Source organism: Cicer arietinum, chromosome 6 (assembly GCF_000331145.2).
Source record: "Cicer arietinum cultivar CDC Frontier isolate Library 1 chromosome 6, Cicar.CDCFrontier_v2.0, whole genome shotgun sequence".
NCBI lineage: Eukaryota > Viridiplantae > Streptophyta > Magnoliopsida > Fabales > Fabaceae > Cicer > Cicer arietinum.
This window is the reverse complement of record NC_021165.2, coordinates 20,063,013-20,134,688: the sequence shown is the minus strand read 5'-3', so window position 1 is coordinate 20,134,688 and position 71,676 is coordinate 20,063,013. Positions and strand designations below refer to the sequence as shown.

At 31.1% G+C, this 71,676-nt stretch overlaps 7 protein-coding genes and 1 long non-coding RNA gene across 11 annotated transcripts in view; 1 reads left to right on the top strand and 7 right to left on the bottom strand.

Annotated features, from left to right (window-relative positions):
• LOC101505464 (uncharacterized) overlaps positions 1-2,502 on the bottom strand; it is a 3,174-nt gene extending 672 nt beyond the window's left edge. Inside the window, exons 1-8 of the mRNA XM_004505507.3 lie at positions 2,278-2,502; positions 2,123-2,182; positions 1,853-2,020; positions 1,378-1,444; positions 856-1,058; positions 646-753; positions 501-534; positions 271-359 (exon numbers count right to left, since the gene is read on the bottom strand). Coding sequence (XP_004505564.1) covers positions 271-359; positions 501-534; positions 646-753; positions 856-1,058; positions 1,378-1,444; positions 1,853-2,020; positions 2,123-2,182; positions 2,278-2,484 — 936 coding nt within the window. The 5' untranslated portion in view covers positions 2,485-2,502. The remainder of the gene's footprint in view (positions 1-270; positions 360-500; positions 535-645; positions 754-855; positions 1,059-1,377; positions 1,445-1,852; positions 2,021-2,122; positions 2,183-2,277) is intronic.
• A 10,450-nt stretch (positions 2,503-12,952) lies between these two features.
• LOC101504717 (transmembrane E3 ubiquitin-protein ligase FLY2) lies at positions 12,953-19,618 on the top strand. The gene is made up of 15 exons (XM_012717230.3): positions 12,953-13,566; positions 14,755-14,827; positions 15,524-15,651; positions 16,113-16,228; positions 16,458-16,518; positions 16,783-16,849; positions 16,963-17,040; positions 17,130-17,287; positions 17,376-17,435; positions 17,612-17,705; positions 17,967-18,134; positions 18,261-18,589; positions 18,689-18,805; positions 18,893-19,057; positions 19,420-19,618. Exons 1-14 carry the CDS (start codon positions 13,381-13,383, stop codon positions 18,992-18,994), a joined length of 1,737 nt encoding a protein of 578 aa, XP_012572684.1. The 5' UTR covers positions 12,953-13,380; the 3' UTR covers positions 18,995-19,057; positions 19,420-19,618.
• A 2,156-nt stretch (positions 19,619-21,774) lies between these two features.
• On the bottom strand, positions 21,775-23,207 carry LOC101504398 (leucine-rich repeat extensin-like protein 4). Its single transcript, XM_004505504.4, has one exon. It carries the CDS (start codon positions 23,194-23,196, stop codon positions 21,946-21,948), a length of 1,251 nt encoding a protein of 416 aa, XP_004505561.1. The 5' UTR covers positions 23,197-23,207; the 3' UTR covers positions 21,775-21,945.
• A 2,570-nt stretch (positions 23,208-25,777) lies between these two features.
• On the bottom strand, positions 25,778-29,112 carry LOC101504090 (ADP,ATP carrier protein 3, mitochondrial). The gene is made up of 4 exons (XM_004505503.4): positions 28,975-29,112; positions 27,733-28,200; positions 26,767-27,138; positions 25,778-26,343 (listed from the first exon to the last, which is right to left on the bottom strand). The coding sequence occupies exons 2-4, from the start codon at positions 28,177-28,179 to the stop codon at positions 26,047-26,049; spliced, it is 1,116 nt and encodes a 371-aa protein (XP_004505560.1). The 5' UTR covers positions 28,180-28,200; positions 28,975-29,112; the 3' UTR covers positions 25,778-26,046.
• A 1,586-nt stretch (positions 29,113-30,698) lies between these two features.
• LOC101503762 (mitotic checkpoint serine/threonine-protein kinase BUB1) lies at positions 30,699-37,359 on the bottom strand. Of its 4 annotated transcripts, none has more exons than XM_073369844.1 (14): positions 37,205-37,359; positions 36,982-37,120; positions 35,812-35,969; positions 35,029-35,119; positions 34,743-34,853; positions 34,557-34,644; positions 33,846-33,949; positions 33,688-33,759; positions 33,515-33,604; positions 33,262-33,419; positions 32,015-32,069; positions 31,794-31,928; positions 31,582-31,703; positions 30,699-31,297 (listed from the first exon to the last, which is right to left on the bottom strand). In XM_073369844.1, the coding sequence occupies exons 1-14, from the start codon at positions 37,267-37,269 to the stop codon at positions 31,180-31,182; spliced, it is 1,506 nt and encodes a 501-aa protein (XP_073225945.1). In that variant the 5' UTR covers positions 37,270-37,359; the 3' UTR covers positions 30,699-31,179. The 4 variants fall into 4 exon arrangements, with proteins under 4 accessions (XP_073225945.1, XP_004505559.1, XP_073225946.1 ...); XM_004505502.4 differs by having other exon boundaries at positions 31,034-31,369; XM_073369845.1 differs by having other exon boundaries at positions 31,252-31,382.
• A 10,514-nt stretch (positions 37,360-47,873) lies between these two features.
• On the bottom strand, positions 47,874-48,740 carry LOC101503424 (uncharacterized). Its single transcript, XM_004505501.4, has 3 exons — positions 48,293-48,740; positions 48,148-48,192; positions 47,874-48,040 (listed from the first exon to the last, which is right to left on the bottom strand). Exons 1-3 carry the CDS (start codon positions 48,694-48,696, stop codon positions 47,983-47,985), a joined length of 507 nt encoding a protein of 168 aa, XP_004505558.1. The 5' UTR covers positions 48,697-48,740; the 3' UTR covers positions 47,874-47,982.
• An 8,435-nt stretch (positions 48,741-57,175) lies between these two features.
• LOC101503094 (protein TPX2) lies at positions 57,176-62,281 on the bottom strand. The gene is made up of 19 exons (XM_027335482.2): positions 61,939-62,281; positions 61,045-61,127; positions 60,841-60,963; positions 60,688-60,762; positions 60,317-60,601; positions 60,148-60,240; positions 59,941-60,057; positions 59,690-59,842; positions 59,544-59,606; positions 59,384-59,464; positions 59,137-59,292; positions 58,921-59,052; positions 58,684-58,767; positions 58,474-58,593; positions 58,227-58,393; positions 57,985-58,093; positions 57,820-57,879; positions 57,640-57,734; positions 57,176-57,547 (listed from the first exon to the last, which is right to left on the bottom strand). Exons 1-19 carry the CDS (start codon positions 62,096-62,098, stop codon positions 57,433-57,435), a joined length of 2,271 nt encoding a protein of 756 aa, XP_027191283.1. The 5' UTR covers positions 62,099-62,281; the 3' UTR covers positions 57,176-57,432.
• An 8,738-nt stretch (positions 62,282-71,019) lies between these two features.
• LOC105852300 (uncharacterized) lies at positions 71,020-71,645 on the bottom strand. Its single transcript, XR_012163362.1, has 3 exons — positions 71,632-71,645; positions 71,141-71,359; positions 71,020-71,068 (listed from the first exon to the last, which is right to left on the bottom strand). It is a non-coding gene; the product is annotated as an uncharacterized lncRNA (long non-coding RNA).
• Positions 71,646-71,676: the final 31 nt, after the last annotated feature.

Here is a 71,676-nt window from a genome sequence, read left to right as displayed (position 1 = left end):
ATTGTTACCAAATTTAATGCATATAACTAAATTAACCAACTTTCTTAATTTGTATGAATTAGTTAAGGAAGTTCTATATATAGGGATGGAAATAGAATTATTTAAGAGAAGAGAAAAATTAAATCTCAATACAGTTTATAAGGAATTAATAACAAAGTAGTATTCCAACTACAAAATAAACAGTAGTTTGTAATCTCAGGGCAAAGCAAGGCAATACTCACATCACAGGCAAACAATTGTAATGGAAGTTTCAATAAAAAATTTGGATACCTCAATTTTCGAAGCAGAAGCTGCTTGAGATATGGGATGCTTCAAACTAGCATCGACGGATTTCACATTTTGTGATAAATTTTTCCCTTCTGATAGATCAGACACAACAGAAAATTTTCAAAATGGATGCAAACAGCACATGCAGCCATTTATAGACATCATACGCGAAACCATGAAACATGCATATATGCAAAGAAAATGAGATCGTAGAGAACTTATTGAATACCAACCTCTGACCTGAGATTGAACAGCCAGGCTTGCAAACTGCGTTTTCAAAATTAGAATGCAAAAGCATATACTTCTTCAGCTGAGGAGTTATTAACATTTTAAACAACTTAAAAGTTGAAATAAGATAACAGGAAGATACTTTCTTACATTCAACTGATCAGCTATATCTTCTTGATGATTATGTTTTTTCCGAAGATCATTAGCAAAATAATTATTGTTAGCCACCCGGTCCAGTGGTGTGGCTTGATTAATATCCTACTTCATAGAAAATAAATCATACGTTATGACAGTTCATTGTGCTCATATCCTATAAACAAGATATCTAAAACAGAAACAACAAATTGATCAAGATACTACTTCTGGGTTTTGGGGGTTGTTATCAACAGGCCTCTGATATGGACTATGATCAAAATCAACAGTAGTTTCCTCACTTGAATCACCATTTTGTGCATCAAGCTCTTCTTGTTTCTCAAGTTCATCCATTTTTGATAATAAAGAAGCATACTCCACTTTCGTGGCTGTATCATTCCCACAACTAGGAGCATCTTCCATAGGTGACTCTGCAAAAAAGGGATTGACATCACGCCAAATCATAATTACAACTCCGATAACATAAACAATTATATATGTTAATGATATCAACATAATGGAACGTAAAAAGTGAAGGTCAAACAGTATTAAGACTTGACTTGACGGATGATGACAATTAGTAATTACTTCTATTTGAATAATCTTAGTAAATAAAAAATCTTCAAAGAAAGAACTTGAACTTTATTTAAACTTTTCAGACCTCGGACCAGCTTCCGTTTAAAATGAAAATGGATTATCACCCTATATATAAATGTAAAACCTTGGGAAAGCAATAAGGCAAGAACGTGCCTGATTCAGATTCCCCATCGTCAGAGCCGTTCTCCACATATTCTTCCATTATTTCCACAATACCGTCCTGCACATTGCAGCATAACCCTTAGTTCGACACGAAAAGACATTCAGTTACCATGTATAGATGCCAACCCTTAAAATGAAAGTGACAGGCAAAAAACAAACTCAAAACAACATTATAAAAATCTGATAACACTGACCACCACTAATAAGGTATAAGCTATGTTTCCATTCCAAACATTGCCAAGTTCAACCACAAATCTAACCGGATAAATTGATATAATACAGGTGCCAATGTCAAGTAAACAATTCAAATTTTAGTCAAGGAGAAAATACTAACATAACAATTAACAACTAAGAGAGTAACATTTGTCAATCCATAATAATACTACAGGTGTGAATGTCAAAATTGCCTCAATACAAATCAAATTCAAAGTTGCTTCAAACTAATCAGGTAAGTATTGAGACAAACCTCTACTTCAGAAGCTGTAGCATTGAACAAAGAGGCCTCAGCTTCAAGGTCCTTGATCATAGCCTGAATAGAATCAACCTGTGAATCCAAGGTCTTCCCTCTTCGTTGCAAAATCTCAACAGTTTGTTTGGAAGTTCTGTCAGCATAATAGCCTTCTCCCAAAAGAACCTAACAAGCAAAAACCCTTCACCACTGAGACAAAATATATACAAAAACAAAAGCAATTTCAAAGTTTCAATCGAACCATTGAAGTAAAAAAGAAAAACGCACCAGGAACTCATTGGTATGAATCAAACGACCAGGGAAGAAGGCTGCTTTCCCAAACGGAACCTGAAAACCCAATTTCAAAATTTGAAACTTTTTTACAAAGGGTTGTTGAAAAAACAATTTTTTTTTTTTAATTTTAAAAACAAGGATTGACTTGCCATGACATCGTGAGAGAGTTGTTCGGGAAGCTTCTGGACGAGGTTGACAAGGTTGTTGTTGTCGGAGAGAAAGGTTTGTAAGCGGTGGAGTTCGTTGTTCTTATCGGTGATGGCATCTTGAACGCGTTTGGACGCTTTGTGAATTTCCTCTAAGGGGAACTGTGAGCCGAGTGGTACAACACTGCCTTTCCTCCGTGATGTTCCCATTTTCTTAATTTCCCTCGTTTTCATTTAGGTCCTTATATTATTTATTTATTATTACCACTCCTTTGATTTGTTACCTTCTGGGCCAAGAGAAAAAGCCCAACAATTTGGGTTTCGATGGGCTTTGCGAAATTAAATGTTTCGATAGTTTTTTTTAGAAAAATTTTCCTTGTACCCTCCTTATTATACCTATACCCCGAAATTAATAATGAAATGACTATTTTGCCCTCGTATAAATAATAAAACTTCAAAAAATTACCATTTCACATTTTTACATTTTCGGAACTGAGAGTAAGTTTTTTTTTCCAAATGTCCGGAGAAATTGAAAAATAAGTTTTCCGGTATAGAAGTTGTACTCCGGAAACCTTGTTTTAATGTTTGCCGGTACAGAAGCTATTACTGGAAATCTTGTATGAAGTTTTCTGGTACAGAAGAGTGTTCCTGAAAACATTTTTTAAGTTATCCGGTATAGAAGAGTGTTCCGGAAAACTTGATGACCAACATTTCCGGTAGTTACCGGAGAACTTGACCATCAAGTTTTTCGAAAGTTACGTATATATTTTTTTTAATTTAATTAATTATAATTTTATAAGTTATTGTGATTTATTTTTTTTAATATTTTAATTTTTCAGTGGGTGCACGAGGAAGAGACGGCAAAATCATACGAATTACACGGGACACTGAGACTTCTACATCGACTCCGATGAATCCCCCAGAGAGGATTCGACCGACAGCTTCAAGGAGAAGAAGACGTATGATTATTGAAGACGACGATGAGGGACATCATGATCAGGGGGAGCCTTCTATAGTGCATGAGGAAGATGTGGTACATGGGCAGATGGATGTACATGAGCATATGGTGCACGAGCAGGTGGATGTACATGAGCAGGAGGAGGCTGCACCTGCTCATGAGGGAGAGCATATGGAGGAGGAACATGATGGAGCTGAGGGACCTGGTGAGCTGACACGGTATCCTGGAGGACCTTATGATTTGTTTGTCCTTACACGATAATGTTATCATGTTTCAGCTAGACTATGGTTTGGTGAAGTATATTAAATTAATTATTACTTATAATGCATTAAAAATATTTAAATTAATTAATATTTGTTGTCTAAATTTAATTTAATGCATTAAAAATATTTAAATTAATTAATATTTGTTGTCTAAATTTAATTTTAATGTCATATATTTTTTGTATACAGGAGCGACCATTGCTGAAAATTGTTGCGCATGGGAAGAAAATGCAACAATTTACTTTGTCGGTACTTCTGCGACCCATAGAGAATTGGGTGAATTTGTCAGGTCTGAACCCATTACAACGGGGTAGTTTGAAGATGATCGACAACAACTTGATATCTGCCTTTGTTGAAAGATGGCATTCTGAGACATCGTCATTTCACATGCCATTTGGTGAAATGACGATTACTTTGGATGATGTTGCTAATCTTCTCGGATTGCCTATTAGGGGTGAGTTCTACAGTCCACCCGATGTAGATAGAGTAACGACGTGTAATCTTGTCGTCCATCTATTAGGAGTGACTACGGAAGAGATCTGGGAGGAGACCAAAAAGACTAGAGGTGCGCACTATAGGTTGGATTGGTTGAATGAGGTCTTCGGAAGGCAGTGTGCAGCAGAGAGGTTTGATTGTGCTGCTAGGGCATATCTGTTGAATTTAGTCGGGAGTACTATTTTCGCTGATAAGAGTCATACTCTAGTTGATGCGAAGTACCTTCCTTTATTCAGATATTTAGACGGTACAGATAAATATGCATGGGGTACTGCTGCACTAGTGGTGCTTTATGACTACCTCTCAGATGCCTGCTATTATGACACCAAACAGCTAGGTGGATATATGACGCTGCTTCAGGTATCAATTATATTTTAGTATTAATTATTAATTATTTATTTAATTTATTTATGTTGTATTTAATTGTTAGCATTAATTTATTAATTTAACTTATTTATGTTATATTTAATTATTAGTAATAATTATTTAATATTTTTATTTGTAACAGTGCTGGATTTACGAATATTTTCTGAATTTTTGTAATAGAGGTGATCAGGGTACTGACGTTGAATGTTTTGCCTGAATGAATAGATGGTGCTACAAACAAGGCAAGCATAAGGTCGATGAATACAGAAGTATTATGTAATACCCCGATTTTCAAAGCGAGGGTGTATTTTTTTTTCAAAAGAAATTAAAATAAAACAAATAAATAAATAAGGTAATACCTTTGGATAAATAATTAAGTCATTATAATTTACAAGCAGCCGAAAAGTTTCTCGAAATATGAATCCAAAATATTTACACATCAAGAAGTGGTACATGTAACCCATCGAAAATAACATGTCATGCTGAAAATATTAGTATAGGTACAATCTTCCAATCTAAAATAAATACAATTCAAAAGAAAGACATATGTTCCCTCTATGTCAACCTAATCTGATCATTCTCCAAAACAAACTAAACACCCCGAGTGATCTCCACGCGCCCCGTAAGATCCTCATAACATAGCTCCAGTCAGGCATTCCCATCTACATTCCCATCCACAGGGTACAAACCAGTAGGATGGTCCTGGTTCTCATCTGAAGACAAATCCCAGATTTCCACAATAGTTGTAAAAGGTCACCAACCGAAATTAACAATTAACACATAACATTTAAGTTTTTAAATGCACAAAATAACCTTTCAACTTAGCATGCACCTTAAAAAGGTTTTCCATATGCTAAAAGTTCATGTAACACTTGCCAAATAACCATGAAATCCAAATAAAGTTTTTAATCAATCAAGTAATAGATAATTGGCCAATCCATTGATGAACCAATTGAACAATCGATTATCTAACTCATAATGAGAATTTCCACTATGCCAATCGATTGGGAAATCGATTTGGATGAAGGTTTTTAGTGAAATCTGCACTCTGGGCTTAAATCAATCGATTGAGCAATCGATTGAATGAATAGCTAAGCCCCTGTAACCAATTCAATCGATTGGCAAATCGATTTTGCCTAAATAGTTGAGCTACTGTAATGGCCAAATCGATTGGGAAATCGATTAGTTCACTATCTTTTCAAGATTCAAGAAAACAAGAAACATAACAATCGATTGGGCAATCGATTTCGTAAATGGTTTTAAGAAACATATTACAAAATCGATTGGCACATCGATTTTGTCAAAATAGCTGAGTTCCTGTAACCAATCAAATCGATTGGGAAATCAATTTCCCTGCATGTTTTTCTAAAAATACATAAACTAACTCAATCACATTCACACACAATTCCAACACATAACACTTAGCACTTATAACACAATCACTACAACATCATGAGCTTCGAAATAGTTTTGCAATCAAACATGCTATCACACAATTCCAAACAAAACCCCCCGCGAGAGGCGTAAATCCTAAACGTACAGTTTCTCACGAACGAACACGAGTGTAGTCTCTCATGGACAAACACAATATACCAGGGTGCAGTCTCTCACGGACAAACACCTGTGCAGTCTCTCACGGACAAACACAATTTACCAGGGTGTAGTCTCTCACGGACAAACACATGTGCAGTCTCTCACGGACAAACACAATTTACCAAGGTGTAGTCTCTCACGGACAACCACTTGTGCAGTCTCTCACAGACAAACACAATTTACCAGGGTGTAGTCTCTCACGGACAAACACATGTGCAGTCTCTCACGGACAAACACAATTTACCAGGGTGCAGCCTCTCACGGACATACACCTGTGCAGTCTCTCACGGACAAACACAATTTACCAGGGTGCAGTCTCTCACGGACAAACACCTGTGCAGTCTCTCACGGACAAACACAATTTACCAGGGTGTAGTCTCTCACGGACAAACACATGTGCAGTCTCTCACGGACAAACACAATTTACCAGGGTGTAGTCTCTCACGGACAAACACATGTGCAGTCTCTCACGGACAAACACAATTTACCAGGGTGTAGTCTCTCACGGACAAACACCTGTGCAGTCTCTCACGGACAAACACAATTTACCAGGGTGTAGTCTCTCACGGACAAACACCTGTGCAGTCTCTCACGGACAAACACAATTTACCAGGGTGTAGTCTCTCACGGACAAACACCTGTGCAGTCTCTCACGGACAAACACAATTTACCAGGGTGTAGTCTCTCACGGACAAACACCTGTGCAGTCTCTCACGGACAAACACAATTTACCAGGGTGTAGTCTCTCACGGACAAACACCTGTGCAGTCTCTCACGGACAAACACAATTTACCAGGGTGTAGTCTCTCACGGACAAACACCTGTGCAGTCTCTCACGGACAAACACAATTTACCAGGGTGTAGTCTCTCACGGACAAACACCTGTGCAGTCTCTCACGGACAAACACAATTTACCAGGGTGTAGTCTCTCACGGACAAACACCTGTGCAGTCTCTCACGGACAAACACAATTTACCAGGGTGTAGTCTCTCACGGACAAACACCTGTGCAGTCTCTCACGGACAAACACAATTTACCAGGGTGTAGTCTCTCACGGACAAACACCTGTGCAGTCTCTCACGGACAAACACAATTTACCAGGGTGTAGTCTCTCACGGACAAACACCTGTGCAGTCTCTCACGGACAAACACAATTTACCAGGGTGTAGTCTCTCACGGACAAACACCTGTGCAGTCTCTCACGGACAAACACAATTTACCAGGGTGTAGTCTCTCACGGACAAACACCTGTGCAGTCTCTCACGGACAAACACAATTTACCAGGGTGTAGTCTCTCACGGACAAACACCTGTGCAGTCTCTCACGGACAAACACAATTTACCAGGGTGTAGTATATATATATATATATATATTGAATATAATTAACAAATATCTCAAAGTATTTAGATATTTATTAAATTTACCATTTCGCCCATAACCTCTCCAAACCACTTTTGTTAAAATATCCACTCTCGTCGCAACTCAATTGACATAACACAACTTTTAGCAATTGCGAGACATTTTTAACAAACTCCCCTAAATTAAATTCTTCGTAGAGGATTCACCGTGCTTAATTTAATTTATTTATCGACGAGTAATTTTAATCGGCACCAAAATATCTTTTTGGTCATATAAACTCCAAAATATTAATAACTTTGGCTAAAAAGACTTCGAGTTCAATACCAAAAATACACTAAAATACATAAAGTGTACTTTAAAATTATGGGTCTTACATATTATTTATGCATTGACACCTGTAGATGTTATATGGAGACCATGAGAGAATCATAGGGGTGTCATTCCTTTTGATGATATCACGCTTTATACTGGCCACATCCGATTATGCAGCACTGTAGTGAAATATCTACCAGAGAGGTGTTTGAGACAATTTGGATATATCCAATATATTCCTTCACCGCCACTTCCAGATTCTGCTAGATTATTTGATGTAGATGTGGAATGGTTGGGATATATGGCGTCAGTGACAGAGTTATTTCACAAGCTTCGTCCAGCTACATATCCATCTGAGTGTGAAGATGAATATTTGGAGTGGTTCTATCAGGTGTCTCATCCACTGTCGGTGTGACCAGATGGTGTACCTCAGGTCCCACATTATAGTGTACCACCCACCAGTGCAGATGCTTCTAGTTCACAGCCGCCACCTATCCTACAACAGATCGGTGATCTTATACAATAGGAGTTGAGTCAACATCAAGCTAGTCCAGATGATGAGTTGTATATTCACTTTTATAAAGCTTTGTATTTATCACGTAGTCACACTAATTAGTAGTAACACTTTTGATGAACTATTGTTATGTCGGTTATTTTATGAGCACTTTTGATGAACTATTGTTATGTCGGTTATTTTATGAACATTTTATGTTAGTTATTTTATTAATTATTGTTATGTCGGTTACTTTATTAATTATTAATTATTAATTATTGTTATGTCGGTTATTTTATGAAATAAATACAAGATAAAATCAATTACTAAAATGCATGACAAAAAACTAAAATTAATTAATAACAATTGAAATGTCGGTTACATTAAAGTGATTTTGTATCAATTTTAAAACATTAAGGTTCATCTAAAGACATTGCATCTACGAGTTTCGTAGGTGGATTTTGGGTAACACGTGACAATCGGCCTAATAAATACCCCCCAGTGTTGTAGACGCCATGTGTATGCTATTGCCCAAGAAGTTGCTTCATTGGTGCGATATTGCTTCCAACCTGGTGCAATGTCTGGCATTGGAAATCCATCTTTCATCTTTAACTGCAAAAATTAAATAAATTAACAAAATATATGACAAAAATTACCAGAATAAAATTTAAAAAAGTATAAGAAAATAATTACCGGAACCCAGTGATTTTCATTAACAAAATCAATACAACAAATGCGATCATTTTTTGTCGATCCGGAATGTGAACCCCTCATAAGAAAGAAAGTCATTGAAAATGTCAGACCGAACGTGACAAGAATAATATTATATGTTGTCGCTATCACGTAACCCATATTAGGTATGGACAACCATTTCTCCATGGGTTGAACACTTAAGCCGAATATCATCAACGAATCTCTTACTTCTTTAATGCGTCCTGTAAACAATCTATCATATGGAGTTACATGAGAAACAATCTCTTGATCTAATCTCTTGCGGACCAAAGACCAACACTCTTCACCGAAACCAAGCAATAGCGCGAAAACCACAATTTCCATCCGCTGCAACGTCAAATATGTCATCAATGTATGGCTGAATAACATCAGGAAATTGTCTCCATAACAAATTTTTTGAAGAATGAGATGACTGAGAGAGGTGTTTTTTTGATTGAGAGGTTTGTCCCTTCTTTGATGACTGAGAGGGTTGGGAACCAATATCTTCACAATATGTTGCATTAACATGCTCAAAGTAAGAAGGGTCTCGATATACATCATATCCATCCGGCTTCATACCCTTACTCTTCTTCACTTTTCCTTTGGTTTTGACTTTTTTAGGTGGTGGACACATTGAACTTGTACTTGGAAAAGCAAGTTCACGCACTTTACTCTTCAACACTCGTTTCCCAATAACATCAAGTGATCGAAAGCGTTTCCATAAGACATTCATCTCAGTAGACATATCCAACTTTGATCCATCTTCTGCGTCTTGAGTGAGTTCACATTCCATGCTTAATTTTCTCCATTGAATATGCACAAAATCTAGAGGAATTGGTTCACCCATTAATTTATATTGTCCCAATTCACAAGCACAAGGTAATCCGTATGTCCTTCTGAGAGAACACCCACATATAGATTTATCAGTACCCACCCACTCAACTTTGTCGTATTCTTCATCAATACGTCTTTGAGCTTCTGTTGATACAAATGTATTCAATCTCTGATAAAATGGATTTTTGTGCTCATGCTCTTCATCATGAAAACTTTTTTGAAACGAGGCTCTGATTCTTTTATGTTGCAACCTTATCATGTTGTTCGTAGCCTCCCAACATTTACACAAATCACCCATGCTATTTTCTAACATTAACTTCAATTTCCAGTGAACTGACTCAACCCTATAATAAAATTTTACAGATACATTAGAAAATATAATACAATTCAACAATATATAATAAAATTATATTAAATACCTGTTAGTCGTTGTGTTCCCCAAATGCATCACTTTATTTGTCCATGCTTCAACAAATCTTTCCTTATGTGGAGTCAACCAAGTTTCTTTGACATAATCAACAAACACTTTAGTATCAACACATGATTGCTCAAACATATGCAAGCGCATCATATACTATTTTTCATCACTATAATACATAATGTCTTTCCACATATTCAATATTGACGCTTCTATCCTTTAAGACATATTGCTTGCATTTTGCTCCAACATTTTTTTCGATATGAAATCGACAAAGTAAATTAACAGCATGTGGAAACACAATGCCAACTGCATTCATTAACGCAAGATCTCTATCTGTCACAATTACTTGAGGGAATTTATTTTGTGTAACGAACAAATCTTTTAGTCTCTCTAATGCCCAACAAAAGTTTTCTTCCCGCTCACATTCCAAATAAGCAAATCCAACTACAAATGTCTTCTCTGTTGATGTCATACCAACAATTTCAAGTAATGACATTATGTATTTATTGGTTTTGTAGGTACTGTCCATAATCAACACAATCGAAAACAAATTCAACAACTTCACTGAATCTGGATGCGCCAAAAAATATCTCTCATAACATCGGAGTCTTCACGCTTTCTATTCCAACACACATATTTTGCATCTTCAATTAATTTGAATAAATGTTGCATCTCTGTTCTATTACCTCTCACGTGCAATCGAATGATACTTCTCTGTTTATATATTTGTGAGATCTTAGTAACATTACTCTTATCTCGGTCTTGCAATGAAAGTAATATGTGTCTCGGTGCAACATTAATATATTTTGTTAATTCATGAACATTCTTTCTTTCTTTTTCATCTAAGCGTCCAACATATGCATACCCCTCCAAAGTATCAGGTAATTCATGGTTGTGAATTCCACAAATTACTTTAACTATCCATCATGAACCATCTTTTAATGGTTTTGATCTAAGCTTGAAAGGACAATCACATTTTTTTTGTTGAACTTCGAATAGAACTAGCATCACACTTGTATTTTTCCCCTTTGTCACAACCTAATATTAATTTATTTCTCCGTCATTTCTCACCCGTCTCTATATCTGATCTTCTGATAATAACAGTAACTTTATTTTTATACCAATTTCTTTTGCCTATTTCACAACAGTATCTCTTGAATCAAATATCTGAAATAAAATAATTATAATTAATCACAAAAATATATTTTTATAATATTAATATTAAATATATTTATTCATACCTGATATGTGTCAAAAATATTTGTAGTATCGACGCATGTTTTGTCCATTAATAGTAGTGAATTATCTATATTTGTTAACATTTAAAAAAAATTTAAAAAATTAAAAAAAAAAAATTAAAAAAAATTGGTCTGTACCGGAAAACTTATAAATGAAGTTTTCCGGAATCTACTACTGTACCAAAATACTTGTCAATTAAGTTTTTCGGTACACAACTTTTCCCTTCTGTACCGGAAAACTTGGTTTTAACATTTCCGGAAGTTTACTTTGTACCAGAAATCTTGTTACAAGTATTTCGGTAGTTACCGGAAAACTGGAGCCTACCAGAAATCTTTTTTACGGCAGGGTGAATGACAAAATGGTGAAAAAAAAAATTTACCTTTACTTTCTTTGAAATAGTAAAAAAAAAATTTGAGGTTAGTTTTGGTATTTTCGAATTTTTTTAGGAGTACAAGGCAAATTGTGAGGGTAGAGGAGAATTTTTTTTTTTTTTAATTTATTTATTTATCATATTTGGTTATTAAATCTCCGCGAATAGTCAATTTAAATCTAATAAATGTTAAGTACACTTTATTGATCAATTTGAATAAAAATTAGCACATTTTAATAAATTATAAAGTGAGAAAAAAGTTCACAGATATTTTTTTGAACAAGATATATAAATACATTTTATTTTCTAATACTCATTCAATATTTTTTTTATCACCATATCACCAATATATCATATTTATTATATTATTTTTTATTTATTTTTAAATTAATATTTTAATTAATATTTTTTATTTTATTTAGATTCTTTTTTGTAACAAAGTTATTTTGTATATTTAAAAAACAAGATAAAAATACAGTTTTAATTGTTTAGAAATTTATGTTATTTTTTTAGAGACATAATAGGGGAAAAATAAGCTCTCATTTAAAAAGAAAATCAATGCTCCATTTGTTGCACAATATTTATAATATTAGATTATTTTACACAAATTAATGATAAATTATATATGAAATGAATATAATAATAATTAATCAAATAATAAATATAAAAAATACATGATCACAAATATGAGATTAACTTATGAAACAAATACAATTATAATGTGTGATAAAATGTTTAAAACTATTTTAGAATATTAATTTGTATTATTTTTAATTAATTAATGACGAAAGTGTGTGTAATTGTTAGAAAAAAAAAGAGTGAGTAATATTTTAGAGATGAAATTGAAAATTATTTTTATTTTTTATTTATAAAAAAAATTTAAATTAATGATTCACATATCTACAAAATTAAATATTTTTTATTATTTTTTATAAAATTAAATATTTCGCAAACTTTTTAATAGATATTTTTCAGATAACTTTTTAATATAGATATTTATACATTATTTAAACATGTAGTACAACTACAAATATCTGATATACCATGATTGGGTGAATCTAGTTCTTTCTTCAATTTTTTCTTTCTAAGGAAGTTATTTCTTTAATTGTTAAAACTTATTTCAAGGCATAAAAAGGTCATTTGATTATAACTTTATTTTTCAGGCATTGATTATAAAATAAAATATCATAAAATTTGTTGTAATTGCGCGTGTGAAACACCTCCCACAAGGAGCGTATATAATATCTCCCAGCTGTAGGAGACCAGAACCAACACAGTTAGACCCAACCTCGTCAACCACTACTCCTAGCGTTCCAAACAAAACCCCAAAACATTTCTTTGTTTTTCTTCTTTCTGCTCATAAAAAAAATACAATCTTTTTCTTTACCATAATTATCAATTATTATTTTTAATTACTACAAGGTTGGTTTCATTTAGTGCAAAACCTTGCTGGTGAAGCGAATTTTGATTTTTTTTTAAGTCGTTGGAATTTCACTGTCTTTCTATCTGATCAAATCAAACTCTGTGTGACTCGTTGTTGTGACTCAGCGATTCGCCCGTTTGACTCCTTTTGAAGCAACCCTTTTGCTATTTCCCTGTGATGATGGGTTTTCAATTTTTCTGTTGGGTTCACTGCAATCATCAGCTGCTTGAATTCGGAACTGGGTTGTTGACATAACATTCTTTTGAGACATGGTTTGTTTGGGGTTTGATATGGTTGAGGTTGATGCTCAAAGGTTGGAGCTTTGGTTTGTTAAGAGGAAGGGAGATGGAGTTTTGTTGAGGATTGTGTTTGGGTGGTTGGTGTTTATGTTGTTTCTTAGTCCTGTGGTTGGTCTCAGACCCTTAAGGGATAAAACTGGTTCATGGGGTGATGAGGTTTGTTTATCAAATTCTAATATTCATTTCTATGCTATTTGATGTAGTTGTTTTGTTTTTTTTACTTCATTTTTATGGATTGTGGTAATTTTGGATGCAAATTGTAAGTTTGAACATAATTGTTGTTATGTTAGTAATACTGTTTTGACCTTTAAATATTGATGATTTCTTAATCCAGTTATATTTTGATTAATTAATTCAGCCACGAGGAGTTGCTTTAGGTGTCCCTTCTATGCCCTTTTTTGTTTTTTATGTTGTCTTGTTGTGAATTAGGGAGCATGATATTTGGTGTTTAAGGTCAGAGGATAAAACAAAACAATGTGGTTTTGGCCAAAGGCTAAAGGTGTTTGCACATAGGTTGGGCTATGTAGAGCTACACTTGAAGGCATGTTCGATGTATGACACTTGTCAATGTTGGACACTGAATCATGTGATGACATTCAATTGCTTAAATGTTTTCAAATTATTACCAGTGTCGACATGTTAGTATTAGTGTCGCATCCAATGTCCCTGTTTCATAGTTGAGGAGAGATAGGTGATAATATGTTTAGAATGTCTACAAGTGGTACTAAATCAACACTTCAATTAAGAAATAGCACTTGAGTATTCTTTATCAAATCCTATGTCAAAATGTAGCTAAGTTATATTTGGAGTGACTTTGTGCTTCCCTCTTGATGAAGAGCTATACATATGAGTTTAACTTTGAAAGAGCTTGAGGGTAGAGAAATTTCAAAAGATCTCATGACCAATTATCACTATCTTATTGTGCTTAAATGTTATCATAGATCTGTTGGTTGGAGTTTACAATTAACAATTAAAATTGGCACTTGTAAACAACATTGCTTTGTTTTCAAACCATTAGTTGCTCCCAATTTTTGTAATTGCGCACATTTGCATAACTTGCATTTTTAAATAGCTGAAACACTTTTGAATCCACAAATGAAAAACAAGTTAGATCATTTAGGACTATTTAATTTTGATGTGTAGTTTAGATGCAAGACCTTTGGAGTTCCTCCTAAGATTTTGTTTTACCATATAAGACATGTCTTTAGTGCCACTGTTATTACACTTTTCTAAACATTGTGGCTCATCATTAAAAATCAAAACATTATTTTCATTGGGAAACTGGTATTTTAATGTTTGCGGCGGATTACATCCATTTTCATGTATTGGCATTGGTTTTTTCAGTGGATTTTTTCCGGAAAAGACGAAAGCGACTTAGGTCCATTTTCACAGTGGAACATAACTGGAACTTACAGAGGTTGGTATTGTTACAGAAATGTATATTTAGAAATAGAATTTAGATTGACTGTGTTGAAGTATATTTTCAGTCTGATATATGCAAATATTTATTACACTCAGTTGCATAATTGGTTACTTGGATGTGCTTTTGATTGCTGAGCACCTGCTTTATGCATGGTTTGATGTGTATTAAGGGGATAAGTGATTGGATAATAAACTTACAGGCAATTTGGACAAAATTTTCAACAAGCACTAATACTAAAAGAAAAGTTAAAATGATCTTGCAATGAACATGAGTCTTCTAAACGATAGTTTTTCTATATGATCTGAAATCGACTTTTTTCAGAAGCCCTCTTATCTAACTTCTCCAAGAGAGCTTATGTTTTTTTGAACGAGTTCATACTTTTCATAGATCAAATTGTATTTTCTTTTAACAAAACATGTTGTTATGGTTCGTACCACTGGACAGAGAATATAATGGCAAAGGAGGCAGCATCCGGATGTAAACTATGACACTTTGCTCCCAAAAATTAACTGTAAACTTTTGACATTTGGACTGATCATGTAATGTTTAAAGGAATTTGTGCAACTTACTAAACTATGTTTCATTTTTAAGTGACCGTATGATCTTCTAGTAAACTATGTTCACTAATTTATTTTGGAATGAGTTTGTAAGTTTGATGATGCATACTGATATTATCCTCCTTGAATGCAGGGACTTGGAAGTTTTTAGAAACTACAAATGGCTCTTATAGATTTCCAGACATTCGAAAAGTAAATGGAAACTCTGTAATTGAATTAGTTAGTACGCCCACAAAGATAACTGGTGTACATTATGTGCAGGTAAGATGTTGAGCTATATAGCTAGTTTCAGATGGAAGTCAGCTTTTTGTATGTGGCAAAATTTCTTTTTATGTCTTATTACTTGTTTTTAAAATGTAGGTTCTACATTAATAGAGCGATTTTGTTTTATTTATATTAATATTGTGAATATTCAGGGGAAATGTCAATTGATTTGATGTTTCCTTTCTGTTAGTGAAGTTTCACTGAAACCTGTACTCTTGAGTCTTGATACACTGAAAAATTGGGAAATGCTTATGTATAATGAGTTATGACATGAAACTATATCTCTAAGTAGATCAGAATCTGTTTTATTAGTATATTAAGATTTTAAAGTCAACAAAAACAAAGCTCTGTAAATCAATAAATCGAATGCAGATGGAAGTTTAGTCTATGTAAACTCTTCAACTAAAATATTGTTACTTTTCTGAATTTTTCTTTCTCTTGTGTGTTTTTTTTATCAGGGAGTAGTTATATTCCATGATGTGTTTGACAACGAATACAATGTTGGCGGCGCTCAAATCAAAATAGAAGGTGTATATATATGGCCTTTTAGACAACTTCGAATGGTTGCCAACAGGTGAACAATGATGCAATGTGCATCTCAAGTTTATATCCGACCTTATTGCATTTAGATGTCATGACCTAATAACTCTGTTTTGTAACTAAGCTGATTGGAAATGGTTAAACTGAAATGTTTTGTTTTCTAATGCAATAGATTATGCAATATATTCACAATTGAAGTAGTAATAGGAAGTATATATTATCTAATGTATTGTGGAATTTCCTTTTGTTTTCTCTAATTGCAGCGGAAAAGAGGGAGGGTTGAATCAGGATGGAGATTATATGTTATCAAATCCATATCATCTGGTATTGCATATTTCCTGATGTATCATTCATTGTTCACATTTGTTATAGCTTACAAAAATCTTAAGAAACATTTCTGTTAATTGTTCTGCATAATTCATATTTGGCAATGTCATGGAATTTCAAGTAAGCAACAAACCCTTTGAGAGTGATAAAGGGCTGGTTATTGTTACTGGCATGTTAATATAAGACGATTGATGTTACTTTTGGGAGTACAATGAGCATTCAAAATACTTAGTTTCTATATGTTTGGTTTGGTATGTACAGCTTGGAGTTTTCTCTTCTCAAGTATTCCAAGATTCTTCACGACATACGATGTGGAGAAGAAAGCATTGTAATTTTTCTGCTTTTATTAGTATACGGTGAAGTTTTTTTTTTCTTCCCTTTTTGGTTTCTTCACGCTGTACTACTAACTTGTTCTATTTATGTTTTTTGCTCTCTCTGTAGCTCCATTGCATGGCATGGACAAAAATTGTAATGTTGAAATTTCAGCACGGGTTTCACGCTTGTCATCGTCAAAACATGGTACACGAGCTCAGATTTAAGAAGGGTTTAGATTTAAATGGTTTGTTATTTGACGATGATTTACCAAGTTGCTATACACTTTCTTATAGAAGGGGAGCACGACTCTTTTCAGCTGGAAGGCTTAATGGAAAGTCCGTCCGTGGATGATGACGGAGATTGCTTCTCGCCGTTACAGTTAAATGCAACATCTATTAATATCGGAGTATACTACAATAAAGCAGTGAACTATACCTTGATGGTTACTTTTGTATCCTTCCACCATCAATATTCTTTTGACTTTAAGCAAACCATTATAAATTTCTGTTACTGTGTGAGCTCCTTAATGTATATATTAGGTCTCATTCTTGCAAGTTCTTCTGTTGATTCGACAAATGGAGCATAGCAACACCCAATCTGTAAGAAGTTTCTTCCAAATTTTAGTTTAAATTTCACGCTATAGATTTAACCAATGTAATCAATATAAATAAATGATTCATCAATATTTGAATGAATATGTTGGAGAATGTTCATTTAATCAATTTATAAATATATGAATATAAAAAATGAATATGATTCTGATACACCTCTGCAGGGGGCTGCTAAGGTTTCAATAATAATGATTGGCCAGCAAGCTATAGTGGATGCTTATCTTTGCCTTGTGCATCTGACAGCCGGAATTCTAGTTGGTAAGTTTCAAAATAAGTGTCTGAGATTTTCATATTATCACTTAAAAAGTTTCATGTTCTCATAATCAGTGTACGGATATTGTAATTTAATTTGTGGTAGGTTGTAAGTTCAAACTCCTGGCTCTCATTCTAACTGATAGAGAATTTTATAAATATAACTGTGTTCAAATTAATTGCAGTATATTACCATTACTGTTACAATATATATGACTTGTGAATGATTATTCTTTTTGATGATTGTTGTTACTTTCTGCCATGCAGAGTCCTTGTTCAATGCTTTTGCAACTGCAGCATTCTTCAAGTTTGTAGTTTTCTCAATATTCGAGATGAGATATCTCCTCGCCATTTGGAAGGCGAGTCGGCCTTTGAGTAATGGCGAAGGTTGGGAGATAATGAGGCGCGAGCTTTCAGTTTTATACAGCCGTTTCTGTAAGTATACTCATTTAGAATTTAAGTTTCTGTCAGCATAATCCGTTTTTGTGATCTCATTGTTACTCGTCACCACGCATTTGCCATGCGGATCTTATTTCGTAAACTGTTTTACTTCTCTTGCAGATGGGATCCTGTTAGGGGGAATTCTATTCATGTATGAATTCCATAATTATATGAGACCTATTCTTCTTCTTGTATACTCCTTTTGGATACCTCAGATAATAACAAATGTTGTTCGCGATTCACGCAAACCATTGCATCCTCATTATATATTAGGTGTAACCGTTACTCGGCTAGCTATCCCGTTATATGTTTTTGGTTGTCCTAACAACTTCTTGCGCATAGAACCGGATCAGAGCTGGTGCGTTTGTTTGGTTTTATTTATTGGATTCCAAGCCGTAATTCTCCTCCTTCAGCATTATCTCGGCTCCCGTTGGTTCATTCCTCATCAGGTTTCGGCCTAACTCTCTTCTCGATATTTTACAACGACTTCATCCAACAATTTTAGAATCTCGATTTTTTAACTCGACTTTGTCTTTCATGCTTTGCAGATTCTACCTGAGAAATACAGCTATTATAGAAGATCTTCTCAGGATATAAATCATGCAACAGACTGTGTTATTTGCATGACAGCCATCGATATCACGCCGCGATCAAATGATTGCATGGTATGTAAATATAAAAAATCTTTGTGCATTCATATTAAATTAATCTTTGCAATATGGATTACGTCTAAGACACGAACCGTTGCGCAGGTGACGCCTTGTGATCATTTTTTCCACACCGGCTGTTTACAAAGATGGATGGATATAAAGATGGAGTGCCCGACATGCCGGCGTCCGCTCCCACCTGCATGAATAGATTTCCGCAATGTTCATATCAATAGGATCAACTGACACTGTCCAACTCATATAATTTCGGTAATATCTTTAGTGTGTATTTTGTTTTGCGGTGACTAAAATTGATTTTAGTTTAAACGGAGTTGAATGTAAAGTGATTCGTGTTTGGATATGTTTAGGTAAAAGTGAGTTCAACCATAAATTTCAGTATAAAAATCACTTTTTGACTCAAAAGCTATAAATTCTAACTTCAAGTTAGAATCAATTTTAGAAGGAGAATCAATTCTACTCGATAGCATCCAAACATGCCAAAATCAATTTTACCCATCAAAATTTGATTGTAGTTCGTCCAAAATTGAAACCAACTTGCATGTAAAACCATTTCAAGTCAAGTGTTAATAGTTTACATTTTTTACAATTTTTCTTTTGGCTTTGATTTGCAGGTTGGGATAGAATCCATATTGGGTATAATTGAGGTTCAGTAAAAGGCTGAAACATACTTCAGATAATTGTATCAATGCAACATTTGTTTGTAACTGGTTAATAGTGTTTTTTTTTTTTAGTGGTTGTTTCTATAATAATGTTGTATATTAGAAATTTCATAAGATAATATTTTGAATTCCTCCATTCGCTTTCAGTGCATCTCCTTATCTTTCCATATATGCTATAAATTCGTAATCATATATATATTTTTTAATAATTAAATATAAACTATTGGACACAGCAAACTCAAGGTATATTAGAATTTCGAAGTCCAATAGTTTCAATTTTTTTCTAAATACTTCTATCTATTTGAAGACTACAGCTATATAGGAACAATTTTTTTCCTTCTAAATATGTGAATTTCTTTTCTTAAATGTTTCTCTCTTCGTTCTTTTTTAATTGACAGTATTTAGAAAATAAATTATTTCTATTTATTTGTAGTCTTTAATTTCAAGTTTAAGTCAACTTCTTTTTTTTGTCAATTTTACTTTAAATTTATTAATTATTTTAAACTTACATTAATGAACAGAAAAAGTAAATAAATGGGTCAACTAATAAAAAGCTAAGAGTATATTTAAAATTTGTTAATTAATTAAAGTTATTTTTTATTTTTTAGTCTTTGCAAATAACCTTAAAAATGTATATATATATATATATATATATATATATATAAAAGACGTTTTAATTATTGATATTTTAGGAAAAATGTATTCCTACTTATCTATCGTTTTCAATTTTTCTAATTTATAATTTTACAAAATCATTTTCAAAGATTTAATTCTTTTACATGTAAGCGAAAGATTTAGTTCAATAGTTTTTATGTTTGAACTAGAGATTTTTTTTAAGTAGTTTAGTAGATAGATTTACCTTAGTTCTCGAGTTTCAATTTAAATCTTTGTATATTAATGTTTTTGCGGTTACTAATTAAACTTTACTTACGAGATGAATCAGAGATATTTTTATAAGGATTTGCACCACATGGATTACAAGTAAAGAAAATATTCCACATGGATTATAAGTAAAGAAAATATTTTACATTTGGATGCACAGTCATGTATGAAAATTGATATTCAAAAAAGTACATTCCGGTAAGAAATGAAAACGTTTTTTAAAAATATAAGATTAAATATGTTTTTATTCCTGTAAATATAATAATTTTCAATTTAAATATATTTTAAATATAATAATTTTCAATTTTAGTTTCTGTAAATTTTTTTATTTAGACTTTATCTCTGTAATATCAAAAAAATTTACTTTTAATCCTTAACGTCAAGTGAACAGTACAAAAAATTTGAATTTACAAACGAATAAAACGTGAATCCATAGAGTTTCATAGTCTTCTTCATCAACCCAACAACCCCTTAATCTCTTTTCATTCATTATTCATACTTCACCTAACCCAATGTACATCTAAGAATGAGACAATTAACTAACCTCAATATGCATCTATGAATCTCAACAACAATCCGTAAAAATTGAAATTCAAAATTTCCAATATGTGGTCTCTAATGGCAGCAACAACACGAAACCCTCTTTAAACTTATTTTTGTTTTTGATGTTTTTATCTTTTGACCGTCTTGTATGTTTGTTCTTTTCCTTTATATGCTTTCTTTTTGCTTGTTATAGGTTTTGTGTGGGTGAGATTTTCGGTGTTTTTGGTTGGGGTTTATGGATTGGATTGGTTGGGATATATAGGTTGATACTTTATGAACTTTTAGGATGGGATATATGGGTTAATATTTTATGGGCTTTTAGGTTAGGATGAAGGAGATGAAATACTCACTTTTTGGGTTTGAAAATCAAGTATTCACATTTTTAATGGAATTCAAGTGTTCATGTTCATATAATATTAGTTGGGTTTTGAACTGAAAAAGATGAACACTTTTAAGTTTTTTAAATTTTTTTAAAGCTGATATATTTAATTTTATTGGAAGTCTAGGGTTCATGTTAAAAAAAACATTATATTTTAATTTTTTTTAAGTTAGTCTAAATTAATAAGTATAATTATTTAATTAATTTTCATTTCACTTAAGAGTGTTTGTCAATTGACAGTTTTTGTAACAATGAATATTTTAAAATGAAATTATATTTGCAAGGATGTAAATAAAACAAAAAAACTTACAAAAGCTAAAATAAAAAAAATTATAATTACAAAAACCAAAAATATATTTAAACATTAAATATATTAAAGTTTAATATCAAACTTATTTTTAGAATAAACACATCTAAATGTAAATAACTCCACTTTAGACACAATTTTAATAAATAAATATTACAAAATCAAATTCATTCTAAATCAAGTTTGACAAAAACACTAAAACATTTAGTCTATTTCTGTCATATATAACACTCTCCAAGGAACACATTATGATACAAGAAAGAGACATGAACTAACATACCACATAAAAATAAAAGTATGTACAAGGATATTGCCTAACTCAAATTTGGAGTTTTATTACATCAAACATAAATACTTATTCTGAATGTCAAGGGAAACTTGGTGCAACAATAGGTGCAGAAACAGGCATTGCAGCAGGTGGAATAGCCACAGAACCAGCAGTGACATTTTTCCCAAAACCATCTTCAATACAACAAAGCTCAAAGCAATCAACAGGGCGTTCAAGATTATCACTACATTCCTTTTTGCTCCTCTGCCGTGGCTTCTCCGGCAAACAATTGTCGCGATCATCGAACACTATCCTCTTTGATGTCAAATTCTTACAAATACCTTCTTCCTCACAAAAAAAGTTATAAGAAAATGTGAAATTTTCCAAATTTGGTAACTCACAAACTCCCATAGGAACAATTCCACTCATCATATTATGTCCTAAATTCAACTGTTCCAAATGTGACAACCCTGCAAGACTATAAGGTATAGGACCAACAATATTGTTGAAGCTAAAATCCAACACTCTCAATTTGTATAAAAATCCAACTTGTTGTGGAAGACAACCTGATAAGCTTGTGTTGATTAAGAGAAGCTCTTCCAAAGTATCAGCAAAGTTTACTATGCTTTCTGGTAAACAGCCACCAAATTTGTTATTTGCAAAAACCATGACAGAAGCTTTGCTTTGTCCTAAATTTCTTGGAATGGAACTTGTGAAACGGTTGCTGTTGAGAAAAAAAGCATCAAAAGGTTTGTTGAAAAGTTGAGGAGGTAACGGTCCTTCGAATTCGTTGTAGCGAAGGTCGAGATAGGTAAGTGAAGGAAGTGAAAGGACAACTGATGGAAAAGGGCCAACAAATCTATTGTTGCTAAGATCAAGTTCATAGAGAAGTGTAAGGTTTGTGAATGTTGTTGGAAGGATGCCGCAGAAACGGTTGCTGTTGAGGTGGAGAAGTGAAAGGTCACATAAAAGGCCTAATTCTTCGGGTAAGAACCCGGCTATATCGGCATGGTTAAGGTCAATGCCAGCAACAACTGTTTGTTTAGGATCATCAAGTGATGGAGCACAGTATATACCTGTGTAGTTGCAAACTGAAGGGCCTATCCAATTGGAAGTTGTGTTTTTTGGGTCTGAGTAGATTACATGCTTCCATGCTTGTAGCGCAAGAAAAGCGCGGTAAAGCCTTGGATTTGATGGTGGATTTTGTGTGTGTTTGTGTCTGTGTTGGTGCTTGTGATTGTTGGCTATGTCGTGTTTTGCATTAAGGTTGTTGAAGAAACAAGATAAATATAGAAAAAAGAGGAATAGCATACAACTGGTAAAGGAATGAGGAGATGAAAGTGAAGCCATATTTTGTGAGGTTAAGAAAATGAGAGAAGCAATTTATATATATATATATATATATATATTTATCTAAGAGAATGAAAAGCTCTTTCACTTTCAAACTATGAAGCAATAGTCTTTTGTTCAATCATGTTGTCTTGTTCATTTTTCAGATTAGTATAGTCCAAAATGGATTGAAAATGATGGCAGCAAATAATCACAACAACCTTATTAAATTGATGGTTAAATGTTACAAGAACCTATATTGTTATACTTCTACCAATGAGGTTCGAGATAAAATATATTAAGTTTTTATGTTAAATTCATCCTTATGTAATCAACTTGTAATGTGAGAAGTTTGAATAGATATACTATGACACCGTATTAGATTTTTATATTGAATCAAATTCATTATTACAAAACTAACTTGTAAGGTGATGAATGATACTCTTTATAAATTTATTTCACACACTATTATGCTTGGTGTCATTGAACAATTTGATGGGTGGTTCAAATGGATAGACTTTGACAATGAATTAAGTTTTTATATTGAATCAAATTTATAATTACAAAAACGACTTATAAGACAAAATGATGCAACTGTTTATAAATTCATTTTAAACTTATCTATGTTCAACCTAAGACTTAGATTTTTCCTCCAACTAGATAGAAAGTCAAGAGTGGTATTGATTGTGTTTGCACATGACTATGAAACTTGAAGAGGAGGACCAAGCGCATTATAAGGACTTATCTCCTTCCATGTTGTTGTCGTAGTAGTTTGAGTGGAGATAGAGAATGAACAAATGAGAAATTGGGTTTCTTAAAACCAAAGGGAAATAACGAAGAATTTTGTACAAGTTCACCAATTAGCTTCAAATATTCAAAGGTCTTGTGTGGTGACTACCCCTGCTTGAAGATTTCTTATTTAAAGTCTAACTAGGATATTGATTACTATCATTATTTTCTTATCTTTCCTTTTCACTGGCATTTTTACGACATTGGTGTGTGTGTTACATTACATCATAAATTCACTTTCAAACTATGAAGCAATAGTCTTTTGTTCAATCATGTTGTCTTGTTCATTTTTCAGATTAGTATAGTCCAAAATGGATTGAAAATGATGGCAGCAAATAATCACAACAACCTTATTAAATTGATGGTTAAATGTTACAAGAACCTATATTGTTATACTTCTACCAATGAGGTTCGAGATAAAATATATTAAGTTTTTATGTTAAATTCATCCTTATGTAATCAACTTGTAATGTGAGAAGTTTGAATAGATATACTATGACACCGTATTAGATTTTTATATTGAATCAAATTCATTATTACAAAACTAACTTGTAAGGTGATGAATGATACTCTTTATAAATTTATTTCACACACTATTATGCTTGGTGTCATTGAACAATTTGATGGGTGGTTCAAATGGATAGACTTTGACAATGAATTAAGTTTTTATATTGAATCAAATTTATAATTACAAAAACGACTTATAAGACAAAATGATGCAACTGTTTATAAATTCATTTTAAACTTATCTATGTTCAACCTAAGACTTAGATTTTTCCTCCAACTAGATAGAAAGTCAAGAGTGGTATTGATTGTGTTTGCACATGACTATGAAACTTGAAGAGGAGGACCAAGCGCATTATAAGGACTTATCTCCTTCCATGTTGTTGTCGTAGTAGTTTGAGTGGAGATAGAGAATGAACAAATGAGAAATTGGGTTTCTTAAAACCAAAGGGAAATAACGAAGAATTTTGTACAAGTTCACCAATTAGCTTCAAATATTCAAAGGTCTTGTGTGGTGACTACCCCTGCTTGAAGATTTCTTATTTAAAGTCTAACTAGGATATTGATTACTATCATTATTTTCTTATCTTTCCTTTTCACTGGCATTTTTACGACATTGGTGTGTGTGTTACATTACATCATAAAATGCTTGAACACTCAAACTATAAATGGCATTTTTCTTCCTCAACATTTTTCTACAGCAAAACACCATAAATCAACTCGAAAATTTTCAGAGTGCTCATCAGCCAAACCTGGAATGAGTGGCATTTACAGATTGAACTATAAAAAAATCACTTCCATAGCTTCCAATTCAAATGTCTCCAAGTACAACTAAATTTGAAAGTTCCCCCATTAAAATATTTGTCTGAATTGATTTGTTTCTTTTTATAATACTTAATTATTTGCATGAATTGATTTGTAGTACTTGTAGTTTAACATATACTTCGTTGCTATATCAAACATTGATTTAAAATTTTGAATGTTATAATGTTTTAACTTGGACATAGTATAAAGAAATTAATTTCTTTCAGTTAAAGCTTTTTACATTGTCAGATAATGTATAGGTAAAAACTAAATAAATTGTTCCAGATCAACCAAACCGTATAATTTAATATTTGAGTCTGATGACTTTTTATCTTCAGTCCAATTCACCTAACCTTAACAACCGTATTCTCCAAGAAAATGTAACTAGGCAGAGCAATATATTCAGGATGAAACATACTTAGTTTAATGTGTATTGTTAAAGTCGTTAACTTCAGAACCAAGTGTAAATCACCCACCCTATAATCAAAATTATAATAACCAAGCCTGAACCAAGTAAAACTTATATTAGCCAATTGCATTTCAACCAAACATTAGCAATCAAAACGAGTTTTAATTATTGAACCAAACAAAAGGTGGTCTCAAACTGCAAGAACTATAATAAGCTCACGACATGTAACAAGAAAAGTGCTAAAAACTATAATCATTAAATAGAAAGGAACTAAATTCTGAAAAACATTAATAGCACTTGTTGATCCAACATTATCCTAATCACATGGGAACAAACACAAGTATCCAGGTAGTTATCGTCATCATTTAGCCCCCGCCAGAACCGTATTTCTTTCCAAACAAAATCAGCTGCAGCTTGTCATAACTAGCAAGCACACCAGCGCCTGCAACAGCACGTAATATGTTTGCACCAGCACCTTTGAAAAGAGACTTAGTGCCCTCTTTTGCAACGATTGTTTGGAACGCATGCAATGAGCTCTTGTACTTTACAGCTTCTCCAGAAGTCATCATCATCCTTCTACGCACAGTATCAATGGGATAAGAAGCCAAACCAGCACCAATTGTGATTGCCCATCCCAAAAGGAAACTAGCAAAGAAACTATCCTGTTAACAAGAAGAGTACCATAATCAGAAATGATAAACATAAATCACAATAATGGGGGAAAAAGGAAGAGTAAAAATTTTAGAATAACAAATTTCCCAAGTTCAAGTAAGTTTTAAGTTTAGCAGTCATGTCTATCTAGGATTTACGTTGCTTAATAGAAAGTATATACATTTCTAATCACAGGTCACTGAATCCTAACATGCTTACAGATAATGTGCTAATAAACTAGACAAGTATTCTAAAAGCATCATTTTAATACTATATTACTATATAATATATGAAAGCCAGACGAAATCAAATATTCCTGAGGCCAACATAAGTATTTACATTCAACAAAAATAATGCTGGAAAAACATATATGTGTTAACTATCACGAGACAATTTAAGAAAGCCTATATTTCACATTCAAATTATGAACGTACCTGCATCCCACCAACCAAAACAACTGGTTTCAGAGAATCATACATTCCAAAGTAAAGACCACGATACACTATAATTCCAACGCACGAGATGTTGAATCCACGATAAAGGCCAGCAATGCCATCAGATTTGAGGGTTTTCTTGTAAACATCAATCAAACCATCAAACTGCCTCCCACCACCCTTCTTTGCAGCCTTTGAGTCATTTGCCAAACGGGTACGGGCATAATCCAAAGAATAGACAAATAAGAGTGAGGAAGCCCCAGCAGCCCCACCAGATGCTAAATTCCCAGCAAACCACTTCCAGTAGCCATCTCTGTCTTTTTTAAAATTGAAAAGCCTCTTGAAGTAATCCTTAAAAGCAAAATTCAGAGCCTAAAAGAAAAGGAGGGAATTAGAAATTAGAGAAATAGCACTTCAAAACTACAGAACAACCAGTCCAACACCACAAATACATTCACGTGTATCCCATTCAGATAAAAAAGATAGAAAACATTCATTATGTCAAGGGATGTGAATAGAACAAAAACTATGAAAATAGGCATTATACAAAATCCTTGCCCTTCCACAATATAAATAAGCTAATCCGTAAAAGGAATATGACAGCATGAACAAAACCAAAATGAAACAAAAAAATGGGGAGTATATTGGTGTAACAAAGTTTGGTATAGTAGTGAAACTGAGTTTTTGTGAGGTGCACGTAGAAATAGAGGCCAGCAAAAGAATACTCAACCATTGTAAAAACACGACAGTTAAAACAATAAAATCAGCTCTTTTATATCACGACAAATGTGTTTTGTTATAACAGTATCTGCACATTGAGGAATAAACCTTACCGCACATACCTTATAGAGGCTGCAAGAATATGTTATAATGCAGGAAATATCTTATAATAGAAGTACATGATAATGAAAGTAGTCATCTATAAAAATCATTAAAATCACAGAAGAAAAGAAATCAGATTATCACCTGAGTAGGGAAGTATCTGAGAACATTGGCAGTATTGCCTCTCCACAGAGCAATAACACCTTCATCCTTCATGGTTCGAGCAAAACAATCACTAATACCCTTATATGGCTCAGATAACCTGCCACTTTTGAGCATTTCATCCTGATTTTGGATAAGTAATTTGACTCGTTCAATTGGTGCAGCAGCTGTCTTTGACACAGCAGCAGACACTCCTCCCATCAGAAAATCCACCATAAACCCAGTTGCTCCTTTCTCTGCTGGAGAAGGCACAGTAATTGATGAAAGATGTGACGCAAATGCCAATCCCGGAGTCTGCAGGCCACCATTGGTGAAAGTTCCAGACGTAGAATAGTTTCTGGAGTTATAGTTAGGGCTAAGCCTGGACACCAGATAAGAATGTCCAGCTAACTTCTGAGCAACTGATGGATACTGCGGTCCATCAGCCATGATTGCAGCTTAGAAGGTGACCTGAGAAAATCAAACCATAACAACAAATCAAAGATTCCATAACAGCTAAGTTAAAAGCAGAAAAATCACTTCAAATCAAAACAAAATGTTTTAATAAATTTCCGGGAAAACTCATCCAATTGAAATGCACACAAAACAAAATACAGAAGAGCATTAATAAAATGCACAGTGTAGATAGAAACATGTCTTACAACAGCAACAACAAACAATTTCATTTCCCACTAGATAAAGTCCATTACAGTGGCCACATTTATAACAAATCATGTGCACAAAATGCAAAAATGAAATTTAACGTGTAGAAACATATCTGTAATTTCGACAAATAAAGCAATCTGAAAAACCAGGAATCAGGAAAAAAAAAACATTTTCTTCTCAATAATAGTACTTGATACACTTAAACATACATAAATCATACATCACTGCTTAAAAAAGGTTAACTAATATAGATCCTGAAGTGTAACCCAAGCAAAATTCATGTATTTGACTAAGCAGGAAGTAACTATTACTACAGTATATCCCAGAATAGTTTACATCACTATCACAGTTTTTATTTTTTCGTTTCATTATCAACTTAACAACTGCCAAAAAATCAAGTAAATAGCAAAAAATAAAGACAATCGCAGAAGAAAATCATACAACACTAAAAATAACTGTGGAACTAAACACACAAAAATGGCATGAATATGAAAAGAGAAGGGAAATTATGATCGTTGCGAAAATGGAAATGTTGATAAGAAGAAAAAGAGAGTGTGAAGAGGTGTTAGTGTTACTTACCAGAAGAGAGGTCTCCGTTCAGATCGCGAGGTAGAAGGGAAGTAAAATAGAGCGACTGAAATTGAATATAAAAGGGAGCACCGAAATGAGAGACTAGGGTTTTAATTGTAATGACGTATTTATCCTTTTCTTTTTTACGCTTTTTTGTTGAATAGGTAAAACCGTTAGAAATGACTATATGTTAGGTTAATTGAATGTTTCACGATTCAATATTAATTTCATTTTAATGTATACTAATTTTTTGATAAATATTTTATAGATTAATTTGTCTGTGATTAATAGTATATATATAATAGCAATTATTTATAAATTTATTTTTAATATAATAAAATTTTATCAGCAAATTACATGTAATATCAACATGAATATTCCATATATTTAATTATAATATCACATCAAAATAACTAACGATAAAAATTTACATATAAACTACTTTAATTAATATTTTATAATTTCAATGATATATTTATTAATTTACAAAATTCAAAATTTAATTTGATCAATATCTATAATTTCAAAGATCAATTTATATATTTACTTTTTTTATTTTTTCTTTGTCTATACAAGAGAAATAGAATTAATCGATAGAAATCACGTCAAACAAGATCAATATAATTCAAAATTGTTAAAAAAAATAAAAAATGATAAATTTGTGAATAAACTCATAAAATCCAAGTTGACAGCATAAAATAGAAAAATACTAAAAATAATTACAAAAATACTACAATACTAATATATATTCTATTTTTTATTATACGATAAAACTTGTCTTTAATTAATATGAGGGGAAAAAAAGAGTTAAAAAAGTAATATCAAACTAAAAAGTAATTTTAAATCACCACTCTCTCATAAATAAACGAAGAAGAACTAAAAATAAAAACAAATCTTTGGCGGCTAAGTTTTTGATAATACAAATATATACAAGTATTTACAATTAAAATAGATTTGATAAAATAAATAGTAACTTTTGCTGCTAAAGAAAAAAAATATAAAGCATTTAAGTTCAATTTCAACATAATTTAATAGAGAATTTTGAGTAGATTGCATAAAGTCTTAGGTTCAATTACCTCCATTAAAATGAAGGGAAAAAAATTATGAAATTAAATGCAATTGATATAGTAATTAATATAGTTAGTTAATTCATATTTAATAATATAGCTAATTCATGTTTAATAATATAATTTGTTTAATCTCTTCTTTAAAGAAGCAAAAAGACATATTAAGACATACTTTGAATTTGTAGATTGCAGGACCAAATCTCATTAGTATTAGTAAATAGAAAAAAATATAAATATTTTGCAAGTGTTCAACGAGTTATAACATTTTTCATAAGAAATAACAAAAACATCTATTTATTATGGAGAATGATGAAAATATTTGTAGAACTTTTTTCCCTACGAAAATATAAGGTGGACCGTGTGGTTTAGCTTTTAGATTCACCTCATCATTGGCCGTGGCTCTCTTCATTAATCTTTTCTATCATTTTTTATCACCATGTTTAATAATATGTCAATCATCAATTGGAGTATATTAATCCTCTCAATTTCTCAAACGTATTCTAATGCAATCACAATATTTCTTTTGCCAAGTGAAGATGGTCCCTACTAGATACTGATAAATCTGATGTGTTGAATTTGTTCATGTACATGAAAAGTCCTTCAAGTAGAACAAAACATTTGATCTAACCATAAGCTTTAGAACAAGCATTATTTTAAAACATAGAATAAGCAATGAAAGGACTCACAAATACAATTGATTTACACTAGATAAACGTCCAAGACAATAAACATGATCGCTTGTACAACAGTCATACAACAAATTACAACCCTCTGCATTTACATTACACCATTGAAAAACCGTTACTCAAACTAACAATAGACTAAAAATTAGCATCTATAGAGGCATGCATGGCCATTAAAAGGAGGAGGGAGGACTCTTAAACATTAGTTTATTTCTCAATGAGCAAATAAGGATGATCTATTTTTACTCAATTTAAAGTATTGTAATATTTAACCCAATAAAGTTGAAGGTTAAATACACCGGCATGCCCCCAAAACAAACTCACTTTGAAAGCGTCCTGTCCATAAGGAGCGTGGAAAATTTATACCTTCATAATCTGCCTTTGATTGCTTGCATTGTGTTTTATGTACTCGGCAGCTGCAAAGACGATTAAACTAGAAATGGATGTATAATGATCTTAAAACACTAAGCAGAACACAGAGAAATCCTTTGCTTCCCGAGTAACTCCTTTAGTTTCCTAATATGTTGAGGATCAGAGCCCATATAGTCCTGGAAGGACTTCTTCAATTCCTGCAGCAACTTCCTATCATCACGGCCGGGGTAGTTATTTAGCATCTTAGTGAAGAAATTTTTCCAAAGCTCGATGTTCCAGTAACTGTTTGATTCAACTAGTAAAATATATCAGAATAAAAATTGAAGTTGAAAACTAAAGGACTGGTCCGTTGTAGCACTACCCAAATTGATTTCAGTATATAGCAACAGGGAAACTGGAAGGTGAACAAATTTTTGTTAAGTAATCCCTTTACAACAGATCATAGAGCCATACAGAAGTATAAATTGCATGCAACTAAGAAATGAGGAACATACCGTTTAAAGGGTAGTCTGGGAAGATACACAAAGCCCCCATCAGATGATTCTTTTTTGACAATTTCCATATAGGAATTATGCAGCATCACATGAACAACAGCGCAAAGGCCATATGCATCTACCTGTTGGCAAGTCATATAGAAGAGGAACTTTTAAAGGCAACCAATCACGAACTCCATTGCATTTGTAATGAAATTTAAGTAGCAACTCACCTGAAATTTCCACGGCTTATCCTCTTGCATTTCAATGCATCGAAAACCAGATGTTCTGCAATCTCCCTTAAATATTGTGTTATCTGAAAAGAGATGTAGATCGATCCCTCTTCCCCAGTCAACAAGGCAAAGACCCTGCAAGATAAAACAATGAATACAAAATCATAATAAAAGAATACAAATATTTGATTGTATCTACAGCCTACAGGAGAAAACCTGACCTGATCAGGCCAAGAACCACATCGATCCAAAAACTCATCTTCTGTGAGGCTACCCCTGCAAAATAGCAAGAAATAATGAATATCGTCCACAAATGGAAATCATCTAAGCTACTTGACACAATGCTTCATTGTTAGAACATGCATTGCATATCAGTGATATAATTCAAATGCTAATCAAAGCGAAAATCATTGATGCATTTGTAAGTAGGTTTTATCTCAATCAAAGGTCTTAAAACACCATGAGTAAATCTTTCTGCCATAAATGTGGCAAACTTTGTATGACTATATCAACAATACTTTTAATTTTCACTCCCGTAAACAATCAACACTTTTGCTTTGAAAGTAATTATTGACGGACTCTGATCAAAGTCTAGTTTATTCAAAAGAGTCTTTACTCAAAATGATCAACTACTATGAGTTTGTGGGAGTGATGTAGAATCCACAAGTAATTTACTTTTAAATTTAGACATTTTTAGGAGCCCAAAAATTGGATTCCAAAGAAAGAACACTTTTATTAAGAGATAAGAGAGAAATCTCTCCACCAAGGGTTTCCCCTTCTCCATAGAGTTTCAACTCTATTCACAACTTTACGATATTCAAAAATGATTTTCAAACCAACTACCTAACTCCCTATTTATACACAATAGTCCTAACTACATCATTAACTAACTAACTATAACAACAATCAACTACAATATCTATTACGCTATATCCTAACAGACATCTCTAATTGCATCTGGCAAAAATGCTATTTGTGGTCAAGTGTAAACACGTTTATGCCTCATGGATGCATAGAAAATTAGAAATTAGTTTGGTTTCCATTCCATACAACTGGATTTATTTAGATGAAGTGATAGAAATGATCAAGGTCAAAAGTTGGTTGTAGCTAAAAGTAAAAAGTTTGAAATTCAATAATTTTTTTCTGTGGGGTGGTCAAATCCTGTTTTATGTATGTCTTCTTACTTTAATTAATTGAACTCCTATTGATGTATTTGGACAGGGATACCGCCTGTACTCAAATACTACAATCAAGTAATATGTCTTATCCACAGAAAAGAAAGACAATATTTTGCTAGATGGGAATTTTTTTTTTACAAATGCAGTCTTACAAGATGAAACAATGTAAAGGGACAAATTATCAATGTAAATGACTGGAAAGTTGAAGAGTTAGAATCGTGATTGTGCAAAAATGAGGTTAGTTTGAATAAGAAACACAAACATGAACTACAACAGAAGCTGAAATTTACCTAGCATAGCGAATAAGTAGATTATCAGGCTTGAAATCACCATGTATCAATCCAACATCATGCAAGGTTTCAACCATGTGCAACATTTCAATTGTGTAGTATATACACAACACTTCTTCCATGGATTTTCCTATGACCACATATGAGTTGATGACATCCTGTATAGAATTTTCAGCCGAATATGAGGAAAATCAAAGGAAATTAAACAGAATTTTGAACAAGATAATGAGGGAAATCAAAGGAAATTACTGACCTGTAGTGTCCCATGAGATAAATAGTCACAGACGAGTATGCTACAGTCAGAATAGAGATGAATTCTGTGAGCGAAACCATAGCTTGACCTCTGTACAGTAAGATGTCAGAGAACTCAGAATAAGTACATGTTCACAGAAAAGCAGGTTGATGGTATAATCGATATTAGCATACTTCTCTACCAGAGATGCGCTGATCAAGCTGACGATACATGTAAAATTCCCAAGAGAAGGCTGGCTTTTGTATCTGACAAGTTTTAAAATACAATCTGATGAGAACATATGTTATAATTCTATGTCTGAGGGGAAAATAATTTGTAAAACCGTCATCACCTTTAGTGCCACAACATCATCAGGATCACTGTTGACGTGTGCCTTGTATACTTGAGCAAAACCACCCTGTCCAGCACAGCCCTTGATATGGTACTTCATTCCACCTTTGGATGTCATGATAAAGACAAACATAAGCTATAGTGTTGTTTGTAAAATAAGCTGAAACTTTGTCCAAGAAAGCAACTTATGGAAATAAATAATAAACCTAGTTCTTCTGGAAACTGTTCTGAAACATGGTTAAATTTAGAAGACAAGATAAAAACACTTGGGAAATGTAATAAGTTCAAATTCAACAAAGATTGCCATGGCGTTTGTGAAGGACAGCGGCACCAGGGCATTTTAGGGCGGAAATGGACGCTTAAAATGGCAGATATTTTGCCTTTAACCGTGGTTGGTCATATGCAATTGATAACACTGCATACTCTTGATATGAGTTAATACATACTGTTCTGCATCTAGATATGAACTTTACATGCAAAACAAATGAATATGGACAAATTTGTCTTCTTCATAACATTTTTTTCAGTTGCTAAGAAGAAGCACCTGGATCTCCTACAAACGGTATTGCAGAAAATACAAAGAAGCAAATTCATATAAAAATCAACTCTTGGAAGAGTTGATAGTACATATAGAGAGAGCTGGAAAGCAGTCTGGAAATCAGACTTAGAAGATAAATATGTTCAGTACTTGAGATTATGGTCAGACAACTACCTATCTCTATAACTTTATTCCTTGATGCATTCTTCAAAGTAGACAAGGCCACTTTTCCTGTATAAGATTTAGTGTTCGAATGATACCCCTGAAATGTATTTAAAGACGTGTAAGGGAACATAATCTTGGTCAAATGTATTAAATTTATTTTAAACATGTAGAAAACAAAGGATCAAAATGTCTCACATCAAATTTTGTAATTAAAGGATATATCTTCTTCAAAAGGTCATTCATAGTAGAGGGGTCCCATGGATTAATGCCATTATTTTCCAATATAGGAGATTCTTTATAATCAACCTGAAAGTATAAATTACATCAGAATTCTTAAATCAATGTTTAGAAATCTCAAAATTGAACTAAGACAATGTTGGGGGAACAAGTGGCAGAGACCACATAGAGAATAGTGGTATATAAAAGTTGGCTCGGTTTTTAACTGTATGGGATTGTTCACTTTTCCAATATGATTTTATACCTTCTGATTTGAAGCAGTATTACATATTTCGGACATTCTACTGAGAAATAAGGTATATGCCTTCTTCATCGACTCAATCGGCTCTGCATTTCTGTCGAACAATGATCAAACATAAATTAAAACTAGAATTACAATCTTGTTGGGAAAACTCTCACACCAACAAACCAAAATAAAACAGACATGAAAAACACTACCAAACAAATCATGGAATACAATGTATGTTTTGACACCTTCTAGCCACGTCTACATAAACACTCCAACAAATCTATTTGCCATCTAAAAATAAGTATACAAGTTTGGGAAACTTGGAATTAAACTAGAAAAAACTCATCCAAGATGTGTATGACGATCACCCTACACACCCAAATACCCCACTCAAGATTCACAACAAATAGTAAACACTCACTGAGACAAGAAACAAGCACTATTCAAGTAACCACTCTTTTGAAGATTCACTCACGTCTCATGGAATTGAGATGCCTAACTTTTTCCCAAAACCAGTTTACATTTTGGTGACGTGTGACTTCTTCCCCGAACTGGTAGATTCAAATAAATTGCTTTCACTTTCCAAGTCAACTCCCTTTTCCAAAGATGAATGTGAGATTGTGAGTTTTCCAACTCCCATGAGTCAAAAATGAATTTGAAAACTAAAAGCATAGCAATTATGGGAACCACTAATTTTGGAGCTTTGGAAATTTTAAGTCCTTCTTTCCCAACAACTCTTATGCTACAATTTACAATATCAAAAGAAGCATGTTGCAAAATCTTGTCCAGAACACTGACCTGGAAATGCCGAGCTTATAGACCGTTTGGGCATCGCACAATCTACCCTTTGCTTCAAAAAAACTTGCAGATAACACATAAAGTGAAGCATTTTTGGCACATACATTACTATCCATCATTTCTTTGAAAACTCTATAAAAATCATCACTAACTCCCATCTGCAAAAAGAAATCAACAAAACCAGGTTGAGACTTGAGAGCCTTTCAAGTTTCAATTCAAGGAGCCTCAAAGCAACATGTCCTCTTCAAAAAAATTTAAAAGTGTTGTTCTTATATTAATTTATGTATTACAATATGACTTATTTTCCTAATAAACCTTTTATCTCTGTAATATACTACCTCTCTACAATTCTCTCTTACTATTGAATTAGATAAAAATAAGAGTATACTTGGCAAGGAGGTTTTAAAAGCCGGTCTGCGAACGAGAAAATGACTGCGGCGGGACATTGTTTTTATGGAAGAAAAAATCGAGAATTCTATTTTTTTCACCTCAAATGAATATAAAACACATTTTCATAATGTATCTAAACAGTAAACACTACCTTACTTCATTCTCTAGTTTTGATCATCTCTTGGTGAGTATTATATATTACTCTTTTTGTCTCGCAATAAGTGTCGTTTAAGGTTTTTCCACACATATTAAGAAATGTAATAATTAGAAGAAACAGATAATTGTTACCAAACTACTCATGTTACCTATTGGTGGATTTTTCATCATTATCAATGCAAAGTATAATAATATTTTGAAAGTTGTTAATATAGTCATCATTGAAGGGTAGTATAGGAAAAAACAATTAAAGTTGTATTGAAAATTGTAGACGACATTCATTTTGGGATAATTTTTTGTGTACAAAAATGACACTCAACCTAAGACAGAGGGAGTATATGATTGTACAATACTGTGATTATTTCACTCCGTAATGACTGCAATCCATAACGCAAAATGCTTAACGCAACTGTGACTGCTATTTAAAACAATGCTCGGCAAAATATCAATAAGTACAATTTTGAAATCTTAAAACAACATGTACATATAGAGATTAAGAAGAAAAAAACTAGGTTTAGTAATTGAAATTAGATTAGCGAGGTTAAGCAGTGTTGTGGTGTGTGCAGTTTGCATGATGAATGAAAGGATGTGTGAAATGATAATTGAGGTAATTTGGATAATTACATAAAGGAGCCAGATCTTGAGGAATCTGGGATCGTCTCGGTAACGGTGATTGTCCTTGAATATAGTGATGCAATCACTGAGTAAGTTGGTGAAATTTTCACTGGAGCCATTAGAATCTTCTAGGGCAGTCCTGATTGACCTGAAAATCACAAAATGGCGGAAATTCGTAAGAATATGCGTGTGTAGAAGTGTGTGTGTGAAATGAAGAAAGAAAGAGTATTACCGGAGAAAGGGCAAGAGAGGATCGTCGGTGGCGGTTTTAGTTCTGAAAGTGAGGGAGTTGGCCATTGAGTTGAGTTGAGTTGAGTTGGATGACTGAAGTGAAGCGAGCGCGCTTATTCTAATTCCACCAATTTGAATCTATCGCCTTCTTCTTTTTTTCGGATAAAAACAAAAATCTATTTCTATTTTATATTTTACACGTCAATTGGGGCTTGTTTGTGGACTTAAATTTTGAAAAACTTGTGACGTTTTTTTTAATTATTTATCAAAAATTCTATTTTAGTATTTAAAAATTAAAAAAAATTATTTATTTTTAAAAATTATTTTATAAAACTATTTTTTAATATTATATTTTTTTTAAATTAAACAAATAAAATAGATAAATGATATTTTACTTTTTATTTTTTAATTTTTTTAATTCTATAATCTAAAATTATTTTAAAAATTAGAGTTGTTAAATAATTTTTTTTTAAAATTTTCCTTTTAAAAATTAAAAAATAAAACACAATCAAATATATTTATATTTTTTTTATAAAATTTAAGGTTTAATTTAGCATTGGGTATGTCTTAAGTTCTTTTTTATTTATTTATTTAAGTTTTAGTCAAATTTTTATAAAAGTTCCTGAATGTACTTAAAAATTAATTTATATAAATATTTTTAAATAAATAATTAGATATATTTTTTAATAGAGGTTTGATAAAATTAAATATATTTTTTGAATTTAACATAATATTTTAAAGAATTTGACTTTATATTACGTCATATTACAATTCTATTTTATTATTATAGTATATTTAAATATCAAAAACTAATATAAAATAATATTATTAAATTACTAAAATATTAGCAAATTTATAATTTAATATAACGTTTGAAATCTAATATATAATAATAATAATAATAATAATAATAATATAATAATAATAATAATAATAATAATAGTAATAAAAAATAATAATATTATTTATATTATAAAAAAGATTTTTTTAATAATAAATAGATTTATTTTTTAACTAAATAGATTTTTAAATTTTTTTGAAATTGTTTATTTAAAAAGATAAATAAATAAATTAGTCAATTTTGGGTTTGGACTAAATCATATATGTTTGTTGAACGACTTAACCTATCTTCACTTATATCTAGCATTATGCTAAATAAAATAGACAACTGATATGAATATTGTTGAAGTCATATTTATTTCCTCATTTTTTATGGATCAAACTAATAAGATGAACTGTTCTTCAAGTTCTCTCAATATACACGGTAGTATAATAATCATTGAACTAAATAAAACATTTTAAAAAAATCAAATGAATATTACTTTGGTCATTTTAGTCTTTAATATTAAATGTCTTTTATAATTTTATCAATGTTAAAGACATGTCCAATTTTTTGACTGACACAATTGTCCTCATTCATTTTAAACTCTGAACTAAAGTAATAGAAAGAAAAAAAAAAATATATTTTCATCTTCTCATGTAGAAGTAACCATTTACTATATTCTCTCAATTTTTACACATGAGGAAAGATAGAACCATTCAAACTTCTAACTTTTTGTCTTCGTTTTAGAACCTTTAATTACCAACATGATTTATGTAAATAAGTTATCCTCAATAAAGACCCCTTATATTGTTTTGAATATTCTTCAATTTTACCTAAAACAGTATTTACATATATGATCATCTTTCAGATACAAATTCCAGCAAGATAAGAAAAAAGTTTGATCAACAACAGTACTAAAAGATAAACGTCATAAACTTTCAAGAATTCGATAAGAATGAGTTACTCTGTTATGATTTTCTGCATACAAAAGCATCTTATTAAGATATTTCTTTTTGAAATTTAATGTGTTTTTTTTTAATAAAGAACAACAACCAGTTCTTTAAATTTACAGTGAAAGTCATAAATTTGTTGTAACTTGTGTATTACAAATTTGAAGGCTTCTAATTAACATTGTATAAAAAATGGGAGAATAAAGTAAAAGGTTTATTTCTTTCTATTTGAGAAAATAAAAATGTTTATTTTTTCCGTCATTTTTAATCTCTAATGGAGTAGGATTTAAAATTAGTGAATTTGGTTGAGGCTATGTGAGAGCATGATGTGTCAAAAAATTGGACGCATTATCAAACTAATAGATTTTTAAAGATATTTAATATCAATAATTAAAGTGACGAACCTAATATTGATTTAGTGATTTTAAAATATTAATCTTTAATTTAGAGATTATCATACATGATACCGTTTGTCAAATATAAAAGTGAATGTTTATCCAGTTTATGAATTCACTTAATAAACTATTTAAGAATTTTTAATTAGATCCTTAAATAAAACTAGTTGCAATTAACTCCTTCAATTAAAGTTTTACCAACCACAACATTATGGAAGAACCTAATTAAAAAAATATATCCGTTTGGAGACTTGATTTCCAATATTTGTAGTTTAAAGAATTTATTTAAAATTCTTAAATAGTTTAGACATTTTCATAATAATTAAACCAAAAATAATAAATATAATAATATATTGACTGTAATAAATAAATATACTCCCTTTGTTTCAAATAATTGTTGTATTTAATCATTTCACATGAATTAAAATAAAATAAAAAATAAAAGAGAGATTAATATTTTTACCTAGCTATCTTTTTAAACTATTGATTGATTCAAATTATCATAAATACAAAGTGAAAAAAATAGTAAATTATGAATTATGCATATAATATTAATTAGATAGTAGTATTTAAAAGCGTTTTTGTATTCCCTGATGACACTAATCTTCCAAAACGTGAGTGCATATCACCCGAGCTCCTTCGTGCAATCCAAGCTTCACAAATTTTCATTGTCGTCTTGTCTAAGAACTATGCTTCCTCAACTTGGTTTTGTTAGCTTTCAAGATATTATTTCAAGTGCAAGAATTAAAATAAATAAAAAATAGAATGAGATATATGTTGTAGAACTTATTTATTGAATAAATGAAGTGTACTATTTATACATAGTTTATTTATATTCATTCTAACTACCCTTTAACTATCTAACTAACTAATTAAGAGATTAGCTATTACATACACTTAGTAGTTTAACTTGAATTACATAAACTTTCAATACCAAGAACGTTTTTGATTTATTCTGATCAATCTGAATTTCCAGAACATTCTTGATTTCTAACACTTTCTCTTAATTCAAGTTTCTAAGTGATTTTACATTTAGGAATCTTCTTAACTCTTCAAATCTAGTTGTCATCAACGCCTTGATCATCATATTAGCCAATTGAACTTCAGTTTGACAATAGATGAGCTTTAGTTTGCATCTTTCAACTTGATCACTTAAGAAGTGAAATATTGTCTCAACGTGTTTGCTTCTTCCATGAGACACATGGTTCTTTGCCAGATTTATTGTCGAGATATTGTTAATCATTGATGGAATAGGTCTGCATACTTCTAGCTTTAACTCTATTGTCAATGATTCCAACCACAATACTTGGCAAGTTGCATAGCTGCCAGCAATATATTTAGCATCACATGAAGAAAGTGATATCATTGGTTGCTTTTTTGAGCTCCATGCTATTGGAGATTTCATTAACTTGAACACATAGCATGAAGTGCTCTTTCTATCATTCTTATCTCCACACCAATTTGAATCTGAATACCCCCACCAAGTCTTCATTTTCTTGCTTTGAATTCGTTGCAAACAAAATTTCATGTTTAAATGTGCCTTGAACATATCTCGTGATTCTCTTAATTGCCATTCAATGAGAATGTTTGAGTTTTTCCATGAATCTACTTACCACGCCCACACTATAGCAAATGTTAGGTCTTGTATTGCACAAATATCTTATGGAACCCACAACCTGCTTGAACAAGGTCAAATCAGTCTGTTCTTCTTAAATTTATGTTCCAAGCTTCGCATTGATCTCCATTGGAGTGACAACAGGGTTGCAACCGATCATATTGAACCTTCTCAAGATCTCTCGAGCATACTTCTTCTGATGCATCAGCAATCCCTCTTCTATCTCAGTAAACTCCATGCCCAGAAAATAGCTTAGCTTGTCCAAGTTTGTCATTTCAAACTCATCTTCGTGATTTATTTGAATTCAACAATTGTCTTGTTGCTGCTGTCAGTTACCAATAGTTCATCAACATATAGGCATATTAGGATCATTGCAGGTCCTCCATTCAGTGTGTAATGTCTCACATAAACTTTGTACTCCACTGTGCACTTGATGAATCCAATGCCAATTAAGAATGAATCAATTCTTTTGTTCTATGCTCTTGGTGCTTGCTTCAAACAATAAAGAGTTTTCCTCAATCTGAACACTTTATCCTCATCTCCCTCAATCACAAATCCTGGTGGTTGAGAGACATACACCTCTTCTTCCAGCGATCCATTTAGAAATGTAGGTTTCACATCAAGCTGGCACATTAGCCAGCCCCTAACACAAACCAGTGCAATTACAAGTCTGATTATTTCAATTTTGGCCACTGAAGCAAATACTTCAGAATAATCTATGTTTTCCCTTTGTAGGAATCCCTTAGAAACCAATATAGCTTTATACTTAACAATTGTTCCATCTGGATTCAACTTCAATTTGTAAACCCATTCTACTCTAATCTGATTCTGTTTGGCAAGTCAATCAAGTACCATGTTTGATTCTTCTCAATTGCATTGATCTCTTCCATCATTGATTTCTTTCAGGGTCCTTTCTTCAAGGCTTATTCAATATTCAAAGGTTATGTATCTACAAATAAGGCAAAATGAATCAGATCTCCCCTTTTGTCAATTTCACCATCATTGTACACTTCAAATTCTCTTAAATGTGTTGGTAGTTGCCTTGCCCTTTGAGGTCTTCTTGACTCCACTCTTTCTTCATTTATGTCTCCATTGGTATGATGATCATGCTGCTCTTGCAAAGGTCTTTGTATGGGATGGCTTGAGTTATTGGTCTCCTGTTTCCAATTCCAGTGATGGCTTCTGTTCTTCTGGCTCCAGTCATAGCTGTTGCTGCATGTCTATTTTCAGTCCTAGCTTTCTTGCTCAATGATCTTGACATCTCTGCTGACCACCACCTTGCCTCTAACAGGATCATATAGATTGTATGCCCCAATTGAATGATATCCTATAAGTATCATTACTTCACTTTTGTCTTGCAAATTTCTTCTCTTATGATCGGGTACATGTTTAAAACATAGAGCATCAAATGTTCTCAAGTGCCCTACTAATGGCTTCCTTCCGCTCCAGATCTCATTTGGTACCTTCTCTAGCAGTTTCTTTGTTCGACATTTATTAAAAATGTAGAGAGCAGTTGATGCAACCTCTCCCCAGAACTCGTGTGACAGTTCTTTCTCTTTTATCATACTTCTAGTCATGTATAGAATGGTTCCATTCCTTTTTTTAGCCAGACCATTGTGTTGAGGTATGTAAGGAGTTGTTACCTCATGTTCAATGACACAAAACTCCTTGAATTCATGTGAAGTATATTATCCTCCTCCATCTGTCCTTAGCACCTTGACAGCTTATCCACTTTGTTTCTCCACTTTAATCTTGAAATTTTTGAATATGTCAAATGCTTCATCTTTTGTTTTAATCAAATAAATCCATAACATTCTACCGAATTCATCAACAAAGGTTATAAAATACTTATTACCTCTTAATGATGACACCTCAAATGGTTTACATATGCCACTATGAACCACTTCAAGAACGTTATTCGCTCTTGCTTGCACTTGTGATTTAAAGGAATTTCTTGATTGTTTTCTGCCATACATAGTTCACACACCTTCTCAGGGACATCAATCATAAGAATTCAACTCACCATCTTCTTGACTCTTAGCTGTTGCAAGCTTCTGAAGTTGAGATGGCCAAATCTTGAATGTCACAACCAATTTTCATCAATTGAGCTTATTGCCTTCATACATTGAATATTTGTAGCTTGTATGTTGATAACAAAGGGTACATTCTTTGAAAAAGGAGCCTTGAGTATCATCTTCTTCTGTCCATCATACATTTCTAAAACATCATTCTTCATGATCATTTGAAACACTTTCTGAATCAGTTGTCCAATGCTCAACAGATTTCTCTTCATTCCTGGCACATACATCACATTTTCAAGGTTCTATCATCAACAAATCTGATTTTTCTCCTTCTTGATGTATCAACATCCAACAACCATTCTTTGTGACTTATCATGTGATTAGAACAACCAGTATCAAGAAACTAGAACTGGGACAAAGAATATTCTTCGTTTGTGGTAGCCATTAACAAGGTTGTTTATGAATCTGAGTCATCTTCTTGAGCAACACATGCTTCATCTTCTTCTTTCTTATTCTGTTTTCCTCATTTGTCAGTCCAACATTCATCAACAACACATGCTTCATCTCCTTCTTTCTTATTCTGGTGATGCTCCTCAATCTTGAGATCAGATCAAACACATTTTCTTGCTCCTCCATTTGCAACAACTCAAATCATCTTTGTAAGGCCTGTAATTTCACTTTCTTGACCTTGGTTCCTCTAGAATAACACTTCTCAAGTATGTTTCCAGTGACACGCCCCGTGTGATTTAAAAAAAAAATATAATAATAATAATAAATAAATAAATAAATAAAACACATTAACCACCCACTCCCACTCTTTTTCTATCTCACTCCCTCCTTTTTCTCCTATTTCTTCTCTCCCTTTCGGCAAAACCCCATCTCCCCCATTTTTTTTTTCTTCTTTCCTTCTCATTGCTTCTTCTCACTCCACAATACTTAAACCCTCAACCCTTAGAAGGAACTTAACATCCCCAAGAGCATAATTTCTCATACTCATACAAAATCTATTGGTTAGGATTTTGGGTTAGGGTTTGTGCTATAAGGAAGGAGAAGGGTACCTATTTCTTGATTTACGTATGAGTCAAAAGTATTTAAATATTGAATTACTATGTGATTGAATATGTTTTCCATGAATTACAATGAAATGAGATATGGTTTTAAATACGTGTTTTGGAAAATTGTTGTTATAATTATGAAATCGTTAACGACGTTAGGTGCACCTAGTTACCTCGTTTTGATTAGAGAGAGTTACCCGTCAGATGGAGTCGCCCATATGAGAAATGTCAACCGTAGGAGGAGAGGAATATCAACGAGATGTAAGCTCCCTAATTGATGTGTGATGATGCGTTGCGGGATTGAGAGGTGATGGTTATCCATTACATGAAGCCACCCCTAAGGGAAAGGTTACCCTTAGAAGGAAAAGGCTATCAATAAGATGAAGTCGCCTCTTGGTTCTCACGAAATTGTATTTTTACTTGTTTGATTTTTATGATGATTTTAAGGTTGTTCATTTTGATTTCACGCCGTTATTAATTGGATTTTTAATATCTTTATCTGAACGGCTAAATTATAAGTTTAATGATTTTATATCTGCATATTTTAATTGAGAATCATCTAGATTTTTAAGTAATATTGTTTAACATAATTGCCACAAGATTGTAAAATAATTATTCGTTCCTTTTTGTGTTTTTCTTCTAATTAATGGTGGTTGTTGTCTCCTCACTAAGTCTTTGTGACTTACCCTTCATGCTGTTTTTTTTTTTTTTTAGATTCACATGCAGCTGAGTAGCAAGCTGTTAGTAAATTCAAATCTCAATCATATTTGTTTTGGTAGACCTCTTTGATCGAGGACCCTTTTTTATAAAGTCTATTGAGTTGTAATGTATTTTGCAGCTATTAGAGTCTAGAAAATCTTTTTGGGAAATATATTAAACAATTAGATTATACTCTTTGAAATATTAATTGACTGAGTTATAACTTTAAATAGGGATTTTATAAATTTGGGAATGTTGAAGTTACAGATGATACTCTGTCGAAATTTTGAGATTTTTATTTGAAATGATTATTGAGAACTAATTAGTCGCATAATTGTTAAGTTAGTTGGTAGGCTTGTCATACTATGAGTATAGCTTGTGCCCCGGTCAAAACGTCTAGTTTTCGGGTCGTGACAAAGTTGGCATCAAAGCTCGGTCGTAGGTCCAAAAAAATAGCTGCAAACATAGGGTGATAATATATTTTTGTCAGTAAATTGTGTTCCCAGGCATAACTTACTTGCAAGGGTTATTAGCACTCTATGAGAGTCTTATCTGTTGTTTAAATCTGTGTTTAAATTCATCATCAATATCTTTCTACAGTTTCTTGTTGTCTTGTTCAATTTTTGATCAATGTTCTTTGATTAGGTGAGAATGCTACCCAAGACTAGGAATCCTACTATAAAGGAAATTGCTTATAATTCAATTGCCCAAGCCCAAGACTCTCGTCAACGAGGTCATGTTTCAATTTGTGCTCGAAATAGGCGTAGAGCTAATGTTGGCGGACGTGGCTTGGATGTCGATGTTGAGGTACCTAGAAGGAGGCTTGGAAATCCAGTCATGGAAGAGTTTGCTGCTGGTCTGCAGGGATTACAACAGGTTGTGCAACAACTTGTTGGGGTTGTCGTCGGACAACAATATAAGGGTGATCAAAGACATGAAAATCCCAATGGTCAACAAGAGGTTAAACAAGTTGAGCATCAGACTACTGCTGCAACAATGGGGATTGAGGTTACTTTACCAGACTTCATGAAGCTTAAATCCCCTACTTTTTATGGGTCTAACGCGACTAAGGACCCACAACAATTCATTGATAGTCTAGAATGACTTTGGAAATCATTGAGTTTTTAATATTTCTATCTGAACGACTAAATTATAAGTTTAATGACTTTATATGTGTATATTTTAATTGAGAATTATCTAGATTTTTAAGTAATATTGTTTAACATAATTGCCACAAGATTTTAAAACAATTATTCGTGCATTTTTGTGTTTTCCTTTTAGTTGATGGTGGTTGTTGTCTCCTCACTAAGTCTTTGTGACTTACCCCTTCACGTTGTTTATTTTTTTTTTCAGATTCACGTGCAGTTGAGTAGCAAGCTGTTAGTAGATTCAAGTCTCAATCATATTTGTTTTGGTAGACCTCTTTGTTCGAGGATCCTTTTTTGTAAAGTCTATTGAGTTGTAAGGTATTTTGCAGCTATTAGAGTCTAGAAAGTCTTTTTGGGAAATGTATTAAACAAATAGATTATGCTCTTTGAAATATGAATTGACTGAGTTAAGACTGTAAACATAGATTTTATAAATTTGAAAATGTTGAAGTCACAGAGGATACTGTGCCGAATTTTTGAGAAAAATTATATATATATTTTTGAAATGATTATTGAGAACTAATTAGTTGCTTAATTGTTAATTTAGTTGGTAGGCTTGTCAGGCTATGAGTATAGCTTGTGCGCCAGTCACGACGTCTAGTTTTCGGGTCGTGACACCCAGACTTCTTTGGCACTTCTTGCATCAGAAATTTTGTCAAAGTTGGTTGTGTTCAGGCATTGATGAAGAGTGAAGGTGACCTTGCAATCTTTCTTCTTGTTTTCTTTAAAATCTGACTTATGTTCCTCTGTTGGATTGACTCCTAGATCTTCAAAACATTTTTCTATTATTTCTAACACTTCTTGAAATCCAAACAATGCTCGAATATGCACTCTCCATGTATCCCAATCTTTTCCATCAAATTGTAGCATATGTGTTGAAAAATTTCCATTGTTTGCACTTGAACTCATCACCACTTCACTTGTATTTGAATCCTCACACTTCACTCGTGTTTATCGCTCTGAGATCGGAACCTTGCTCTGATACCAATTGTTAGCTTTTAAGCTTATTATTTCAAGTGCAAGAATAATAGAAAATAGAATGAGATAAATGTTATAGGACTTGTTTATTGAATAAATGGAGTGTGCTATTTATACATAGTTTATTCATATTCATTTTAACCGTCCTCTAACTATCTAACTAACTAATTAAGAGATTAGATAGTTAGCTATTACATACACTTAGTAGTTTAACTTGAATTACATAAATTTTAAATACAAAAAACGTTCTTAGTTTATTATGATGAATTTAGTTTTCCAGAACATTCTTGGTTTCTAATAGGTTTTTGTAATAATTGGCATACATCCTTGAACACAGTATGTTTTCTATGACGTTGATCCTTCTGAGATATCAAAAAGGTAGTTTATGTTGAAGCATTTGCAAAACATAAACAAAGATTCCAACACGACACCAACATGGTGAAAAAGTGGAGGGAAGCTCTAACACAGATTGCCAATTTCTTTGGTTGGGATGTGCGCCATAAGTAAATATGGCAAATATTTGAATTCACTTTCTCTTTGCAAACTATAATTTTATTTAGTCACTCTTGAATTCGACTAATTCTCTTCAATTATTTAGTCAAAAAGCTCTCAAACTTGATCATATTTTTAGTGATTATGAAAAAATGGCATATGAAGAAGTGCATTGGCTAGATTGAGAGAAAGTCCAAATAAAGATATCATGGATGTGTTGCGATTAAGTTTTGATGGGCTAAATGAGAAGGAAAAAATAAATATTTCTTCATATTGCTTGTTTTTACAAATTCCACGAGGAGAAATATGTTTAAAAATGTTCTAAATTGTTGCGGATTTCACTTATAACCATTAAAAATGGAGTCATTAAAATGAATAATTTGTGGCAAGATCTTGGCAGAATAACTCTGCAATGTTATGTTGGAAAATATGGTAAAGTAGTTGTTTAGAAATAAAAAACTGCTGTATAATTGCCTCTTATAATGTTTTGCAGATGAGCCAATTTCAAGTTATATATATGAAAAAAATCACAGTGAAAAGAAAAGAAAATAAGTGAAGTTCTCACATCATACAAGGTTTATGAATATTGATAACGATGTAAATTCAAGGTCCATTGTCACCACTGCTTATCAAATTACATATATCTGAACATTCCACCAAACTGCATCAGAAAAGTAGATGGAAGGTATTATAAGCATCAATTGAGAGATTGATTTCATAATTTTGAAGTCATTTAATAAGCTATTGCAAAAAGTTGAAGTAATTTACCAGTATTGACGAGTTCGAAAACCTTGCTTGAAAACAACGAGTGGTCTGAAAAATTGAAGAGCATATCAGTGAAGCCTGTCATATAATAAATTTTTTATAATAAAATTTTGTGTTATGATAATATGATTGAATATGTTACATGTACCTTCTGACATTAAGAGGGCCTTCACCAGGAGAGCCGTCACCACCTCTGATGCAAGTAGTGACACACTTAATTGTGCAAGATTCAGCTGTTCTTGACTTTGGTTTTTGTATTTTTGCTTTCTTACAATCTTGTGCTGATCTGCACTCACCAGATAGAGTTTGAGGTATGTTGGATAGAGTCTCTTCCTGTTCATAATTTGTTGCATCAGCTGTTGCAATAGAAGCTATTACTGCAACACTTGTGAGGAATGTAGCAAGGGAAAAACTTTTCACACTCTCACTATGGGATTTGCAACTGATTATGCTTCTTGTATTTTTTATGTGCCAATTGCTCTCACTTTGAAAACCTCTAACACTTGGGAAGTATCCACAGTATGGCGATAAACTGGTGCCACAAATTAACATTATCTTTCTCTCTGCACTCCCTCATTCATATCCTGTTTTGCTTTTCTATACACTTTTATTTTACTTGGTAGGACCAGAGCCCCTGCTGTCCATGCATAGTAGCTGCTAGTTGATTCAAAAGTTAATTTTATTTAACTATAGATTGTGGCATATCAGGGTGTTCATAAAGCAGACACGTATATATGGATGAAATTAAATTTACATTACATCTGTCATCATAGTTATTAGTAACGATTGCAACAAATTAAGATGGAACACTCGTGATGATTATACTATAAAAATTATGGTATACTAGTTTTACTAATATCATTATACTAGTTTGAGATTAAATATAAGAAAAAAAATAATGAAAAATTGATCTGTATAGTTTAAAATTTTAATTATATATACATAATCTTTTTTAACTATTTTTCTTTTTATATTTTATTAATAAATAATAACTAAAAGTGCAATAGGATGCATGTACCTCAATTATTTTAACCTAAACATTGATTCTCATCTCTCAAGAACTTTATTTTAATTTTTTTAAATTTAAAAATTTAATATTTATTTTTAAAAACTGTTTTATAAAACTATTTTTAATATTATACTTTTTAAAACTAAAAAAATAAAACAGATAAATGGTGTTTTACTTCTCATTTTTCAATTTTTTTTTTTAATTCTAGTCAAAATTGTTTTAAAAAGATTTCATGTTAAAAGACTAATGGATTTTGAATTGTAAATGCACCCTTTTAAAAATTCATGTTAAAAACTTAAGAAAATAACTCAAAATTGATTTTGGTTGTGAAAACAAAAAATGAAAAACTTTTTTGGGCTACGTCTAGTCCTCACAACTGTGAGATTTTCACTAAGTGCTAAAACGGAGAACAATCTTGGTTTTACACACCCTATTTTAGATCAATTTTGATCAGTTACAAAAACAAATCCTTTCCACCCATAAAGGAGTTCAATCAAATCACCAATCAATCTTTAGATAGGATTTTACAGTTCACCTTTTAATCATAAAAGGATTCCCTACAAGCTTACACAAAACTATACTTCACACTATAGCCTTGAGTTTACAATGATATGATTTAAAGTGTTTTGTCAAAATCTGAGAAGGCTCAACACTTATTTGAGTTATGATTCTTTGACAGGAAATACACGAGAATGATTCTAAGAATCGAATGGGAAAAATCAGAATTGATTCAATGTTTGCGAGTGAGAGACTTTCAAGTATGATTGTAAGTAAGTGATGGATTTTCTTAACACTTGAAGTTCTGATTTTCCTTTGAGCTTGGCTTTCCTTTTATAGGCTTTAGGAAAGCTGATGACAGCCAAAAGAGTCGTTGGAAAGTGCTCTGCTATAATGTGTCAGATTTTGACCAAAGACCAGACTTTATTAATTAAAAAATGTTCATATCTTTGAACATTATGCATTCTGTTTATGTGATGGAAATGTCTAGTCTGAAGCTTCTCATTATTGGACAACTTTGATTGTGTTTAATAATCCTTTGATTCTCAGATATATGATTGACGAATTCAGTTCAAGACAGTGTCTTGATTCGCGCAAAACAGACTGGAGAATGATTGTTGAACATTCTAGAGACTTGTTTAATCATTTTGGAGACTGATGATCATTCTGGAGACTGGTCTGATTATTTTGGAGACTGACCTGATCATTCTAGAGACTGATCTGATCATTCTGGAGACTGATGATCATTTTGGAAACTGATGAGAACTTTCTGCATATTGATGTTATCATAAGTTTTTTTATGATGACAAACCTTTTGAATAAATCATAAATAGTATAAATAAAATGCAAGAATGTTCATAGATATGTAATTAAAATCCCCTAAACACACGCAATAGTTTAATTCTTATCATTCTAATTAAACTTCCTCTAAACATATGCAAGAGGTTAATTCTTAACATTCTTCATTAATTACTTTCATCCTATATCAATCATATATTTTTCTCCCCCTCTTGGCAACTATCAGAAAGGTTGGGTAATAAAAATTGAAATAAAAACATAGAGAGCAATAGCATGAGTATACTTCACCTAGAAACCATGTGGTTGATCAATGCATTTACATATCAAACTTGCAAGTTTGCATTTAACATCAAGGAACATAGCATGTATGATGATCAAAAATCATTTTAGTCAATATTGCAATCAAGATATGGATAATGATAACAACGACAATATCAAATAATTATATGCAAACATATGCAAGTATTTTAACACACATGAAAATCTTTCAATGAATATATTCTTCTCATTTAAAAAAAAAATGAGTTGACTTCAACTTTAAGAAAATAATATTTTCTAAAAACTCCCCCGGAATATTATGAAATTAATATCCTTTAATAATTCAAAGTTTCGTAAAACAAGTAAGACATCTTTTTGCCTTGTTATAAATAAATTCATTTTTCATTTTTAAAGCTAGAGAGAATGAACGCATATATGGAAGCGAAATAAGATGAATCTGATATTATGTCAAATATAATTTATCTCTTTACAAAATATTCTTATACAAATAATGTTTGTATTTTTAAAAGACTAATTTTTTTTAAATGGATAAAAAATATGCCAAGAGATTTGCTCACATTAAAAAATTTGTTTTGTTACAACATTTTTGCAACCACACAAATTAACAATAAGGTACATGTTCAAGGTTACTTTCATTTATAAGTGTGTATAAGACTTTTTATTGTTGTTATATCTATCTATCATACTTAAAATATATTTAAACACTTGAGATCAATTTTCACAAAAAAAATATACAATAAATAAGATCCATTTGCAAAGACATATATTAATATGTCTTAAAATGCTCAGATACCAATTTTTGACTTCATGCCATAGTCTTTTTGTATAGTTTTGAGTTTTAACGTAAGAAGAGACACAAATCATTTTCATGAAGACCAAAATATATTATCTTGTTGAAATCCTTCAAAAATAAATCATAAATAAGGCTATATATTTAAAATATGTTGAAGAATGATAGAAATTAGACATGTTCGTGTACAAGTAATGACAAAGAGTGATGTAATCAATTTAAACATGAATTGATTAAAGAGCACTCAATCAATCACATAATATCATAAAAAAAATATTCATTCTTATCATGATGCAAATATCATAAGAATTGAGATTAAGTGTACCACCTATAGTGATCTTGTTCAATGACGAGTTCTTTAACTGTTGCCTCCTTCATATTAGTTCTTCCAGGTTGATCAAGATGTAGATGCACATTAATTAAACCATACATGACAACAATATCACCATAGTCAAGCACTTGTTGCATAGAATTCTTTTGTTTGCCATATCCTCCACAATAGACACAATTTCTTAGATAATTGTTTAGAGACATGTCAACCACTGTAATTATACCTCCAGCAACAGTTTTGATATCAGTAATAAATCCCTCTCAATTAATTCTTCTAATAATTTGATAATGAGGAGATGTTTTGGAGGAAAGGTAAGTAGTGAGGTAGGTGTAGGAGTGCCAAAAGCAAATGGTTCCAACTCATTTTAGAACTTGTTGATGATCTTCAACCGTATCAGCGTGATAGAAAGCATTAATTTTGATTGAATGAAGCATATAAACTGTCAAGAACATTCTGCTCTTGTGGAGAACATTCTTCTCTTTGTCGAGAATGTTCTGCTATTTGTGGAGAATGTTCCGGTATGAACCTTTTTACTTAAATTGATCTTTCTCTTATATTTTTTTTTGTTTTGTTTTGCCACTTCATGATCAGACTTTAGAGATGATAATTCAACATTATCAACTTTGCGATTTATCCAAATTTAACATTGTAATTATTTTTCTTCATCATCCTATCTTTCATCATAAAAATCAACATATTCATCAAGCATAATATGCATACTTCCATATATAGTTTGGGCCTTGAGATTTTATATTCTAGAATATTTATAGAATGTAGAGTATTCAGAAGTATACTTTGATGGCATTTTAAAACAAATTTGTCCATACTTTCTTTTTCATACAAAATATAGTAATGACATTTTTCAAAATGTTAAAGTGTGATATATTTTGCTTTCTATTTTTCAAAAATTCATGTGAATGTATGTTAAAGATATTTTTTAACAGAGCCAAGATTAAAAACATGAAAAACAAATTTTATGTCTTCTCCCCAAAATTATTTTTCAACACTAGGAGGAATGTGAAACGGAGATTGTTTATCAATCTTGTTTTCCTAGGAAATAATCTGATGTGACTGTCCAGATTGTTCTTCCTCCTCATCATATCTTTTGATAGAAATAATTGCATTTTTCTGAGGGGAAAAGTAAGAATAACATATATGACATTGTACCTATGTTTTAGCCATATGTTATTAACCAAATTGAAAATAAAATGAATAATGTACAAAATTAAAATGTTAGACCAACTAAGTGAATCATAATTCAAAAAAGCAACGCAATTTGAATTCTTATTAGCAATCTTATACACTATCTAGGACACTTTTAAAATTAATAAACTACTTTTTGTTGGCCATAGATAGTTTCCTAAGACCTATCTTGTACTCTAAAACTGGGCACCTTTGATGCACTTAATTGTCTCAACTATCTAGATGAATTCATGTACAAGTGTATAAGCAAATATTGAAGATTACTACACATGCTGATTTCACATCTAATAAAAGGGTTGGTATTGAAAAAAATCATTTATCAGTTTCAACAATCCTTGATTGATTGGCTAGTTCCACTCAAATTATGGATCAAACGAGTCATCAATTAGACATAAACAACTAGCCATTTCTTGTAATTAATTTTTTTTTAAAACAACTTCATATTGTTGGAAAGTTCTTTGACAAGCAAATCATGTGAAATATCATTTTCATCAAAGAATGATTTGAAGAACGGTGTTTCAAATTTCCCATGATCATTTCTTATAGAAATGACAATTCTTTTTAAAACTCTTAAAAACATGATTTGGTTGGAGATGATGTGGCAGTAGGTACAATTTCAAAAGTTGATTTTTCAACTTCTTCATGATGAAGAAACGAAGAATGATCTGGAGTTGTTTGTTAAAACAAATTTGAACGGAGAACGTTCTCCGTTATGACTAGAATGATCTGTTTTCACTTTTTAAAGATTTTTAGTTGGAAATTCATCTAAGTATAAAACATAATGATTTTTCTTTAAATTGAAACATGAGGATGTTTGTCTTACCTCAACCATGTGGGATTTTTAAAAAATAACTTTAAAATCAATTTTACAAAGTTATCTTTCATATATCAAACATCCTTAATCTATACAAAAGCATTTCAACTTTAGGCATTACTTCTTCTTCTTGAATCTTACAAAACCATTAAGCACGTGTTGACTTCTGATAGTACTTCTTCTTCTTGAATTTTTTCCTCTAACACTTGTTAGGTGTTCAACTTTAGAAACCAGACTTTGATACCAATTGAAGTAGCAATGTCAATTTATAAGAAAAGGGTTTGAATTGTAAATGCACCCTTTTAAAAATTCTTGTTAAAACTTAAGAAAATAACTCAAGATTGATCTTGGTTGTGAAAACAGAAAATGGAGAACGTCTTGGTTTTAACTAGAAAATAGAAAACGTTCTTAGTTAGTTAAAATTAACAATTTAATTTATCTATTTAACTAGATAATCAAACAGACTGAAAGTAAATAGATAAGGGGAGAAATATCACACAAAAATATATTCTGGTTCACCCAACTCGAGCTACGTCCAGTCCTCACAACTATGAGATTTTCACTAAGTGCTAAAACGGAGAACAATCTTGGTTTTACACACTCTGTTTCATATCAACATTGATCTGTTACAAAAACAAATCATTTCCACTCAAAAAGAAGTTCAATCAAATCACATGTCAATCTTTAGATAGGATTTTACAATTCACCTTTTAATCATAAAAGGATTTCCTACAAGCTTACTCAAAACTATACTTCACATTATAGCCTTGAGTTTACGATGATATGATTTAAAGTGTTTTGTCAAAATCTGAGAAGGCTTAACAGTTATTTGAGTTCTGATTCTTTAACAAAGAAGTACACGAGAATGATTCTAAGAATCGAATGGGAAAAACCATAATTGATTCAATGTATGTGAGTGAGAGACTTTCAAGTATGATTGTAAGTATGTGATGGATTTTCTTAGCACTTGAAGTTTTGATTTTCCTTTGAGTCTGACCTTCCTTTTATAGGTTTTGGGAAGGTTGACGACAACCAAAAAAGACGTTGGAAAGTGCTCTACTGTAATGTGTCAGATTTTGACAAAAGACTAGACATTATTAATTAAAAAATATTCATGTCTCTGAACATTATGCGTTATGTTTCTGTGATGGGAATGGTTGGTCTGAAGCTTCTCATTCTTGGACAACTCTGATTGTGTTTAATGATCCTTTGATTCTCAGAATATATGATTGATGAATTCAGTACAAGACAATATCTTGATTCACGCAAAACAAACTGGAGAATGATGTCAATCTGTTAGAAAATGATTGTGGAACATTCTGGAGACTGGTCTGATTATTTTGGAGATTGATCTGATCATTCTGGAGATTGATCTCATCATTCTGGAGACTGATGAGAACTTTCTGCATATTGATGTTATCATTTTATAGATTGATGTTTAACATGCTGGAGAATGATCTTGATTGATGTTAACATGCTGGAGACTGGTCATTCTTGAAATTGGAGGATAATCTTGCTTGATTCATCATATTCCATAACTTTTCTACTTTGTATTTTGAATTGATTCTTTGCTGAGATGAATCCTTTATACTCCTTGAAGGGTACTAATTATATGATTGTGAAATCCATAAGCAGCGACTGTGAAATCCAAGAGCATTTTCATCTTCAACAGAGGAGATCATTTGTTCTTGAAATTTCAGAATTGTGGATAACGTTCTCCGTTTTTCAGACTTCTGTCAAGAACGTTCTCCATTCTATTTTTTTATGTTTGCTTCCTTTTCAAATGATCTTGCTTTTGATTTATAGCATAGTGTGATCATTGATTGTTGTGTTTGATCATCTTCTTCATGAAGAATATGTTATCTTTAAGATGTAATAATCATTCTCTTGAATGATTGATAAATGATACATTCCTTTTGAGATTATTTTATTGTGGAGTTGATACTTTTGCACTTTGATGAAGTGAATGGTTTCTTGCTTGTTCACTTATGCAATTCATGTTCTTTAAACAAAACTCAAGTGCAATCATTAGTAGACCACAATTCATAAAACTTAATATTTTATTTCATAAGGTTTGTTGTCGTTAAAACATACATCAAAAAGGTTTTTGCGTCAACAAATCAAACAAGCCCTAAGTTTTATGTTTTTAGAAACAAATCTTTCAAACAAGTTTTCTCTTTAATTTTATTCTTTAAAATATTTTTCTAACTCAAATTTGTAAAATATGTTTTTAAAAACTAAAATATAAAAGTGTTTCAAATAGGTCCTACTTGAGTTCAAATTCAGGGGAAATAATAAATACTATCTTAAGAACTAATTATTACCTTATTTTTAAAATATGTGACGATGATCATCATCTGCTAATAAATATGAAGAATCAATTAATTTTGTATTCTGAGCATCAAAAATATTTTCAAGTGGTCTCTTAGACGTAAACCCTAATGTTTTTCTTTATTTTTATGACTCAGATCGTGAGTGACTTAAATAATACCAATTCAATAAAAAAAATATATCTCATATTGAATCGATATAAATTAAATCACCGTCTTATTCATAAAGACGAGAAAATCACAAACTATTATTTCTAAATAATAATATTATTAATCATCGTTATGATTTTTGATGATTTTTAAGTAATGATCTATGATTGATCAATTATTAAAATCTACTTTTAAGGACCAATATTATTTTTCTTAAAAAAAGCTATATATTTTATAAAGATACTTGATGCCCCACCCAAGAAAGAGACCCAAGTCCTAGTAGCCCTGCCAAATGGTGGTTCAACATGGATTCTACATCTTGGAACCAAGCCAATATTGGAGCAGCTTTGTGATAATGAAACCAACCAGCAAAAAGCATTAAGGCTGCAAAGACCAATGCACCAATTGCAGTACAATAGAGTTGTAATTCACTAGTTATTCCAGATGCTCGCCAAATCTGAAAAAAACCGGAGGTTATTTGTATTCCTCGGAAACCTCCGCCTACATCACCATTCAATATTTCTTGGCCTACTATTGGCCAAACCACCTGGGCACTAGGTCGAATGTGAGTAGGATCATTTAACCATGCTTCATAATTCGAAAAACGAGCACCATGGAAATACATGCCACTCAGCCCAGAGTTGTAATTCGCAGTTATTCCAAATGCTCCCAAATCGGAAATAAACCAGAGGTTATATTCCTCGGATATGCCTAAATTTGTTGTCTACTTTGGTGATATTTTAACTAAAAAGAACACGATGTTAAAATAATGTGTTTGAAATTCTAAACTTATAATATGGCTAACTCGGTTTCTTGGGATATTCCTCAATGAATTCGTTACCTCAGTTTTCATTTTCTTGGATTATTAATGTGGATATAGTTCTCACAAATCATTCATTTATACAGATGCCAATAGCTGAAGTTATAGAAAAATATACATAAAAAATTGAGTTTTAAAAAAGTACAAACACAAGGTGTCAAGGATTCAAGAGTTCTTGAACACCAAACACAGTCCACAAGTTTGATACATCAGTTATCTCTCATGTTAGTAGCAGGACTTGAGAATGCTGGTCCATTGAATATCTTTTATCTCATGTTAGTAGCAGGACTTGAGAATGCTGGTCCATTGAATATCTTCCGTCTTTCCTTTCTTTGGAATACACGCAAATTTGGTGACTTGGGTTTTGTTGTTTTAGAAGACCTGGTGCAACAATAGGTGCAATTAGCTTTACAAGTGTTTAAATGTTAAAATAAAATTGGGGAAAATAAGGGAGTTTTTAGAAGCATGCTTACTTTTGGGGACAAAATGGATTATCAAAATTTGGAACTGGTCTAGCATGAGGAACCATTGTCCTTCTCATTTGTTTCACTGCCTTCTCTTCTTCTATCTGCATGTTTGCAATATCACAGTCAATCTTGCAACTAAATTTATGCTCTAACAACAATAAGGGATATATAATAAATCATTCATACCATTCGTGCTGCTTCACTCTCCTCTCTGTATCGTTTGTACATCATTTCTTTCTCCTTAATCTGTAAAAATAAAAGTTATTTGAGTATTGGTAAAATAAATACTTTTATTTCTGTTTTATCAGGCTATCCTAATTCAATTGAGACAAAAAGGAATTGTTTCATTACCCTCCCATCAAATTGTGCTCTATCCACAGCTCGAATATTCAAATGTAAATCGAATTCTTGAACTTGTGTAAGAGGTTTGCGGACCTTCTCTGGGACTGGGATTGGGTCCCTGCAAGCAACACATCCATGAAAGGAAGAATATGAATCACTGCTTGTATTTCTTCATTGAAAATATATGCATGCTCAGAAGAAAAAAAAAAGTCCTAAGAAAAAATATGGATGCTTAAAAAAGTTTTGCTCACTCTTTTATGATTGGTTGTGCCTTAAATTTTCTCATTTTTGCTTCCTCTCTTTCCATTCGAAGTCTTTCTTCTTGTTCCCTCTGCATTTCCTCCTCATGTCTCACTAGGCTCTCCAATTGAAATGGCTCTGGTTTAGTGCAGTGCTTGGGCTCTGGCTTTGGTGGGATCTGCAAAGTATGGGTAGTTTTAATAATATTGTAAAAAGTTGTGTAAGTAGATGAACCACAAAATTGATAAAATTTTGTACCACAGGGTAGTCAGTGGTATAAGGGTATGGATTAGCCTTCGGAACCCTTGCTACTTCCTCCTCAAATTGTTTCTGCAAAATATCCATGAGCAGTTTTTTCTCTTTCTCAGCACCTCTTTCCTGCCACATGATCAAGAATGTTGGTATTAGAAGAACTGGACCAAATCAATGTTTAACAAGTCAAGTTTTAACAATTGGGAATTAATGAACCTCGGTGTGAAGATGGAATGGATTTGGAGTTGTAGTTCTTGGGATTGTGTTGTGATTACGAGCAGGTTCAGACTTCAAAGAAAGCTGCAACACGGTAAAAATAAGTAAACGATTTTGAAGTTGAAAAAGTAATCATACAGTACCGGAAATAAATGGTTACAGAATATACATATTCAATCTTTTATATTCTAGAAGTTTTTTGGGACCATATAGTAAATTTTACTCTATACTACCCACCTTGTCAAACAAATCAGCCACGGCAGCAGGTGGTGGAAATCTTTCATTTGTTGCAAAGTGAAATTCTTGAGGTTCAGTAACATGTTTCTTCGTATGGCAAGAAATTCCAATATCCCCTTTACTTTCAAAGATCTGAAAGATACTATTTGGTTAGCTAAATGATAGAATGAAAATTCTTAAGATTGGTTAACAATTTAGTTAGCTTGGGGCAACTACCTTCTTATTTAGAGGTCTTGCCTTGAATTTAGGGATCTTTTCAAGTTCCTCTTCCTCTATTTCTAATGAGCTTTTAACAGTTGTTGGGCGGGCCCTTAGTAATGTTTGGAGTACTGGAGTTTTAGGCTCACTATAATGTACTTTCGATGAATTCTCCTGTTTCAACAACAACAAAAAAGATGACTTCCAGGAAGAAAAAAAGTGAAAGAAAAAGCTAATGAATTCTCCCTGTTAGCTAATAAAATACCTTATGGGACACCTCTGTTGAAGCTCTTGAAGCTGAATCTGTATTTTGATGAGCCCTAGCCAGTGTTTCCAGATGAAATTCCTGATGAAAATGGGAATGTTAGTTCAACACACACACATATCTGTGATAAACATCTTCTCTGTTCTTAGGTCTCGTTTACCTTAAATTCTGGTGGTTGAGGTGCACTTCTTGGCAAGGGAGGCAAAGTTGGAGTTTGCATAATCTATCATGAAAAAAGAGAAACATAAATTTAAGCATTAAAAAAGAACTACAATTTGACTATGAATAAATAATGTAATGTAATACCTTCTTATTCAGTGGTCGAGCCTTAAATTTTGGCATTTTAGCCATCATTTCTTCCTCAAGCTCAGCAGCACTTTTCACTCTAGCTGGGCGAACCCGCTGAGTTGTCTCAAATTCAGGTTCCTTAGGCCTGGTCAATGTGAGTTTTGGTTTTATCTGGATCAAGCGTCATAACAAATAATTAGTCAAAAGGTATTCAAACACCCCAAGGTGCAACAATATAAAGGTGAACGGGAGTAGATCAATGAAATTACATGGGATAGAGTGTGCATTGGCAGGTCTCTTGTACTTGACTGGAATCTTTTCATCATTTCTGCCATTGATACAAATGGCGCAGATGCAGGTGTTTTTGGTGTTTCACGGACGTAAGTCTTTACATAAAAAAAATCAATATATTATTACAGTAAAGCTAAAAATTGAAATAGAAATTTGTATAGAAAATATTATAAGTCAAAACAAACCTTTCTGTCCTCTTTGAGCGTTTTGCTGGTACTTGAAGAGTAACCCAGTTTTGACTTATTATGAGGGTAAGTTTGAGGTTTGACATTCAGAATCTGGATAGCATAAAAAAAAAGTATAAGAATCTATTTTGCCTAAGACCAGAATACAAAATGATATTTTAACAGTTACCTGTCTACTTTGTCCTCCTTCCAATTTTTGCTTCTTAATAGCTTGATTCTCTTGGGCCAAGTGGGGAGTCCCTGCAGTGCTCTTTTTGGCTGCTGACTGCAACCGAGTTTTGGTATTCGTGGTTACCTTCTTAGAGTTCTGTAGCTTCTTGGAAATAGTGGAAGAGGAAGTGACATTTTTCCTCAATGCTGGATTTGGTGTGCAAGCATCTTTTCCTACTTCAACAGATGGTAATACTTTTAAGCTATCCCCTTTATGATCACTCTCTTTCTTACCAACAGAATCCTGACAAATAGATAATTATGAGAAGATAGTAATAATAATAGGCAGGAAACAAGTTGTTATGATGCAAAAATTACAGCACTTATTACCTCAACAGAAGTAGTTGAATTACTTTCTTCTTTGACCTCGCAGCATGGTGCATCGTCTTTCTTATTGGTAGAAATCTGAAAGATATAGAATAAATTTATGAGAAGATGTTAATGATAACCAGGAACCAAGTTGTTACTTAAATACAAAAATACCACGTGCGAAGGAGTTGTTAGGTTTTCTTTATTGTCTTCATCCTCTTCCTTTATTTTGCTAGCCATGCTCTGAGGTTGTGTTTTTGATTCGAGAACACTACTCTCTTCCACATTTGCTGACGTCTATAAAACAATGATTATTATTCAGTTTAATGAATAAAACTAAGTTTTAAATACATAATATAAAAATTGAAGTACCAGTACCTTAGGCATATCGTCAGCTTCACTAAAATCACACAAGGTACCAACAGTAATGGATCTACCAGCCTTGATTTTAGGCATGAATGCTGCAACAATTTAAAAAACCCGACCAAGTAAACCTTTTTGTACATGATAGAAACAATAACAGGGTCTAATCTCAAGTATGACTTAGACAATCAAAGTTCTCTGACCAAACCATAAAACTATTAGGATGAAAAGGCTTGAAAAGCAATTCATTCATTTCGTATATGTATTCTAAATGGTGTTGCAACACAATTTAAACATAATTTCCTATAATATGAATCACATAGAGTTCCTTAAGTATAGAATTATGAATCATAGAGTTGGAAGCCAAAGCACAAGGTGAAAATCAAAACTTCAGCCTAAGCAAATAGCATAAAAATCTAAGCAGCGAACGAAAGAAGAATGCACAACATAAAATATCAATCAAAGAAAACAAGTATGAAACAAGAGGAAAAAAAAACCCTAATTATTTCACCGTGTCTATTACACGATTCCATTGACAAAAACAAAAACCGATCCCTATGGATCTCCACACACAAGAAATCCAATTTTTCAACAAAAAATGCACATGCGAATTAGTAGTTCAAAGAAGGAACCCTATCTTTCCTTCAATTCAATTCTTCTATCTTATAATTGAATTTCTCTAAAATACCCCCTGCTAATCCCTGCCATTGGAAAGTAACCGAATAATGGTGATGTGAATTAGAAAAAATTGATTAAACTCACAAATCCGTGCTTGAGAAGAAATATCGAGACATACTTGACCATGAAATATGAAAATCATCAATTTCTAATCAATCTAAATTGATCAATGATTTCTCTATGTATATATGTATAAGACAATAAATAATCAAGACAGAAGAGGTTGCTTACGAGAAGGAGCATAGGAGAGAGCAGTGTGAAACCAGAGCTCAGCCCTACGAATTTCATCATCAGATTCCCCTTTAGTGAAATCGAAAAATCGCGGTGCAGAGAATTCGTAAGTCTCGTCAATGATAATGGTCCCACCGCCGGTTCCATCTGCCACCGCCATTTTGCAGTTCAGATTAGGGTTTTGTGAAATTGGGGATTATTATTATTATTAATTAATAAACAAGAGTGAAGATTGATAGAGAGCGCAATTTGCGTTGGTAGTAGAAATGACTGGAGGGAAGTCAAGTGGTAAGAGAGGCTTGACAAGGATCAGAGGAAGATGGGAGTGTCGTTCTGTAATGGTGTAAAGTGTAACGGTTAGTTCTCTAACGGTCGAAAAACTTTTTGAACAGTGGTATCAAAATGAAACGACAGTGTTTGTTTATAACGGCTATTTTTCTCGTCTTAATTAGGTCGTATTTATTATTTTATTTATTTACCAAAATTGTATTTGTTTATTTATTTAATAATTACTTATAGAGTCAAAAAAAAATTAACAGTATTACTTATTTTTCAATAATTTATTTCCCACTACTTTTTTTGTATAACTTGCTTTTCTATAAAACTTTTTGGAATAACTTGATCTTTTCAATTATAAAGAATATATGTATATATAAATGAGTGAATCAAATCACACTAACTTATTAAATTAAACTTTGCCGTAAAACTTATATTTTTATTTTGATCTAATCATTTGTATTAACATTTAAATAAGATCAAATAGTTTTACATGAATAGTTAATAAATATTTTAAAAATATAAGTAAATATCGATTATAAGATCACATATTTTATGTGTTTGATCAATAATATAATATGAGAATATAAAGATCATGAAACTTTGTGTGTGAAAATATAAATAACTATTGGCTATAAGATCAAATAACTTTTATGAAATTTTGTATTTATTAATAATATTGTGATATTATTGGTTGAATTAGTAAAAGATATGTGTAATTGCAGTTTTAGTCTCTTTATTTTTAGCAATTCACAAAATTGGTTATTCTATTTTAAAATACGGTCATTTTTATCTCTCAATATAATTTTTTTAATTAAAAAATGGCGATGCGATATATTTAAATGACGTGACATATCATATAATGTGGAATGATTAGTCACATGAAATTGCAATAAAACAATTTAAAAACATTAGTTTCAACATCAAAAATTAATTATTTTGTACTTTAATTAATGACACATGAATAATTAATATATCTAAATGATTTTATATCATTAGATTATATGTCACATCATTTATAATATATCACATCATTATTTTTTAATTAAAAAATTTAAATAAATAATCAAAACTGTCATATTTTAAAATAGAGAAATTAATTATGTGAATTGTATATAGTAGTAATTTTGTGTCTGACTTGTTTAGTAAAAAAAAATCTGGTTATTAAGTTAGAAGGATCAGATATTATTCTATACTCATAATTAAAAATTGAAAAGTATAAAAGAGTAGAGTATTTCATTATGTGAGGTCTACTTAGGCACTCATTTGAGTATTGCTTTACTGTGATAATCTAATACAACCTAATACATATTTGAAGGAATTAGCAAGAACTATTCTCTTTCACTTATGCCTAAACTAATTATTGATTATATTCATACTTCAAACGAGGATGAATATGAGTTGGAAGCTACTATTAAAAAGTGTTAAAACACTTTTTTTTTTTTTAAATTATTTACGTTTTTGGTAATTTTGTTATGTAACAACCAATATAATTGTTCATTTGTTAGTAAAATCGATCATTTGTCACGATTTGAACCCTATTTTTTTTCTTCTTTTGCATTGTTAAAGCTATTATGAATTATGTATGTCAAGTATTTTTCTTAAAAAAAATATATAAATAACATATTTATTTAAAATTTAAGAGTGATTTTAATTTATATAAAAAAATTAATTTCAAAGATGTAATATTAGACATACGAGATCTAGCATGATTCCATTAGGTCAAATTCACAAGACATTAACTTGGGATGAAAATAAAATATGTATTTGCAGATATCCATCCAAACTCGTCCTGAATTTGTAGATAAATATCCGATTTGATTTAGTGCGGATTTTTCCCGAAATTAAAATTTGAGTCGGAGACGGGTTTGGAGATATTGATATCAATCCCGCATCCGAACTCATCCTGCTAGTAATATTATTGTCATTTTAAAATTTTATATACATGTATATATTTAATATTAAAATTTATAATCTTCTCACTATATAAAAATATTTTTTAATTTATTACATTGATTATAATTAATATGACTTTTAAATTTATTATTTTATATATATGAATGGAAGTGGGTGTGGGTGCGCGAGTGAGAAAACCGAATCACGTCACGAGATCTAAATTTTACACCCAATAAAAAATAAAGGCGGATTCGAACAAAATCCGTTTTCGTCCAACACCATTGCCATGTCTAATATTAACATATTAATAAATTTATTTTCACTCGTTTATAAAATTGAAATATCAGCTTAATTAAACTCCAAAATTAAAAGAGAGAAAGAATCTTGAATTTTTGCAAATTAAAAAGTTAAATTATTAGATTCATAAACGTGGAAATTAAAAATATAAATCAATCAAAATAAGAGAATTAAGTCCATACAAATATTTGTTTGATAAGGATGTCACAAGTAATATATCACTTAAGGCCAATCTCAATGTGAAACATTGAACTATGGGCTTGGTTGGCAAGCCCAACCTAACATGGAGGCATTTAGAAACTAGATTTGTAATCCCACAATTTTTGAAAAACCGAATTTTACTCGTACTATTTGTACCTCCTTTCGCTGAAAGGTTTTGAATCTATTTTTACCTACATAAGTACGAAATTTTCAGAAAATAAAATTTTAAAATTTATAAATTGAAATTTTTGAAAATGAAATTTTTTATGTGTAATAAATTGAGAAAAAAATTTACCTACTAAATATTTCGTATTTTTGAAATTTTAATATACAAAAAAAAAAAAGAAACTAGAAAAAAATTTGTACATATCAAATATTTTGAATTTCCAAAATCTCAATATATAATAAAACTGAGAAAAAATTTTACACACAAAATATTTTGTATTTTTTAAATTTTCATTATGCAAAAAAAATGAGAAACAATTTACAAACTAAATATTTTATGTTTTTCAAATTTCCGATATATTAAACAAATTGAGAAAAAATCTTTCATATCAAATATTTTGTGTTTTTAAAATTTTTGGTATGAAAAAATTTTAATATAAAATATTACGTTTTCAAAATTTTAGATATTTATGAAAAACTAAAAAAATTACATACCATAATTTTTATTTGTTATGATACGTAAAAAAATAAAAAATAAAACTGAAATATGGGGTAAAAAACTGACCAATTTTTTTAAATATTTTTGTTGTCTACAAGAGTATTTTGAAAAATTAATGCAAAAATAGTAGAATATGAGGTAGAAGTCAAATTGTAAAGGTATGAAAGACCTCCCCAAAAAGCCATTGTTTCATCACTTCCTAAAAGGCCTCTAAAGTACTGCCGGATCCAAAGTTTAATAGCACATAATATACATAGGAGGAAAAAAAACTTTTTTTTCTTTAATTCTTTTCAAAAGCCTCCAAATTTCATTTGAATTATAATTTCAAATATTTATTTTATATGTTTATATTGATTAATTCATTCGTGTATTTTGTATACTTGAAAATGTTAAAGGTTAGAAAAAAAATACCATAAAAAAATGTACGAAGGTTATAGTTGTTTAAAATATAGTATCTAAGTCTAATTCAATATAATTCAATTTCGATAATGAATTATTGGAAAACTATATTTTGTACCTTTGAAAATATGCTTATATACATTTAAATCAAAATTCCATTTTACTTTTTATTTTTCAAATAACAAAAAATTGCAATACCGGCAAACTTTATACAAGTTACTTAAGCTTTTTTAACAAAATCTACTGAAAACTTTATTTTAAATTTTTTTAATATACATTTCAAAAAACATAAAAAGGCTAAATAACACTTGGGATCCCTTAACTTAATTTCAGTTAACGTTTTAGTCAATTATCTTCTTTTGATTTGGTCCTTTATTTTAATTTTAACTCACAATTTGATCTTTTATGTTTTAAAATGTCAACAATGTTATCCTTTCATTTACAAAAATTCATCAAAATTTTCAAACAAAACCTATAAAATTAATTATCATCTTTAATATAATACAAATTTTATCAAATTCATAGCTTAAATCTTTAAATAAACTCATATTTTCATTATTTATTTGATGTTGTTGGAGATCAAAATATGAACTTATTTGAATATTTGAGTCATGAAATTTGCATTATATTGAAGATGATAATTAATTTTATGGGTTTTGTTTGAAAATTTTGATGAATTTTTGTAAAAAATAAAAAAGATAATATGATTGACATTTTAAAATATAAAAGATCAAATTATCAATTAAAATTAAAATAAATTACCTAAGCGAAAAGAAAAACAAAAGATAAAAGAGTAAAACGTTAACTAAAATTAAGTTAAGAGTCCGCATTTGCTATTTAGCCAACATAATTTTTTGAAAAATTACACTTAAAAAAATATCACCAAATCATGTGTGTTACGTATGAATTTAGTGGTACTCATGTGAATTTTAACCAACCAAAAAGAATATATTAAAAAGTGTATATTAAATAATGTGTTGCTACCATTATTTTTCTACAAAATTCCAATCTCAGTTATTCTTTCAAACCCACTATGGCACTATACATCCAAAGTGGTGGCGCAACAACATTTGCGAACCTTACAATTTCTTTTATATCTATTGTGTAGTTTATACCAAACACTAGATATATTATCGTCTAAATAAATTTATTTAATTTTTAAAAAAAATGTTATCATCTAAATAAATATGTTCAATTTTTTAAAAAATTGTTTGACTTATGTGAGATATGTCGTAAGCATGTATTTTCAAGCACGTGTTAGGTTATTGCATTCATAATTTATATTGATTTTTTTTTTTAAATTGATTTTAGAACAAATTTGATTTATGCAACATTTTTGTTATTATATTATAACATTGACATTATATTTTAATGTTATATGTATAGTATATTAGATGGGTTGTACATATATAAATCTATATATCTAAATATTATAGTATTTGCAATTTTATGTTCAAACGGAGGAAATAATTTTATCCACAAAAATGAACGGAATCAACAGGGAACTATAACTGAAATATAAAAATTTAATCTATAATTATAATCATAAAATCTTAAATAAACAAAATTCAAATAATTTTTAATGATAAATAATGTTAATCAAACAAAATTAGTAACAATTAATTTAGTTTTTAATATGTATGATTTACATTTCAACTAATTATATAATCATAAATATAACCTATGATGTATAATTTGGTGAATGTCCACTTTAAAAAACACAAAATAAGCTATAACTTAAGCAACAAATAACCTCTTATTTGATTCTAAGGAAAAACGTACAAATTCAATAAATCTAATCAATCAAGTATGACATTTATTACATATCAATTTTGTTGTGCAAATCATTCAATTCAAACAATGTGAGTAACTCGTTGCAAATTGTAGTAATTTTTATTTCGACGATATTTAAAAAATATATTGATTTTAACTTATTCTTTAACGATAATTATTTGTCCAGGGTACAATATTTATAATAAATTATAATTATTCTCTTTTATGGTTAGAAGATACAAAATATATTAATTTTAACTATTTAATTTATGGCAAATATTTATTTTGTGTATCAATTGTACGTTTCTATGACTTTTTTAGCGATAATTTTTTTTTTAAAGTGAAAAAAAAAGTTTAAAAAAATTATAGTTTAAGTGTTATAATTGTTCTGATTTTTATTATAGTATCACAAATTATAGTTCATGTAATTTAAGTGTTCTCATTTTTACTATCATGTGTGTCGTTTTTTAATTAATTATAATTAATATATTATGATAATTTTTATTTTTATTTTTATTTAGAAAATATAAAAATAAATTTTAATTAATTGGTTAATGACAAATCTTAATCCGTGTATAACTCATACTTTTCATTACCTACTTTAACATAGAAAGAAAGCACCTCTGATATCTCTTGCAATATGTAGCCAATACTAAATACCTTCGGTCCTCGTCATTCATCAACATATGAGAAAAAAAAATGAAAAAAAAAATTATATAAAAATCTAATTAAATGTAAAAAGTGAAGTGCAATACAACTTTTAAAAATAAGTAAATAAAAAAATTTCATACCAGCATCACAGGTGAAGTTAATTATGTTTAACACCCTCTACATTAATCAATCTAGAAAATTCCTTCTCTTCAAATTGATAACAAAAAAACATAAAGTTCAGATAAGGCATTAAACCAATGAGAAAAAAGCTACCAGTAATTAGTTTTATGATCGGTAAAAGATTAACCGGAAAAAATTAAATTGCAAATTTTCACTTCATACTTAAGAAGGGAAAAAAGAATTGAACCGTAGACTGCATACCTGAGAATTATTGGTTGAGAAATTAGAATATCAATAATTTTGCATGTGTTAACCATTATTAATTTATAATTGATGTGATTAAATTATATTTTTAGATTTTATTGAGTATATATTTGTATTTATTTATTTTATTTTCTATTGAAAAATTTCAAGGTAAATAATAGTGCCTTAATTTAAAGTAATAAACTTTATGATTTATTGAACTTAAAAAGAAGAAGTTAGAACGGTGAAAAAAGAAAATAAAAATATTGATTCAATTATAAAGACACTAGATTGAAAGAGGGTGAAGTTATAACAATATCGATTGACCCGAGGTGCGTTTTTTATACACAAAAATCGCATATGATATCTTTATAAATTAAATATAAGTGTAATGTGTGTAGTGTTTGATCTGAAGAGAGGGCAAAATAATAATTCAAATCCTAATATATACATATATATGTAAAGTGTTGATGGCAAATTTTGTGTCCAATAAATATTTGCTATAAATTAGAATGCTACTAAATAACATGAATTAAAATCAAACAAGATCACGAATAAATGCAAATTGACTGGAATTCTAACATGTGATGAAACATAAATGATTCAACCGCTTCTTGTCACCATATTCCTCAGTCGATGTTGCATAAAAGCTAAAAAGTGACCCAACAAATGTTATAATACATATATGGCTATCTGTTGGATAGATGAAGACAATTTTTTGGCATGGTACATTTCTTTGTAATTTATTGTGAAATTTTAATCATAATATAAAGAAAAAGTTTCAACAAAAGTTTCAGATTAAAAATATGGAGTATAGAATTGTAAAATATATATGTAGCATGTTAAAAAAACTAAAAATGAAATCACTACAAGAAATTTTACGTTTAGTGACAGTGAAAAACTGTAGGTAAACGTATAAAAACCGTAGGGATATCTAAAATTACCTATATCGACGGAATCTTTTTTTGTGGTATATAATTTCCCAATACCTACAGATTTTCGCCGTGGCTATAGGGTATAGTGATAGAATTTTTTCCGTTGCAGTAAATATTTGATTTTACCTACAGATATTTCATTGTTGGTATATACTTTAGCTATAATTTATAAAAATTATACCTACGATTTTGATTCTGTTGCTATACATTTAAGTGACAACTTTTTTCTCTTGGTATAGGTTTTAAGAGTAATTAATTTATTATAAATATTAATTTTTTGTTATCAACAAAAGTTATATAATAATTTAAAATTTATTTTATAAAATTAACCACATATATATATCTAAGACTCAAAATAAAATAAAAGGTGTTCATCGTATATATTAAAAATTAACATAAAAGTCTTACAACGATAAAACAATACTTAAACAATGTTCACCATAGTGCACTGTAGTGAATTTTTACTTAGTAGTGGAAAACGTCTTACTAACATTTAAAATAGACATCTTGTGTCATACATAACAATCTCAAAAAACATTAAGAAATTGAATCCACTAAATTGTCAATATTACATCTTCAACAACAAATTAGCTTTTAATCTTCACATACAATCAATAAAATAACAAATGAATAAATACACGATTCTACATAAAAATATTACTAATAAAATAGAGAAAATGTTAATGATTTTAATTAAAATTAACTAATACTATCTACTTACCATTTTCATTATTTTCGTTGTTGTTTGGACTAAGTGAATTCACATGATTTTGAGCACTAGTAGCATCAGGAACCTATCACAAAAAATAAAAAAATATTACTCATGAAAAATACGATTATGGAACTTATAATATACATGTCTTGCAGCTTGTATTATATCATTAACATCTTCTCCAGAAAATCAATTTTGAATTAAAGTCATCACATTTGCTAACAAGTTTTCTATATTCTTAACTCTTTCGCGCAACTCTTCATTTTCAGATGCACAAACCTTCGATTTTTTAGAATGAGGAATCTTGCCCATACATCGCACACGTCCGTTTTTATCAGGTCCTTGTACTTGATAAAATATGTCATCCTTCAAAGACATAAAACCTTGTGTGTCTTGGGTTGATTGAGAAGTTTCAGCCTCATTACTGTTTTTTTTAGTTCTTCCTAAAAAATAAAATAAAAATTATTAATGCTTGAAAATACCAAATTGAAATTGACATTCAAAGCATGTAGTACTACAATAAGATCCAATTAAAAAACTTCAACACTGCATATAGGCTAACAAGTACAAAATCTCCTAAAAGGTCAAGTAAAAACCCAATACAATCATCATACATTTGAAAATAAAATTCAGCACTTTGTCAAACTTAATTTATACACATTTTATATATTGGTACCGTTTAATTATTATCAATCTTGCAGCCTTTTCATTGACAATTGTTCCATCTTTACGAGTGCGGGTATCAATGTAAATCTCTTTACGTCCAGGCAACACTCATTTGCCCTTTTTTATCTACAACCAAACAAATAAGTTAAATGCATTTCATTTTTAATTTAAATTAAAGCCATAAAAATAGAAATAGAAATAAACCTTCTCATCAATAAACTTTGGGAGACTTTTTGAACTCATACAACGAACATCTTCAAACTTAGCACGATTTTGCCTATTAATTTTACTTATTTTCTGCAATTGAAATAAAATATTAGTCTTAATAATAAACTCTTTAATATATTACTCATAATATATACGACTTACTTGTCCTTCATCAGAAAACCAATGATGAACCAAACCACGATATTGATTTGGGTCAACCCTATCATCTGGTACAAGAGATGCAACTTCTTCTTCTGTTTTAGTAGGGTCATATGCCATTGACTTTAGATCACCCTTCCATTGCCTCCATTTCTCATTCAGCTCAGATTTTAACATTTCTCTTGTTAAGTCATTTATTGGAGGAACAAACTCAAATTTACTCTATACAATAACAGATGTTAAAGAAACATGTTATATTAGTTAAATGTATTCTTACAGTTATCAACATGTTATGATGTTGTTTGAGTGTGCTAAACATCTATATTCTTAAACTATAAGTATGATTATAAATTGTTAATCCATCAAATATTCCTAACATCATCATTGTACATCAAACATGTTAGAGCACAAAAACAAAAAAACATGTTAATTGTACATCTCAATTCACTTCTTAAAAAAATATGTTATATTAGTTAAATGAATAATGATAATACCTCTATTAATTTCAGCATTTCTTCTTTGTAATCATTTGGCATGAC

Excerpts from the sequence above, each read along its gene's own strand:
- LOC101504717 (XM_012717230.3), top strand. The coding sequence starts at position 13,381 with ATGGTTTGTTTGGGGTTTGATATGGTTGAGGTTGATGCTCAAAGGTTG. Across the intron at positions 17,706-17,966 it reads GACAGCCGGAATTCTAGTTG|AGTCCTTGTTCAATGCTTTT; the intron begins GTAAGTTTCAAA and ends TCTGCCATGCAG. Across the intron at positions 18,135-18,260 it reads AGTTTTATACAGCCGTTTCT|ATGGGATCCTGTTAGGGGGA; the intron begins GTAAGTATACTC and ends CTTCTCTTGCAG.
- LOC101504398 (XM_004505504.4), bottom strand. The coding sequence starts at position 23,196 with ATGGCTTCACTTTCATCTCCTCATTCCTTTACCAGTTGTATGCTATTC.
- LOC101504090 (XM_004505503.4), bottom strand. The coding sequence starts at position 28,179 with ATGGCTGATGGACCGCAGTATCCATCAGTTGCTCAGAAGTTAGCTGGA. Across the intron at positions 27,139-27,732 it reads TCAGATACTTCCCTACTCAG|GCTCTGAATTTTGCTTTTAA; the intron begins GTGATAATCTGA and ends CTTTTCTTTTAG. Across the intron at positions 26,344-26,766 it reads TTTTGGTTGGTGGGATGCAG|GATAGTTTCTTTGCTAGTTT; the intron begins GTACGTTCATAA and ends TCTTGTTAACAG.
- LOC101503762 (XM_004505502.4), bottom strand. The coding sequence starts at position 37,269 with ATGGCCAACTCCCTCACTTTCAGAACTAAAACCGCCACCGACGATCCT. Across the intron at positions 37,121-37,204 it reads CCTCTCTTGCCCTTTCTCCG|GTCAATCAGGACTGCCCTAG; the intron begins GTAATACTCTTT and ends TGTGATTTTCAG. Across the intron at positions 35,120-35,811 it reads TATAAGCTCGGCATTTCCAG|AAATGCAGAGCCGATTGAGT; the intron begins GTCAGTGTTCTG and ends ATTGTTCGACAG.
- LOC101503424 (XM_004505501.4), bottom strand. The coding sequence starts at position 48,696 with ATGTTAATTTGTGGCACCAGTTTATCGCCATACTGTGGATACTTCCCA. Across the intron at positions 48,193-48,292 it reads GGCCCTCTTAATGTCAGAAG|ACCACTCGTTGTTTTCAAGC; the intron begins GTACATGTAACA and ends TCAATTTTTCAG. Across the intron at positions 48,041-48,147 it reads TTTCGAACTCGTCAATACTG|TTTGGTGGAATGTTCAGATA; the intron begins GTAAATTACTTC and ends TTTCTGATGCAG.
- LOC101503094 (XM_027335482.2), bottom strand. The coding sequence starts at position 62,098 with ATGGCGGTGGCAGATGGAACCGGCGGTGGGACCATTATCATTGACGAG. Across the intron at positions 60,964-61,044 it reads AAGCTGACGATATGCCTAAG|ACGTCAGCAAATGTGGAAGA; the intron begins GTACTGGTACTT and ends ATTGTTTTATAG. Across the intron at positions 58,394-58,473 it reads ATACCACTGACTACCCTGTG|ATCCCACCAAAGCCAGAGCC; the intron begins GTACAAAATTTT and ends CATACTTTGCAG.